This window comes from Bactrocera neohumeralis, chromosome 2 (genome assembly GCF_024586455.1).
Source record: "Bactrocera neohumeralis isolate Rockhampton chromosome 2, APGP_CSIRO_Bneo_wtdbg2-racon-allhic-juicebox.fasta_v2, whole genome shotgun sequence".
Classification (NCBI taxonomy): Eukaryota; Metazoa; Arthropoda; class Insecta; order Diptera; family Tephritidae; genus Bactrocera; species Bactrocera neohumeralis.
The window spans coordinates 33,800,317-33,872,405 of record NC_065919.1 but is presented as its reverse complement, the minus strand read 5'-3'; the positions used below and the strand labels follow the sequence as shown (position 1 = coordinate 33,872,405).

The window sequence follows — 72,089 nt, the reverse complement described above, 5'->3', positions numbered from 1 at the left end:
CCAGTGCACATGCCAAAGCAAACATTTGTAATTTGTAATATTCGTCATTCTCTTATTGTCATAGATAACTTGATTAGAATCTCTTTTCTTGCTCTCTCGCTTGCAGCTGATCTGTTTTCTGAGCAGGCAACAAAACACAATCAGGGTGCCGTCAACCAGCAGTTAGTGAAAAAGGCGGGATGCCAGAAAAGCAGCGCTATAATTACTTGACGAAATTAGTGTGAAATGAAACTGTGCGAACATATTTTGGCAAAATAAATGTTTATGTAAATTAATTATTGATTTTGCATTTTAGCATTTACATATATATGTATGTATGCATTTTCAAAGTGTTTAATTTAGTGTTTTGCATAATTTATTAAAAACCCAAGTTGATATTTTTCAGCAGTGGCATCATTGGCAAATGTTATAAAAAATGCGAGTTTTGTCAGCTCTCTCTCGAACCAAAGAGTCTCGTATCAAGTTATCTATGCTTATTGTCATTTTGCTACCGAGCAGACAACATTGTTGTTGTTAGATTTCGCACTTGCGCCTTCGCGTATGTGGGTATGTGTGTAAGCAAATGACAGAAACATTTTTAATTATTCATTCTCTTACATATATGCTCTTTTCTGTAGAAGCGCTGCTTATATTAGCTTAATGTAAAAATTGAAGAACTTTAAACGCAAATATATCAAAAGTGGTTCAATAAATTTAAAATCTGTAAAATTTGTGCAAAGTTTCAGACCGCACACTTTAATTTGATGTATTGTTTGTCTCTGTACGTTTTTTAGATCTCTGGAAATAAGCGCCTTGTCTTAGAATAATATATAGATTATAAATTTTATATACTTTAAATTTGTATCCTGAATACCGGCATAAACGCGGAATTCAAATGAAATAAATATGGAAAATATCACAAAACGGGAAAAAAGAAACGGTACATTGTTTAGTTGTAACAATACCCGTTATAGAAAATAGAGTTTAAAAACGGGAAACGCGAAATTGATAAATGTCAAGAAATAATGACAAAACGGACAACAAAAAGAACGGTACCTTGTTTAGTTGTAACAATATCCGTTATAAAATTGGATGTAGTTTAAAGAGTATCCTATTTAACATAACTTTTAGATTTCCTTTGTGCATTGGCAGCCTTCGGCCGTGCTTAAAAAAAACCTGGCCGAACCCACACCAGGGTAAACATTAGTCCATTCGCGTCCCACTTCTTTCTGCATTGGCGGCCTTCGGCCGCGCTCCAAAAAAATAACCCTGGCCGATCCAACACCGGGGTGTGTCAGGTTCTTTTTGAGTAAAACTCCTTTTAGGCGTCGGCGGTCTGCCCGATCAAAAATCATGATATATTAAGAAAAGGGGCAATGATTTATGTATTTGGGTTACAATCCTATTTTTTATTCATTTTTATTCGTTTGATAAATGTGTAATTATGGCAACACTTATTATCTGTCAATACGGAATACTTTTGTTATTGTGCATGTAATGAAATTTTTGTAAAATATAAAATGCTTATTGTAAGCCAATAACTAAATAATTACTTGAAATAAATATGTAGAAACAATGTAGTGAAATGTATGTGCATAAACAGGCATAATATAAAATAAATATGTAATTACTAAAAATCGAAAAATTGCAAGATAAAATTTGCAAAATTATCAACTTTAAATGCATATATCTCGAAAACTATAAGTTTGCGGCGGCAATAATTATATATGTATGTATATTCTTAATCTGGAGCATCAGCTCTATCCAACCATACCACTTTTAACCCTGAAATCGTGGGAAGGTATACTAAAGTTTCCCCGATTTTTTAAAAATAGAGGGAATACAATACCACATATCTAAACCGAATATTCACACTGGATATAGTGATGTGGAAAGATTAAAGGCTGGGATTTAGAATAGCATCCCCGGATTTCGGGAATAAAATGGGTATCACTGGAAAAGTGACGTTCTCCAGATCACGAAAATATATATATATAGTTGCTTGCGGATGAAGTCATGTGTAGAAGTTCACGCAAGTGAGGAAAGTTCTCTGATCGCAAAACACTGTGCAATAGACAAGACATGTGAATTAATTACAAATGTTAACTCAGAAATAATTAATATTAATGACAAAATGATAATTGTAAAAAATGCAAAAAATTATTTAATTCAAAATAATTGTGGCTCGGAAACATTACAATTAAGTGGAAATTATGTAATAAAATACAAAAACTGTTCAATAGAATTAGCAAACCAGAAATTTTCAAATAATTACAAAATGTTTATTGACAAAATTATATTATCACAATCCAACAATATTACTTTTAATGTCACTCTAACTTTAGAAGAATTAAAATTAACGTCTATACATAATCTAAAAAAAATAGAAGAAATAAAATACAACAATAAAGTTGTAACACACAGTGTACCAACAGTGGTAATATTAATAGTAATATTCTTTGTAATAAAATTAATGTGCAATCATTGTAAAAGAAATAAAAAAAGAATTCAGGAGAATCCTTCGTCTAGGGGTAGAGGAGTTACATATATAGTTCCACAAACAACAATATGTAATGAAAACTCCAACGTAGACGAAATCATAAGAAAATATTTAAATCAACCCAACAACATTACTGTGTAAAACATTTATTTATTTGTTGGTTTGATTTAAATTGACACTCACATAAATATGTATAACGAAAATGCAAGTGTCGGTGCTTCATAAAAATTAAACAACGATACTTCCAATGTAAACAATTTTTATTTAAACCTTGTGGCTTAAATTTCATGTCATCGAACTTAAATATATGAATACTACATGAAGCGTTATTATTTTTACTTTCATAAGCAAAAGTCAAAGTAATATCCAATTACGTAGGAATATTTGTACGTCCACTTAAAAAAGGTACTTAAGCCACATAAATGCCAATGCACCGAATTTAATACTTGGAAAAGTATTAAAAGATTATAGATATGATTTAGTTTACAATTGCTTATTTTGATCAATATTGAAGGTTTCATTTTAAGACCGAAACTATTCTAAAATTAGTCTTAAGATTCACTTGAATAAAGGAAGAAGTAACAGCTTAAGCTTGTTTTTTAATTCAACCTTATTTCATTTCTCGCGTCTCCGTTGTCACGGAGAACCAATGGCCGAATCTCCCGTTTTGTTAAAGAGTCAGTCTGTCGAAGCACTGACGCGACGACAAAGCGTCAAAACATTGTGTTGTTAGTAGAAAATCCGAGCTTTGCAGAAAAACACAAACGAAGGAACGCCACTTCTCACCACTTCCCTTGCCGCTGTAACAGCTTCGCCAAAAATATGTAAATATGTATGTTGCGAGCCACGGCAAAATATTTTGTGTTTGTGTGCTTTTTTTTTATGGATACGCCAAAGGTGGGTGTAAATCTTCAAAAGATATTGTTGGCCCGTACCAACAATTATGCCCGATTCGCATACAGCGCATACGTGCTAAAGCACCCCCTTGCCTACAGACCTGTGTTTCCCTGCGGAACTACCTGTAGGGCTTTCCTTCGCAGGGCAGGTATTGTTAAAGTATGTAACAGCTCTTTTATATTTAATTTCTTAATTTGTCATTCGTTTGCAGCTTCTCGGGACTGCACTCTCGGTCTTACAGCGATTTCATCTTCTCGCAGCCTTTGCATAATATATGCTATTATCCCACATACCATATCCCATGCTAGGTGGGAAGTTAAGCATAAAATTTACTACGTCCCTTGAACGTATGGGTAAGGGTTTTCCTATTTTATCGGAAAGTATTTGCCTTTCCTTTTGGAAGCGGACAAATTCCACCAGTACGTGATCTGCCGTTTCTACATAATTTTTGCAGTGCATGAAGAGAGGAGATTACACATGCTTGAATTTGTACAAATAGTTTCTAAAGCAGCCGTGATCAGATAGAAACTGCGTGAGGTAGTAGTTCACCTCCCCATGATCCCGTGTAACCCATTCTCTAATATTGGGTATCAGAGAGGTCCACCTTCCACCTTCCTTTCGTTGAGGTATTCCATCTCTCCTGCCATTTTCGGAGGCATTTTTCGTTGATTTTTGCCAGTTCTTGTTTACATTGGCTAGGTGACATGTTAGCCCTCATATCGCGGACTGATGAGCAACGTTCTGCTGCTATGTCTATTGGGAGTCTTCCCGATATAACATGGATTGCATCATCCGACACTGTTCTGAATGCACAGCAAGTTCTCAATGAAGCCAGCCTGTGAACCGAGGCAACTCCTCTCATATATGAGCTATGTTTAATAACAGATATCCAAATTGGCGCCGCGTACAGAAGTATGGAGCTACTGACGCTTGTCAGCAGCTTTCTGACAAGTTGTCTGGGGCCTCGCATATTGGGCATTTTTCTCACTATTGCCGACACGGATCTCGCCGCTTTGGTGTGTGTGGCCATTAGGTGCTGCTTAAATGAAAGCCTATGATCCAGGATTACTCCAAGATATTTTAGATGTGGACTTGAGTTTATTGTGTGCCCATCAATACATATCTCAATTGTTTCCACCTTTTTTCGACTACTCATCAAAACAACCTCCGTTTTGTGAGCAGCTAGTTGTAAGCCAGCGGTCTCGAGCCATCTTTTAACATTGCTGATGCTTTCACTGCACTTGTTCTTCGCCTCGTTCAGAGTTTTCGCTAGTACTACGACCGCAATGTCGTCCGCATAACCTACTATGTTTACCGCATCTGGCATCGCGACTCTCAGAACCCCATTATACATCACGTTCCAGAGTACAGGACCGAGAACTGACCCTGGCGGAACACCTCCTGTGACTTTATATGTTTCAGGTCCACATTCTGTTTCGTATACTAATACTCTGCTGTCAAAGTAGCTTGCCACAACTCGGATAAGGTAGTCCGGAACCTTTAACTCTATCAGAGCTCTAATGATTAGGGTCCAGTTCGCTGAATTGAAGGCATTTTTGATATCCAGGGTAATCACAACGCAGTATTTTTTGTCAACCCAGCGCCATCTACCGCTATTCTGGTAACCGCATTTATCGCATCCACTGTGCTTCGTCCTTTCCTGAAACCGAATTGCATTGGATTCAACCCAGCGTCTCCTTCCGTATATTTTTCGAGTCGCTTGCAAATATTTGTCTCAAAAACTTTTCCAGCCGTATCAAGCATGCATAAAGGCCGATATGACGAGGGTTCTTCTGGAGGTTTATCACCTTTATGGAGAAGAACGAGGCGTTGGCGCTTCCAACATTTGGGGAAGATCCCTTCCTTCAAGCAGCTTGTGTATGCGTTTTGGAACAATGTTGGCTTTCTCTGGATGATGCGCTTAGTTACGAAATTGGGTATTCCGTCCAGGCCGGGTGCTTTGCCTACCTTGATTCTTTTCACCGCATGTTGTATTTCTTCGTGGAACACTTCCGCGATTTCGTCCGGGTTAGTTTGAAGAATTGGCACATGCATGGGTTCGCATCTTGGGAATAAACTACTGACTATCTTACGTAGGATTGCGGGAGATATAGGTGGGCTTCTACCTATTTTCTTCATCACGATTCGGTAGGCTTTTCCCCAAGGGTCGTTATCTACCTCTGAGATAAGTTGGTTAAAGATGTTTATTTTGCTTTTGGCTATGGCTTATGGAGTTCTTTCCTTTTTTTCCGGAAGTTTATTAGAAGTTCCGCGAAATCCTCTCTTCCTCTAGCACGTTGTTGTCTACGTCGAAGCTTGAGACATTCAGCTCTCAATTGAGCGATTTCTTCGGACCACCAGTATAGTGGGGCTTTGTATCCACCGTCTTTTCTTCGTGGCATCATGACATCGGCTACCGTTACTAGTGATTTTGTTATGTGTTGTATCTGGTTCCGAGCGTTCCCTTGTAAATCCTCGTTTACTTGGCTAATGGCGTATTCGAGCATTTCTGTTTCACAGACTTTTGTTTTCCAGCGTCTTATTAGGCTTTTGGGTGCGAAAATACCAGTGTTTTGCTTATTCTGTATACTGAGATCAAAAATTATAGCTTGGTGATCCCTATGTATATACACGTCCGAAACTCTCCATGTGGTTTGAGCTGCAATCGACGAGCTTACGAAGGTGAGGTCAATATACGATGACGCTCTTCCTTTGATAAAAGTTGGCTTGTGTCCGCTGTTAAGGAGTACAAGATTAAGGTTTGCAAGTGATGATAGTAGAGCTGTGCCCCTCGCGTTTGTGATCATACTCCCCCATTCAACCGCCCATGCATTAAAGTCGCCAGCAATGACTAGTGGTGTCTTTCCTCTTGCGCGCGACGTGAGCCTAAAGGAATTCAAAAAGGGATAGGCTAGGAGCGGCGTAGCAACTATAAAAATGTATGCCCTTTATCTTTGCGTACGCGAAGCCTTTTTCTTTAATAGTCTGAGTATTTTCAAAAGGAATATTGTTAAAGCTCCATATCGCAGATTTCGAGTCTTTGTCCTCGACCCAGTTATTATCGTTGTTTGGGGTCTTATATGGTTCACTAAGTAATAGTACGTCTGTGTTAAGGTCCAAGGCGGTTTTCGTCAACAGTGCTTGGGCCGCCGAACAATGGTTTAGATTTAACTGAAGACACCTCATCATTGTTTGTATGCTTGTGCATTATTTATTGTGCAATGTTTACAAATATATATACATATAAGTATATATGAATGTATGAACATGCAGATCAATGCGCGCACATGTAATAGATTGATAAGTGATAAAATCATGATTTGAATTTCTGAACGCGCACATGCGTATATGTACATTCATATGAGCATGTGTAGAGCCATAAGATTAATATGATAGATGTATGTATATACATTTGTAAATATTGTTGTGAAAATTTTAATTTCTATTAAGAAACATAATACAAAAATATTTATTAGTATAGTATATTATGTAAAAATCAAATAAAATTATTAAAAATGCAAGTCCAAATTGACTATAAATATTACTATGCATGCATTCATACAAAATTATACTCATATCATAATTATTTTTACATGTCAATATGGAATTGCTGATGTGGTGAACACAATGAGCGCGACAGACTGCAGCAGCACGACAGTGAACTGAAAATGGCGTTGTGAATCCTTCTACATGCACATTTGCGAGAAGGCAGCAACATAACAATGGCCGGCATGTACACAAGACAATACAGCTCTCCATTTTGCATGTACACAATTTCGTTATGGCCATACTAATACCTTTCACTTCAATGAAATTTTAATATTTTGTTCAAAGTTAAATTTTTTATGCAAAAAATAAGTAAATATGTAAATTTATTTGCTTTAAATTATCAATTGTTAAATTATCAATAACGTCAGGTTTGTTAGAGCTTTGAATAATTTCATGTTTTACATATTAGTGGCATCACCACTCTACCTCATCTCTCTACTGTCGTTGGCAAATATAAAAATATATTGAAGTTAGCGAGAACGACAACTGTCGGCCTGCAGTCGTGTAGTCGTACAGCTGTCAAAATAACTGTGTCCATAAGAATGTGTGTATTTTAATATTTGACAGATGTCGTTTGCAGTCTGTCGCGCTCATTGTGTTCAGCACATGAGGGCAAAACGCACACGCATACATACATACATATGTATTTGCATACATTGCACATACAAGCGATTCCCAAGCGATTCCCTGGTTGAAAGCAAAAATTGAAGAATGAGTATAGAAATGCCGACGGCAAAACGAAATTCCTTACATTCGTACATTGCGTATGAAAGGAATTCCCTGGTTGAAAGCTAACATAAACCATTATAATATGATAAAGGTGTTAGGTAAATCAATTATTTAAATATATATATCACAATATATTGAAATTATTAATAATAACTTATTATAAAAAAAGATGAAATTAACATAAAAATAATAAATAACAGTTCTACATAATGAAACATATTTCCTATGGAATTTCAAAGAACTTATTTTTCTTCAATATTCTCTGGTTGGGAGTATCATCATGAGAGTTGTATTTGTTTACATTTTTCGCTGTTAAAAATGGAATGTCAAAGAACTCTTTTTTTCTTCAATATTCCTTGATTGGGCATACGTGCTATCACCAGGAATAAAGGGATGTTAAACTTATTCCACTGTGAGGGCGCCTCAAAATTAGCGTTTTTTATAACATTTTCCATTATGGCCAGATTGAACAAAATAACAATTTTTGGGCATTAATCAACCCAACACCCAACATTTAGTACGAATAAAAATTACTAAATAGTGGTTATTTATTATATGGAGAAACTATTTAAATCTTTTTAAAGAATATTATAACAACTGACTTTTGTCCCTTCAATAACCAATAATAAGATTTAAGCTTGTTAGCTCTCAGTCATTAAATGTTTTTAATCATTTTCCTTTGAAAATAAAACTATGATGCTTCAAATTACAAAACGTTTAATCAAATATCTTTAAATTTCACAAATTTATTTAATTCTCATTGTTTTACATTTTTTATAAGTGGTCTTGAACGATGCAACAAATCACTCCGTTTACACATTTTTTTGGTAAGATTTCAATCTGGCCATCGCTCGTTTCTAATTGATAAACCTACTGAACTCGATTAGCTGTCAAAGCTTTGTTAAACATCTCTTTATCTCTGCTATCACCATATGCCATAAATACATATCTTTATTTCTCTTCATATTCTCTGGTTGAGTATGTGAGAATTGAGGTGAGAATGCTGTAAGCAATGTTAACATTTCTCAGCTAGAATTCTGTGGTTGTGAAGCGCTGAACACAATGAGCGCGACAGACTGCAAACGACATCTGTCAAATATTAAAATAAACACATTCTTATGGACACAGTTATTTTGACAGCTGTACGACTACACGACTGCAGGCCGACAGTTGTCGTTCTCGCTAACTTCAATATCCTCCTATATTTGCCAACGACAGTACGACGACAGTAGAGTTGACAGTAGAATGGAAGATAGAGAGATGAGGTAGAGTGGTGATGCCACTAATATGTAAAATGTAAAATTATTCACAGCTCTAACAAACTTGAAGTTATTTTACAAATAAAAGCATAAAATAGCTATATTATATCATTTGTAATAACAATTGATAATTTATAGGAAAAATATTGACCTATTTACTTATTTTTTGCATAAAAAATTTCTCTTTGAACAAAATATTAAAATTTCATTGAAATGAAAGGAATTAGTATGGCCACAACGAAATTGTGTACATACAAAATGGACAACTGCGTTGTTTTGTGTACATGCCGGCCATTGTGTTGTTGTTGCTTCTCAAAATGTACATGTACGTTTTCAGTTCACTCTCGTGCTGCTGCAGTCTGTCGCAGTCATTGTGTTCACCACTTGAGTTGCATTCCGTACTTAATTTTTACAAATGTTCGATATCGAACCTGCACCTTCTCTATGACTTTACATTCTCTGGCCCAACTCTCTCTCTCATTGGAAATGAGAGAAGCACTCACCTACCTGACTTTGACAGTTGAATGGATCGATCAGAGAACGTATAAAAGAGATAAAGAGATGTTTAACTCCTCTCTCACTGGAAGTGAGAGAGCAATTTCTAAACGTCAAAACCACCTAAACTTTGACAGTTGATCGAGTTCAGGAGGTTTTGACGTTTAGCAATTGGAAACGAGCGATGGCCAGATTGAAATTTTACCAAAAAAATATGTAAACGGAGGGATTAGTTGCATCGTTCAAGACCACTTATAAAAATGAAAAACAATGAAAATTAAATAAATTTGTGAAATTGAAAGGTATTTGATGAAACGTTTTGTAATTTGAAGCATCATAGTTTTATTTTCAATGGAAAATGATTAAAAACGTTTAATGATTGAGAGCTAACAAGCTTAAATCCAATTATTGGCCATTGAAAGCACAAAAGTCAGTTGTTATAATATTCTTTGAAAAGATTTAAATAGTTTCTCCATATAATAAATAACCGCTATATAGTAATTTTTATTCATACTAAATGTTGGGTGTTTTAATTTAAATGCCCAAAAATTGTAATTTTGTTCAATCTGGCCATAATGGAAAATGTTATAAAAAACGCTAATTTTGAAGCGCTCTCACACTGGAATAAGTTTAACAACCCTTTATTCCTGACCTATAATATAGAGAAGGTTCAACTACGGACAAGCGTGTAAACTGTGAAGAGCCATGAATTTTCTATTAGTGGATTTCACCACTTTTTGCTCGGCAGGAGAAATTTTTACAGAAATGAGTGAACAGAGCTGAGAATTCAATGAAAATTATGCTCAGAAATATACATTGCTTTTACAGACGCATGTTGGCCTTTTGGTTTATATTTTTATACGCTTACATGCTATCATATTAATTGATATGAATATAATTTTGCGAATTTTTGTGAAATCATGCAAAATTGATAACATTTTTATTAAATTATGCAATTCTCCAAGCAGTATTTATAGTTAATGGGCAATTGAGCTACTTTTTAAATATTTCTTATCTTTGAGAATGTAATATAGTTTCACATGTATGCATATACATATGTATATGATATATTATCATAATATCCTAAAAAACTTAATATATTACAGCAATAATATATATAAATCACATATTTTATCATTTAAAACTTTCATACGCATCTATCCTGCAGATATGTATGTATTTACATACATGCATTCTTACGTACAAATCAATATCAAATCAAAATATCATTTATCAGTAACATAATATGCGCGCGCTGCTCTATAGGTTCATACATGCGTATGACATTCCCATCCCATACGAATAATGCACACACAAACCTACATATGTATGTATCGGGTGATTTTTTAAGAGCTTGATAACTTTTTTAAAAAAAAAAAACGCATAAAATTTGCAAAATCTCATCGGTTCTTTATTTGAAACGTTAGATTGGTTCATGACATTTACTTTTTGAAGATAATTTCATTTAAATGTTGACTCATGTGGTTTCAACAAGATGGCGCTACATGCCACACAGCTCGCGATTCTATGGCCATTTTGAGGGAAAACTTCGGAGAACAATTCATCTCAAGAAATGGACTCGTAAGTTGGCCACCAAGATCATGCGATTTAACGCCTTTAGACTATTTTTTGTGGGGCTACGTCAAGTCTAAAGTCTACAGAAATAAGCCAGCAACTATTCCAGCTTTGGAAGACAACATTTCCGAAGAAATTCGGGCTATTCCGGCCGAAATGCTCGAAAAAGTTGCCCAAAATTGGACTTTCCGAATGGACCCCCTAAGACGCAGCCGCGGTCAACATTTAAATGAAATTATCTTCAAAAAGTAAATGTCATGAACCAATCTAACGTTTCAAATAAAGAACCGATGAGATTTTGCAAATTTTATGCGTTTTTTTTTTAAAAAAGTTATCAAGCTCTTAAAAAATCACCCGATATATACTAATCTGTATACACATGTAAATATGTCGCCCGCAAAAACTTCTAATATTTTTCTACAAAACTAACAATCGTCTAAAACATCATCATACATATGTATGTACTTATATGCGTACAAATGTAAATATGTGGGTATGACATTCCCTCACAAACAATGCATACACAACATACATACTTGTATGCGTTCACATGTAGATATGTATGTCACCCGCAAAAATTACAAATATTGTTCTACAAAAACAACAATCGTTTGAAAAAGCATCAGAAACCAATATGGCGGCCAAATTGCAGACGTCAAAATTTATACTAAATTACCCAACAACAAAATTTTCATTCATGAACTCAAACGTACTTTCAAAAAACATATTCGATTCATTCATAAAAGCAGGCCTTCATGCCTTGCCTACAAGCGTCTTTTCGCGACGATTTCAAAAGCTAAAAATCATAAATTGAATATATGTATTTCTAAAATGTATGAGAAGGAAAAAGTGACAACCCCGTAAAAATAAGTATTAAAATATATTTTAATAAAATTGACAACGTAGTTTATTTGTTGATTTTCAAAGAAATGTTTCAAAGAAAATATTCAATATTCCTCTGATTTACATATGTGTACAGTCAATCCCGGTTAAGTAGTACTCCGCTTAAATGAAAATCAAATCAAAATCGGTTTTTTGTTTTGAAATACATAGAAATTATTGTTTTTTAAGTACCACTCGCTTAAGTATCCACACTCGCTTATGTACCATATTATATTTTTATTTTTAACTAACTACAAATATCCGTATCTTTGAATGTGGCACATAACCAGGATTGAGTGTATTTGTCAAGGAATGTAATAAATATTTTGTAATTCTGAAATATTTTTACGCAGCTGCGTCGATGTGTATGCAAGCTCACACACAAACATACATATTTACGCTGGTGTGTAGGCGAAGCTGTACAGCGGCAAGGAAAGCGGTGACAATCGGCGGCCATTCGTTTATTTTTTTCGGCACAGCTCGGATTTTCTACCAACAACACAATGTTTGACTGTTTGATAAAACGTGAAGTTCGGCAATTGGTTGTCCGTGACAACGGAGTTTTTGTATGAAACAATGGGTGTATATACTATGTTTACACACAAATTGGTGTGTAGACAAATTTACAAACGTTATGCGAATGATTCTTTCAAATTTGTTTACGTGCACACAAAATTACATATGTACATATGTGAATATGTGAACATTATGCGTATGGTTTTATAAAATCTTTTTACATGCTTATGTGAATCTGTGCGACGGCATGGTCTTTTAAAACGTTAATGCCCAAAAGCAAACAAATACATAAATGTGTATATAACACTATATAATAACGTAACAAAACTTTATTAATTATAATTATATTAATTATAATATTTAGGTAATTATACAAATATGATTAATGGAATTCATCATTACATACATAGGTCAAATTGCACATACATATGTACATGAATACTTATGTACTTTGATATCTAATATGTATGTACATATGTATATCTTTCATAATATCTATAAATGATATCCATAGTCGTTTACGCATTGTAAACCCTCGAATCTGTAAGCGTACATTTCTAAATATTGAAATTAGCATCACTTTTCTCATTTAACAATGAAAATGCTCAATTCTGCTATTTTCGACCCCCTCATGTTAAGTACATACATATTGGTGAAATCCGCTAATAATAAAACGTTTTGACAATCGGCACACCATGAACCTTCTCTATAAATGTACGTTCTCTGGATCGATTCAAGATCACTAATGAAAATGTAGAACAACGAAAGTTGATGAAAAACGAAATATAAATATATTTGATGATATATTTTGTCTCTTCGTATTAATATTCAATTGAAAATTATTAAAACCATTTATTAATTGTGACCCAGCATGTTTAAATAAATTTATTAAGTATTAAAAGGTCAAAATTCAGTTATTTTAAACTCCTTTAAATCATAAAAAAATATTAAAATAATATTAAATGGCCAAACTATAACCACTTTTAATCGTGCTTTTATTTAAATATCCAAAAACTGCAAGATTACGATTACTTTGGCGGGCGGTTACTGACAACGAAATTCGATATAAATGGGATATGTGCTGATAAGGGAACTTCTTCAGAGATGGAATATGTAAAAATAATGTTACTAAGATTTAATATATTCGGTTTAAAAAATCAAAAATTTGTATAAATAACACATGGTATTTCACAATGTTTATCTAATTTTTTCACATTTTTCATTTTGTATATTCAAATATACACTTTAAACACTGAAATAAGCTCACATTTAAATTTTATTTTTTAGCTTACTAAATTAATGTAAAGATCATTTAGCAAACTCATAGCTAAAAAAGTTAGTATTTACAATTATGAGAAAACCGAGCGTTGCCACATCTTATAAACCAAATATGAAGGATTTTCGTTGTTTGTACTTTCGCGTGATTCTCTTTTCTGCGTTGGCGGGCTTCGGTCGCGCTAAAAATAATAACCCGGGTCGACCCAATACTCGGTATGGGTGAAATACTTTCGCGTAATACTCCTTTCCGCGTTGGCGGTCTTGGCCGCACTCTAAAAAAAAACCTTGGCCGAGCGAGTACCCAGGGTGACTGAAGTACTTTCGCGTAATAGTCTTTTCGGCCGCGCTCTAAAAAAACAACCCTGGTCAAGCTAAAACCCGGTGTGACTGAAGTACTTTCGTGTAAAACACGTTTTTGAAAAAATATCCCTGATCCCGCCAATTCCCAGGGTTATTTAAGTATTTTATTACGTAATATGATTATACAATATTACTTATTTGTTTATTAAATCCATATGCTCGGAAATAGTGTTTATACTCATTTTAATTAAAAATGTTTTAATTATACATATGTATATCTACAAACGTGAAATAACCAAGATTGCAAAATAAAGAGCAATTTCAGCGAATTGCTCATATTTGCTCAGAATCAAATGGCAGCGGTCCACTTCATCATAACACTGTGGAACATTTTTTTGATTATTGTCTGGGGGTGAGAAGTTCCAAGTCAGGGTGATGGTACTAGGTCAGTATAGTAAACCCCTCAAAGGGTTTGGCGTTCGTATGTGTCAGTTTTTTTATGACCTTTTAAATTTTTTCCTTATCTTGATGTTTTTTCGCTTAGTTGTAACATTTTGGCAAAAACGTAGTTTAACATAACTCGATATGTCTGAACACAAAAAAAAGGCAAATTTCAGTACTGATTTTGTTCAAACATACGAGATGTACATACTTCAACCAAAATGTTATAGTGAACGAAAATTGGGTACCAAATATAGTGTGTAAAAGCTGCTGGATTGGAAAAATAGAAGACGTGAAAGTATGCCATTCGGTATCCCAATGACTTGGGCTAATCCTGGCGAAGGTCACAATCCATTGAATTGCTATGCATGTGCGAATAAAGGAGCCGCAAAAAGGATAAGAAAAAAAATTTAAAAGTTCATAAAAAAACTGACACATACGAACCCCAAGCCCTTTGAGGGTTTTACTATACTGACCTAGTACCATCACCCTGACTTGAAATTTCTCAACCCCCAGATTAGCTATTGTACTGTGTAATTAGTAGCACATAAATGATGTCCACAACAAGTGTAATAAGTAATTTTTAAAATATGAATTTCTTACTTAAAAACCTGCAAAAAGTGTAAAATGTGAATTTGTTTAAATGTTTACAATTAAATTTAATTAAAATAATTTGAAGAGGAAAATGTGCATAAAATGTGTGAAATGTAGTGAAATAGCTTGTTGAAATGCTGGTAGAATATCTCGTAAACTAAGCGTTTGCGGTACCTATAAACCTACATACTTTTTAATCAAGAGCAGAGAACGTACATATTAGAGAGAAATTTCACGATTCAGATATCGTAACTTTTCGCAAGAGTACTCGGCAGAGATGAGGGAGCTTCACCGCAGACAAATTATGAGTGTGTTTCAACACAGTTTTGCATCAGGGGACTCGAAAACAGCAGAATTGAGAATTTTCAGTGTTAAATAAGAAAAATAATGCTAATTTCAATGTAAATGTGTCCGCGATTGTCACCGCTTCCCTTGTCGCTCTAACAGCTTTGCCTACAAATCAGCGTAGATATGTATGTTTATGTATGAGCGTGCATACACATCGACGCTGATTTTTGCGAGCCAGGGAAAAATATTTTTGAAATGACAAATAATTTAAATCAACAAGAATTATGTTGCCTTTTTTGTCATCTTTTCTCTGTTTTGCGAGTTTGCGAAAATGCGAGTTTACTCTTCTAAAACAGGGATAATGGGATACCCACCTTATTCCAGTGTGAGAAAGGTTCAAAATAAGCGTTTTTTATAACATTTTCCATTATGGCCGTCGAACAAAATAAGAAGGAATTTAAATTAAAACACCATTCATTTATTACGATTGCAAATTATTATATATTAGAGTTTTAATATTTGGCGAAACTACTTAAATCATTTTTATGATTTTATGATATAGTAAAGCAACTAACTTTTGATCTTTCAGTACATATTAAGGTGAATTAAGCCTGTTAGTTCTCAATTAATAAATGTTTTTAATCATTTGTAATTGAAAATTAATTCTACTATGCAAATCGTTTCATGAAATATATTTAAATTTCGCACTTTCTTTGATTTTCATTGTTTTACTTTTTTATTAGCGATCTTGAACGGCGGCAACAAATTCCTCCGTTCACATATATTTTTGGTATAATTTCAATCTGGCCGTTTCAGTCATTCCAATTGCAAAACGTTAAAACCTACCCAATCCAGTAAATTGTCAAATTGTTCTCAAATTTCCAGTGACAGGAGAGCTGGGGATCTCTTTATCTCTGAAACGAAACATCATAAAGTTGTTCAATTTATGATTTCATTTATATTTGCCATCGTCGCGAAAAGCCGCTTCTAGGCAAAGGCATGCTCGGAGAGATGTAATGGTGGTTAATGAATGGGCCTCTGCTTGTTGAAAGTGTGCTTGCGTTCATGAATAAAAATGTTTTTGTTGTAAGTTTTAAGCATGTGGGCTTTGGCAATTTGGCTTCCAGATTTTTTTTTATAGTAGGAGGAAGCATCGAAAGCCGGAGTGCGGGACTTTATTCCGCCAAACCTACCCTACTCCCAACTCAAGACTCTCCCACGGAACCACCAGATAAGGTATTACTTCATGGGAGATTTTACGTCTCCTCTATAGCACGGATGGACTGACGCCTTTTCTGCTGTCTTAATATTGTCATGATGGAAGTTGCCGCTTCGCGAACAGCTTTCCACTTCTCAGAGGAGTGACACATAAGTGCAGTCAAACTTTCCACCGTTTAACTACCACCTAGTGCTGTTTCTAACTTTCCCTTATGTTTAGAAACAGAGGACAATGGAAAAACACATGTTCAGAGTCTTCTATTGACTCCGTACACATCGAACAATACGGACTGACGTCATTTTAAAATTTGTATAGGTAGCCTCTGAAGCACCCTTGCCCGCTTAATATTTGGGCCAGTTGGAAATCCAGGTCCCCATCTTGTCTACTTATCCACGTATGGATGTCAGGTATAAGTCTGTGGGTCCACCGTCCTTTAGTTGAGGTTTGCCACCGTTGCTGCCATATACTTATGCTATTCTTTCTCTCTTCTTTATTTTGGATTTCTGTAATTGGCGCTGATAGCTCATATAATCTCGTGAACTCGTCACCCTAGATGTCTATGTGCGGCATACTAGCTAGTGCTTCAGATGCTTCGCTGGAAATAGTTCGGAAAGCACTTGTTGCTCTTATTGCTGTCAGTCTATACACCGCATTTATTGGTTTAGCATATGCTTTTTTGTTTAGTGCCTGTATCCACACTGGAACTGCACACAGTATAACTGAGCTCATAGCTTTTGCGATTAGAAGTCGGCGGCTGGAGCGCACACAGCCTCTATTTGCCATCATTCTTTATAAGGCGTTATAAATCTTACTTGCTTGATATGCTACATATGTTTGCCAAGTGCTGCTTCAATTTCAGTTTGGAGTCCAATATTACCCCTAAATACTTCTTCTGTGGTTGTGAAGTAATCACGCACTCTCCTATAGTGAGAGTTATTTTTTCCTCAATTTGCCTGGTGCTTATGAGCAACACCTCTGTTTTGTGCCAGTTCCAAACTCTTGGAAGAAAACCATTGGCGTAGACTATTTATGCATTCATTACATTTATTTTGTAGGTCATCAAGTTTTTTACCTACTGCTACCACAATAAGGTCGTCCGCGTATGCGATTAGCTTAACGTTTTTTGGCTGTGGAATTCTTAGCATCCCATCATAAACTAGATTCCATAAGAGAGGACCTAAAACAGAACCTTGTGGTACTTCGGTAATAGGGTAGCTCTTGATGCCCTCGGTGGTGTCGTAGATCAGCCTTCTATTTTTAAAATAACTCATAACGATATTTATGAGGTACTGAGGGGCGCGTATTGCATATAGAGCTTCGAATATATTTTTCCATTTAGCAGAGTTGAATGCATTCTTCACATTCAGGGTGATCAGCGCACAATATTTTTTTGTACCACCTTTCCATCTTTTGCTCTTTTCGCAGTGTCGACAACTTCTTTCAGTGCATCGATAGTAGACCTCTGGTTTCTGAAGCCGTATTGGCTTTCTGATAGTCCGCCGGCTTCCTGGATTGCAATCTCCAAGCGCTTTCTTATTATGCTTTCGTGCACTTTGCCCATTGTGTCGAGCATACACAGAGGTCGATACGAAGAAGGTTCGTCTGGTGTTTTTTTTTGTTTTGGAATTAAAACCAGGCGCTGGACTTTCCAGGCATTGTACATTTTTGCGAAAAGAGTGGGCTTTGAAATTATGGCTACCTTTAGAGCTCTGTTTGGTATGCCATCGATACCAGGCGCTTTGTTGTTTTTCATTCTTTTAGCTATGGCCAATAGTTCTTCTTCTGTAACCAGTGGGGGTGATTCACAGCTTCGTTTCGTCACACAGCGCAAGTAATCGGGTCGTGCGTCGGAAATAATGCCTCGACGACTTTCTTCATAAACGGAGCGCATTTCGGTTGCTACCGCTTATTTTGGAATTTGGACATACAGATTTTATAAGCAGTCCCCCAGGGGTCTATATTCGCTTCTTTACAGGTCTTTTCAAGACAGTTTCTTTTGCTACGGATTATAGCTGACTTTAGAATCTTCTTTTGGTTTTTGAAAGCTTCTTTGAAACGGTTTTCGTTTTTGCCACTGTGATTGCGTTGTAGGCGACGTCGGGCTAAGTGACAGAGCCTTCTCAGCGTGGCAATTTCTTCATTCCACCAGTATACAGGTATTCGCTTATTGTGACGTTTTGTCCTTCGCATTGTAATGTCACATACTGCTACCAGTTCCTTTCGCAATGCGGTTACTAAATGGACGCCGCCTTCGCCTGGTGCTTCCAGCTTCGTTTATGTGTAGTGTTACTGCGTGGGGGTTTCTGGTCTCCAGACCATGTTCACTATGTGTGAATTTGGTAAGTATTTTTTGTGCCAGGAATTCTAGAACTAGGCGCCCACGATGGTTTGAGCTTCTGCTTCCCCAGGAAGGATAATTTCAGGAGGAAGTCTTCAAATTCTCTAACGGACGCACTGGGACGAGGATAGCAGCTTACTTAATAAATTCCTCCTATTTCCGCCCATGTAAAGCCATTTTTTGCTTCTCTGCAGCAAGATGTGAATGTTTGTCCATTGCAGAACCATATTGCTGCTTTGCCACTTCTGTCTGTAATCCAAGTGCTTTCCGAACGTTGGGAATATTGCTCACTCAGTTAGGCGACATCAATGTTGCTTTCTATTACGGTTTGTTGCAGCAGAGCTTGTGCTGCAGCGCAGTGGTTTAAGTTCAACTGCAATATTCTCATTTCTCGATTGTCTTTAGTAACTCGACGTATTTGGGGCAAGTCGTACTTAGAACCGAATGTTTTCCTTTGCAGAGCATGCAATTCGGTGTGTTAGTGCATACTTTTGCAACATGTCCCGCGCTTCCACAACGTGTGCAAAGAGAAGACCTGTCGGTCAGACTGCAACATTTACGCGCCATGTGGCCTGGATGGAAACATCTGTAACAGCGGGAAATAGGGAGTACTCCCGGAGGCGACATATCGATCACCCGATCTTTACTTTGCCAACTTTAAGGGCAATCTTGGCATCTTGGGCACGCAGGGATATAAGGGCTATTTGAGTGCCGCTTCTTGTTTTCCGCATATTTTTAACATTAGCGCATAATGTGCAGCAAAATTCTTCAGGAGTAGTTATCTCAACCGGATCTTTGCACATTGTAGTGACGTTGTGTGTTTTTGGTTGTACTACAGCCATCTCGCCAACCACTCCCTCTAGGGCGCTCTGAAAAGTTTCAGCTCTTTTGTCTCCTTGGCTTTTTAGCTCTATGAGCAGGTCTCCTTTGAGAGTTTTCCTAATGTTGATCACGTTTGAACCCAGTTCCTCGATGCCACTGTCACCTTTATTTTACGAAGGATGTCTGCATACGAGGCGCCGTCCTTTTTTGTTAGAATTATAGCGTCTGTTTTCGACCTAATTCTCTTCTCCATGGGCTTTTTTCCCACATCTACCCATTTCTAGGGTGCTGGTTTATTTGTTTTAATGACTTCACTAAAGGTTTCTTGCCATTAGTGTTTTCGAATGGATTTCGGGATTTTCTGTTTTGCCATACAAGTACGTTATGCTGCTTACAAGCTCTCGCATGGCTTGGTTTATGTGTCTCTGTTAAGACATCATATTTTCGAGCTCCTTTATATTTTGCCCAATTTGCCAAAAATATTAGTAGATTCTCTACTTTGCGCTCTAACGGATTTGCCACTCTTGTTCTCGTTGTCAGCAGATTCGCTATTTTTTATTGGTCCAACAACGGTGGACTCCTCATTTTTGCCATTTGGCGGCGTTCTTGCAATTTTTGAAATCCTTCGAAAAGGATTTTCTGGTGTACACCCAGAACTACTCTCAGAGGCCATACATCAATTTATAACTACGATGTGCCTGGATTGCTGTTCTCAGGGGAAACAATTATATTAAAAAACAAATGTGCAGCGAAAAAATGGGCAGGTATGTGAAATAATTTAATATAAGATACAAAATTGTACTTATCTCTTCCGATTTTAATTGCCCACTTGCGTCCGTCACCTGATTGTTACAGGGGAAACAAATTTAGCCAAAGCTGCCTCAAAACACTTGGAAAAAACTATGAAAAACACTGGACCGCACAAAAACGCGTCCACTTTACGCAATCACCAAGCCATGGACAGGAACAGGAATAAAGGGATGTCCAACTTATTCCAGTGTGAGAGCGCTTCAAAATTAGCGTTTTTTATAACATTTTCCATTATGGTCAGATTGAACAAAATAATAATTTTTGGGCATTTAAATTAAAACACCCAACATTTAGTATGAATAAAAATTACTATATAGTGGTTATTTATTATATGGAGAAACTATTTAAATCTTATTGAAGTATGTTAGAATAACTGACTTTTGACCTCTCAATACCCAATAAAAGGACTTAAGCTTGTTAGCTCTCAATCATTAAATGTTTTTAATCATTTTCCATTGAAAATAAAACTATGATGCTTCAAATTACAAAACGTTTCATCAAATACCTTTAAATTTCACAAATTTATTTAATTTTCATTGTTTTACATTTTTTATAAGTGATCTTGAACGATGCAACAAATCCCTCCATTTAAACATTTTTTTGGTAAGATTTCAATCTGGCCATCGCTCGTTTCCAATTGATAAACGTCAAAACCCAAGAATGATAGAAACAAGATTGCGCAATGCGCATGTTTGCTTTCAGTCAGCTGTTCTTGCTGACATCACGGTTGACTTATTATTCGCCCGCGCCTTTGAATGTGAAAGAAATTTGCAGTTTGAAATGGGTAATTATAGCATTTTGATTACAATAATTTTACTTTTATAACCAAACACTCTTGCAGGTTTAAGTTCGCGGAGTCTAACGAAGTTGCTACCTAGCGCTTTTCTCACGTTAACCAGATTAACTCCTGCAGAGGCTAATGAAAGGCAGAAAAGGATGGAGTCTCGTTTAAACCACTGTTTCTTATCCTAATTGTAATAATAATCTTAACTAACAATTTATTCCATTTATTTATACGCATGTATGTATGTTTATTATATTTTTGCAGGCAATATTTTTCAACGTGTGTCAGTTGATCTATTCTGACCCAATTGAAAAAAATGATGACTTCAAGATTCTCAACAACGACGGACTTGAAAATTTGGCGGGGTACATCTGCCACAAACTTGGTAAAGACAACCCCGAAATTTGTGCCTATTCAGAAAATTGTTCGTCTTATACTTGGATGGATCACCCATCTGAAGGAGGACTCTCAAAACCAACAGATATGTTGATGGAGCATATGAGAGACTTGCAAGCAGTATTTGACGACTTAAATGGTACTGATTTGCATATGTATATGTACAAATTACGTCCAGAAGCACTTAGATTTAAGTAATTTTGTAAATTGTAGCACCAAAGTAAAATTAATGTTTTTCAGAGCTAGAATGTACTTTAGGATTCGTTCCTTAAATAAAAACTTAATTGAAAATATGTACAGCAAGACAAGAAAATTAAGTAAGAAAATAAATTGATAGTTGGTCAAAAAATATTCAATATTTTTATTTGCATAAATGTGTATAGTTGAAACAAACTCAGCATAGAGACAAAATTAAATAATACAACGAAAATTCCATGAAATGAATATGTAGATAAATGTTCACTATAAAATATTCACTTATATTTAAGTTAACTTTTGATGATGTTCATGTTTTTGTATGCCTGCAATACAAAATTGATTCTTATTGCAAAGAAAAACAAGCAACTGAAAATCAGCTGATTGTACGTTGGTCAACCGTGACGTAGATGCGCAGAACGAACAAAATCTGAACTCGTCATTGCGCAACCTTGTTTCTATCATTCTTGGTCAAAACCTACTGAACTCGATTAGCTGTCAAAGTTCAGTAGGAGTTGGACATCTCTTTATCTCTTTATGTACCTATGTACATATATAGGTACATAGGTACCATACATACATAGGTAGGTACCTAATAGTGCCCATACACGAGCACACAAGTGCGTTCGATCGGTATGAATTCGTTTGCCCATACACGACACACAAATCCATTTTGCGTCCGTTCTTCACAGAGTTAACATGTGCGACAGGCAAGCGGAACATTTCTTGGAATTTATTTCTAATGCAGCATTTTTATCTTTTTCATGGAATTTCGTTAATAAGTTATTCCAACTTTTTTTTTCTTACACTATGTATGTATATATATGAGCGCTTAGGCAAAAAGCGAAAACTTTGAAGCGTGATTTCTCGGTTTTTCATTTTTACGATTATTCTTAATTGGCGGGCAGGATAGAAAAAAAACTAAACGTCGTATGGAATTAGGGCAAAGTTTATTATCATTGACATAAAATTATCTTATATTTAAACTAAAAAAAATATTAAGAAAAGTCAAGTTTTAACATATTTTTAAACAGCATAAAGTAAAATTCTTTTGATCAAAAGCCACTACTTAATAAATTTTTAACAAAATTTTAAATTTTACACTTTTTTTGGAATATTCTTAGTTTAACTAGAAGATAAATTAATAAAAAATATGAATCTCTTTGAATTTTTTGTTTCCGATAGTAATTGCGACCTGCATCCTGGCCGCCGTCCGAAAAATGTACATGCGAGATGCATCGGGTAATTGCTTCCCAAAGGCAGAATATCAAAGATTTCGTATCCAAAAAATTTGTGAAAGATGTTCAAATATATAACTATAAAGCCTAGAAATTTCGCTTGAATCAATAATTTGTTTCAGCACAGCTCGGACCGTAAGGCGAGGCGACAGCAGGGCAATGCCCGCGGGCACGTTCGCTCAAGCCGGAAAAAGAAAGAGCGGCCAAATCACGCCGCAGGAGCCCCCCCGATCCAAAAGGGTGCGAGGCACGGATGCAAAGGCAGCCGGGGGCCAACCATCTGGACCGGCTCCTCACCGGGTAGAGGAAGGGCGGCGCGGGTATGCGGATGCTGTCAGAGGCGTCCGCATGGCTGTCCTGCCTTTCAAATACCCGGCGGAGTCGCTGAAACCGGAGGAGCTCACCGTGCTTCAAGACATCCTGATAGACGAGGCGTCCAAAGGAGAGGAATACACGGCGTCCTTCCTAGGCATCGACTTCAGGGGAGGCATGATGCTGGTAGACTGCCTGGACGAGTCGTCCGCCGACTGGCTGAGGGAGCATGCTCCAAAGTTGGAAGGCTGGACGGGCCCTGTCCTCTGCGTGAAGAGGGTGGAGGATGTGCGGAGCGGGGACAGGACATACGAGCACGCCCTAAACCTGGTGAGGAACCAGAACCGGGGACTCAGTATCTCGTCCTGGTGTGTTGCAGGCAGCAAGAAGGAGAAGCTAGGTGACATCGAGGGATGGAGGTTGCACCTCTACATCAACGATGAGTCATACAAGTATGTCCGGGCCGCCTGTTTACAGGTATAGCACGGTCGTCATGCGGCCCTACAAGCCTGCTGACACCGCGAGCAAGGAAGCTAAAGCGCCTGAGACTCTTCAGGACAAGGGCGTCGACAATCAGGCAGTGCCTGAGTCCGCCCCGGAGGAAACAAAAATGGAGGTGGACGAGTTGTCGGAGCAGCCCTGCGGGAGCAAGTCCGGACAGGCAGGGCCAGCAACGACCACTGACGTCCCCGCGGATGACCGGAGCATGGAGCTACCCTCAACGCAGGAGCTCCTAGACGGACTAGGAGGCCCAATGGGCAGCAGTGCGATTGACGGCGGGGTAGAGGATCTCTCCCTCCTCGAGCCCACTCTATGATGGTCGGCGTCATAGAAATTGCCCAAGTGAACCTGCATCATGCGGCGGCAGCCTCGGCTGTCATTGCAAGCAGGTTCATGGCGGAGAAACTGGGCGCATTGCTGATCCAAGAGCCTTGGATATATAAGGGAGAGATAAAGGGCCTCAAGACGGAGGCAAATAAGGTAATCTGGGACCTCTCTAGCGAGAGGCCTAGGACGTGTATAGTTGTCAGAAGCAATATTGATTTCTTTTGCATTTCAGAGTTTCTGACACAGGACTTGGTGGCGGTACAGGCCAGGGATACTGAAGGCAAAGACTTCGTCCTGGCCTCAGCATACTTTCCGGGAGAGACAGCAACGGCGCCCCCGGAGGCGGTGGAAAGGCTGGTAGAGCACTGCAAATGGCACAAGCTCCCCCTCATCATCGGCTGCGACGCTAACGCTCACCACACAGAATGGGGCAGCACTGACTGCAACGCGAGAGGTGAGTCCCTATTAGAATATGTTTTAGGAAGCAATTTAGAGATTGAAAATGTAGGGTGTGAACCCACTTTCGTAACCATTAACAGGAGGGAGGTGTTGGACCTCACCTTGAGTAATGAGCCTGCAAATGGATTGGTCTCGCAATGGAGGGTCTCTACGGAGCCCTCCATGTCAGACCACAGGATTTTGAGGTTCACGCTAAAGGCAGAGGTCAGGAAACTCCTCCCCAGACGCAACCCTCGGAAGGCGGACTGGGACGCCTTCAGGGTTACACTAGGTGAGGAATTGGGCAGGGGGGAGCAGACCGATAACAGCGTGTCAGGCCCGGGCTTGGAGTTTAGGCTATCTAAGCTAAACGAGTCTGTCATTAACGCTTATCATGGCAGCTGCCCCCTACAAGTGACCACAGAAAGGCGAAACAGTCCCTGGTGGTCCAGGAAACTATCAGACCTCCGTAAAAAAGTACGCAGACTATTCAACAAAGCGAAGCGTATGGGGGTCTGGGAGGAATATAGGAGCTATCTCACTTTATACAATAAGGAGATCAGGTCTGCAAAGCAGGCTAGCTTCAGGAGATTCTGCGAGAACGTTACCTCAACGCCAGAGGCGGCCCGGCTGCATAAAGCTCTGGCGAAAGGCACCAACGACGCAGTAGTAGCAATCAAAAGAGGTGATGGGACATTCACGACCAGCGCAGAGGACAGAGCGACGGAGCTCCTGCGGGCGCACTTCCCGGAGACGGTTCGGGAAGACCAGCGTCTCCCTGCGATCGAGCACAGGCCAACCCGCGAGGATTGGAGTACCGCCAAACGGCTTTTTACGGAACGAATTTCATATTTTCGGACTATAATAATTGTAGCATAAATTTTATATAGCAATTAAAATAATAACTTTAATATGAGCATTGATATTTTCATTTATGCTTGTATAAGTTTATTTAATTCGCCAATCCATTTTATATAACTTTTCTGCAAATTAACAATATTAAACTAAACATTAATTTTTGGAAAATTGTATTAAATTTTTGAAGATGTACTTTATTTTTATAATTTGAAATAACGGCACGATTCCAAAACCGAATTTCCGTATAAATGGGGTATGTACGGATAGGGGAGCTTCTTCAGAGGAGGAATATCCAAAAACAATGTAAAAATTACTAATATTTTTTTCAAATATTCACGATTAAAAGTTCAAAAATTTGCACTAAGAAAACATGTTATTTCTCTATGTTTCACAAAATTTTTTCACATTTTTTACTTTGTAAGTACACACTCTAAGCTTTGAAATAAGCTCACATTTCACTTTTATTTTGCTATATTTTACCTAAATTTATTAATTTAAAAATCACTTAGCACACTCATCGTTGAAAAGGTTAGATTGTTTACAATTATGAGGAAAACGAGCCTTGCCATATTTTACCATACCCTGGTCGAGCGAATACCCGGGGTGACTGAAGTACTTTCGCGTACTACTCCTTTCTGCGTTAAAAATAAAAAAATATATTGACTTTTTGTTATAAAGTGGTGAAACTGGTTATATTCTTTGGTTATTATGCACTCATATTGAAACAAAATTTGAGTTTTCGTACTGTATTGTAACCTTACACTTTATTACGTAACATTATTATATAATATTACTTATACATATGTATATATAATATTATTATATAATATTACTAATACATGTATATAATATTACTTATTTGCTTAATAAATTTAAAAAAGAAAATATCCATATGCATGAATAGAGGAATTTTTGCGAAAAAGAGGAATTTCAGCGAATTGCCTTGTCATCACATGGCAGCGCTCCATTTTTTCGTAATTTTTGGTAAACAAATGAGGTTGAAACGAGTGTAAAATGTAATTTTTAAAATAAAGATTTTTTAAATAAAAAAAACCTGCTAAAAGTGTAAAATGTGGATTTATTTAAAAGATTATAGTGTAATTTAATTAATTTGAAGAGAAAAATGTGAATAAAGTGGGTTTAACGTGGTGAAATACCTTCTTGAAATGTTCGAATTTTGCGAATTTTTGGACTTTAAGGTCGAATATCTCGTAAACTAAGCGTTTGCGGCTATAATAATATTTTTTATTCAGTGTGAGAGGACTCAAAATCCGTTTCTTTATAACATTTTCAAATCGCGCCGCATCAAAAAATAAGAATTTTTGTGGCATTTAAATTAAAACGCTTAAACGTTTATTACTAAATTTATATATTGGACTTTTAATAATGAAACTGCCATATATCCTTTTTTTATGATTTTATGATATATTAAAACAACTGACTTTCGATCTTTCAACACTTAGTAAGGTGAATTAAACCTGTTAGTTGTCAATTAATGAATGTTTTTAATCATTTGCAATAGAAAATGAATTCTATTCTGCATCAAATTACAAAACGTTTCATGAAATATGTTTAAATTTCGCATTTTCTTTGATTTTTACTGTTTTAAATTTTTATTAAGATCTTGGACCCGGCATCAAGATCTCCGTTCACATATATTTTTAGACTAATTTCAATCTGGCCGTTCAGTCATTCCAATTGCAAAATGTCAAAACCTACCTAATCCAGCTTTCAACTGTCAAAGTTCGGTATTCCGTGAGCCGGCTCTCAAAGTTGCCCAGTGACAGGAGAGTTGGGCATCCCATTATTCCTGGTTTGCGGTACCTATAACCCTAAATTATTTTAAAAGAAATGTCCTCTTTCCAACTAACGTTTCAAATCGCGCCGCCAAAGAAATGAGATTTTGCCGAAATAACCGTCTTAACACTGGCTATACTAAATTTAATATTACCGAAATGAAACTGCCATATATATGCGATGTGTTATCTATTATTAATAAGTACTTTTTTTTCAATAAAAACTCAGTGCGAAATAAATTGATCTATTAAGTAAATGCTAAAAATATACTTCCTATAAGACTAATTTTATTTGAAATTGACTGTTGGTTGGCAATAATTATTGCCTGTGAGGAAATAGTTGTGGATAGTGGAACTTAGATTATTCATATTCATTCGTTTAATACTGACAACTGCTGATATTTACTAAATAGTAAAATTGCCGATAAAAAAGTTTATAGTTCAATATAAATGCTTTGTGTGAGAGTGTAGGCTAAGTTTATACTGTTGACAAAAAATTATTAAAGCGAACGAAAATTGTTCTGTTTACAGACGAGACGACAAAGTTTTTATAAATTTCTTCTCATGCCTAATACTTTAAACCTGTACAATTTATGAGTTATTATTTTAATTAATCTTCACATACTTCTTTGCAATGACTCCAAAAGCCGCTGACGTTAAAACAACTTATTTAGGTTTGGATTTAAGCACACAAAAGGTAAGCTATTAAAAATTTTATTGTCACAATTCCAACTTCTTTGCCGCCGCGAACTGAATGTACCGTTGGAAAGAGGAAGTCCTGATTACAAAATATATAAGCTTATATGTACATATGTACCGCAAACGCTTAACTTTCATCAATCGAACAAGCTATTTCACTACTCCACGACACTTTATGCACATTTTCCATTTCAAAATCATTTAATTCAACCTTAAACTTTTAAACTAATTCACAATTTACCCTTTTTGCAAATTTTATAAGAAAAAACATCTATATTTTAAAAATTACTTTTTACACTCGCAGTGAGCATCATTTACATATGTATGTATGTGCTAACAATTATGAGGAGATGGAGCTGTGCCATATGATAATTGAAATTTCTCTTTCTCGCTATAATTCCTCTTTGTTTATTAAGGAGTTAGTTCTAATAAACCCAAGTGTGTATTTAAGTGTTATATTTCAAATTAAAATAAATATAAACGATCTTTCGGCACAATTCCGATTTCTTTGGCGCCGCGATTTGAAGGTACCGTTGGAAGAGGAAGTCCTCCTGATTAAAAAATATATAAGGTTATAGGTACCGCAAACGCTTAGTTTACGAGATATTCAACCTTAAAGATCAAAAATTCCCAAAATTCGAACATTTCAACAAGCTATTTTACCACATTAAACACACTTTACTCACATTTTTCTTTTCAAATTAATTAAATTAAACTATAAACTTTTAAATAAATCCACATTTTACACTTTTAACAGTCTTTTATTTTAAAAATTACATTTTACACTCTTAGTGTAGCTAAAAATTACGACGAAATGGAGCGCTGCTATGTGATAATAAGAAAATTCGCTGAAATTCCTTTTTTCCCCAAAAATTCCTCTATCCATTCATATGGATATGTTCTTTATTTAATTTAAAAACAAATAAGTAATATTATATAGTAATATTATATAATTATATTATATAATTATATTATATAATTATATTATATAATTATATTATATAATTATATTATATAATAATATTATATATATTGTCACCTAATGTACAAAAAAACGTATTATCAAAAAAAAAATGGAAAGCGCTGACAGATATAATAACCAAAATTTAACCATTTTATAACGAAAACTCAAATTTTGTTTTAATATCAGTGCAAGAAAACCAAAAAATATAACCACTTTATAACGAAACTCAATATATTTTTTTTAGTTTAACGCAGAAAGGAGTACTATGCGAAAGTACTTCAGTCACCCCTGGTATTCTCTCGACCAGGGTTATTTTTTAAAGCGCGACCGAAGGCCGCCAACGCAGAAAGGAGTACTACCCGAAAATACTTCAGTCACATAAATCACATATTACACATATACATATGTAGAAAGAATTTTTTCTTATAGTTAATATAGAAAAAGAATCACGCGAAAAAGCAAACAAAGAAAAATTGTTAAAAATCCTACATATTTGCTGTTTAAGATGTGGCAAGGCTTGTTTTCCTCATAATTGTAAACAATCTAACCTTTTCAACGGTGAGTGCGCTAAGTAATTTTTAAATAAACAAATTTTGGTAAAATATACCAAAATAAAAGTAAAATGTGAACTTATTTCAATGTTTAGAGTGTAAATTGAAATATAGAGAAATACCATGTGTTATTAGTGCAAATTTTTGAACTTTTAATCGTGATTATTTTAAAAAATAAAAGTTATTTTTATATTATTTTTGGATATTTCTTCTCTGGAAGAAATACGGAATTCGGTTTTTTACCCCTCCGCCAAAGTAATCGGAATCGTGCCGCTACGAGATTTGGTAATAACTTTAAGGATGGTAGTACAATATGATAATTAGAATAGCACAAAATTTGGAGATAAAATATTAGACAACAAAAAAATATGTTAGATATTTCAACAAGTAAAATGATGTAAATGTTTTCCCGAAATTTGCTTAGATGGTTGTAGTTCTCTTAATAAATAAAAATAATCTCACTAATACTTCGTACGTATTTATGTGTGTACTTATAAATCACCACTTATAATTAATGAAAGTTGTTTTGAAATGTATGCTTCACAAATTTAGACTTTTTTTCAAAGGTCAAATTCCTCAGAAGAAAATGATAAGATTATTGCGTCAATTGATTATATAGTTCGATCACAACTAAAACAAATATGTAGCGTTAAAACAGATATTGATATTGATGCATACATATGTGGACCCTACTTTGGAGTAAATGTCACGGACACAATAAATACAATATGGTATTTACGGTAGCTAAAAATGAACTAATTTGACGGAGTTCAGACTACATACTTATGTACATTGGTGTGTGTAATAAATATGTGCACTTGTGAATGCGTGTATATACATACATATGTATGTTTGTAATCCTATTAATGTTTTTTTGTTTTTATTTCAGCTTAAAGCAGTTCAGTTGTCTTCCAAATTGGAGGTTAATGCGTCTGCGGAAGTAAAGTTTGACTCTGACTTGCCTGAATTTCGTACTAATGGTGGTGCTAATTTCGGACTAAGAAATCATGAGTAAGAAAAGATGACAGAAGCTATTTTATTTTAATTATTCTTTTGAAGGGTTTTTGTACAACCTGTTATGTGGGTAAAAGCAATCGATATTGTATTGGATCGTTTGGTGATGCAAGGTGCTGATCTTAGTACCGTGAAGGCGATAGGAGGCTCTGCCCAGGTACATATAAACTTAATCTCATTTCTAATATGAACATGATCTGCGAAGTAATGGAATTTTGTTATAAGTAATGCTGGTACATATTTTGAAATTCGACCACTGCTAATTTCAATTTAAATGATTCATTGTATATTGACCAAAAAGTATCAGAACTGAACCGTGTATATAGGTATGTATATAATAAATATAGCCAATACAATAAATGCCCATAGGAAATAGGTTCTTTTTGTTCACACAATAACAAAAGGGTTGCATTCTAACATAAAACCAGTATTAACTAATCTACATATTTTATAAATGAACCAAAAGAAATAGAGAAAACAAATGATACCTCAATGGCAGGAAATAAATAATATTTTATTACTTTTTGGCTTAGAATTCCTTTCTGCATTTGCGGCCTTAAATAGCACTACCAAAAAATAACCCTTGTCGGACCAACACCGAAGCGAGTACAGTTCTTTCGCGTTGAACAATAACAATCGAAAATTAATAATATTTAGTCAGGGGCGGTAGCAGTTACAATGAATTGGCTAAAAAATCAAGTTTACTAATTATTTCCCAATTTATATTTTTTTTTTACAAAATAATCGTTATATTTTAATATTTATTTTTAGCTCACAAAGTAAGAATTATTTGATAACAGTTAATTATTGCTCACAGAATAACAGTTATGTGTTGAGTTTTAATTAATTCTTGTGTAATTAAAGTTGAGGAGTAAACATTTTGTTTTGCCACATACCAGCTGTTTCATGAATATTACTTTCAGATCGTAAGATTTAAGGGGGTTGTATGGTAAAAGCAACCTTTTTTCAATAATTTTTTTACACACAAATTTTTATTTGAGAGTTCAGGTTTTTCATATGTTATTCTACATGTAATTGTGTCATAATGTTGTCAAATATCTATTACGCGAGAAAAGCACGTTTAAAGATCGCTAGCTGTGTGATTCAAGCGCACGACACTTTGCAGCGGATCTCATTTTTAAAAACTCGGTTTCTACATTATTATCATTATATAATCAAATTGTAAAAATAGTGTGGAATGCTGGGTATATGAAAAATATGTCACAAAGCACCCCACGCTTTTCCCACAATAATGCAGGAATTTTTCCTTCATTATTGTTGTTAGTTTATACAAAGAATTATTTTTCACTTTTTAGTTTGATATGCTTTAAAAGCGTGTTTTTTAGTTTTTTTTTAAACTATATTTATTTTTAATTTTTTAGTTTGATGTGATAAACCCCAAATTTGTTAAAATATGAACTGTGGCATGTAGTATTGTTTAAGTTTTACTCGTAACCTTTCATTGGCAAAAAAGTAACGATACAAACTTGGCTTAATCCATTTCCATTGTTCTTGTCTAGCAATTATAATTCAAGTGGTCGACTCGGAAAGTAGGTGGTAAACTAGGTAGGCGTGTTGTCTCATTTTCCATTTTTTCAGGTAGAGGGGTTCAAATATAAGATAGGTAGAATATTTCTTGGGTATTTTATATTAAAAGAATCTATTTTTTCTTTTATGAGATTTACCAATATTATGAAATATAAACGAATATAACTTAAATCGTATTCTCCGCCATTAGATTCGGTGACAATTTTTGAAAAGCTCACATCGATGTGACAGCCAAAGTTTAAAAAAAAGGAGTTTTCTATTGCAGTTGCTTTTCGGAGGCGTTTTGAAAACTAGTATCTTAATTTTTTTACTACAAAAATTCTATTATAAGTATTAATTTTTTTATTACATAAAAGTCACATTTTTTGCTTTATTTGATATTATTTCTTCTGGTGCGCGGTTATACATATATACATATGTATGTATATCTATATAAAGTATACTTTCTTTAAGGATATACATATGTACATATAATTCAGTATATACATGCTATTCAAATGTCACCAAAACTAGTTTTATATAGATGTTGCATACTTTTAAGCGCATCTTTTTAGTGAGCTGCTTAAACTTACTATCGCCTTCCTTCAGTGTCGCTGAAATATTCTAGGTTTCAGTACCACTTAAAAAGTTACAAACAAACATACATGCATACAAGTGAAGCTAATAAAATCGTATTAAAAGAAGAAACCCGTTAGGCGGAGGGCGTTCCCTTTTCAAGTAAGAGCTCATACTTGGAGAGCCTTTCTTAGACCTTATCAACAAATTTTTCGGTATAATAAGCGACAAAACATTCGTTTTTTTACCCACGCTGGAACACCTTGGAGCATTTATACAACGTTGTCACATCATGAGGCAACATTTTCTCTCTCTATGTGTTCAGCACAATACTTTGAGAAAAGAACACGCAACATTTATAACCCATGCGTAAAGAAGCATAAATGCGACATTTTTGTGTTAAAAGAAAACGCTGTTAGTGCTAGTAATTGTTAGTAATTTATTTTTTATTGTATGCAGTAATGCTGTAAACACAAAGGAGTCGACAGTTATGTAGTCGAGCAGCTGCCTAAATAACTGTGTCTATAAAGATGTGTGTATTTTAATGATGGACAGATGGAGGCGACAGACTTCAAGCGGCATCTGTCCATTTGTGTTTACAGCTTGATGTTTACTTTTTCATCATGGAAAGATATACACAATAACAAGGTCACTAATTATTCAGTTTTATTATCAAAATCATTGTTCTCCAATTTCCCTTTTTCATGCGCTTTAGACATTTTATGGTCGTAATAATGGTTCACATGTCCTCTCTATTAATCGAATTGTTGACAATTTCGAGCGTACATTCTCTTTACATAATGTTCAAGTGGTAATGAGACAAAGAACCGCTCGAGGCAATTAAATTATTCCTGGCATTCAGACAAGTGTTTCTGAAGATCGCAATTTGTCGATTCCAAGACGTTCTCAAGAATTGGGACTGTCTCAAACCACAACCTGGCGAATTTTGAGAAAGTATTGGGGTTGTATCCTTATACAATTTGCTGATTTTACTTGATAACCATTAAAAAAGTCTTCTCCGATGAGGCGGCTCACTTTCATCTGAGTGGTGCGGTAAATAAGCAAAACTATCAATTTTAGTACGAAGAAAATCAACAAATTATTTATGAACAATCATTGCATTCACCTAAATTAACAGTTTGAGGTGGTTTATTGTCTATCATGGGATGATTCCACCATCCAAGGGGTCCAACCTTACTGTCAATACAGAGCGGTATATATCGATGATAACCAACTTTTTATAGCCGCAATTGACAACAACTGGTTTCAACAAGACGAAGCTACGTGCTACACAGCACGTGCAACAACCGAATTATTGTGAGAAAAGTTTGAAGCTTCGATTATTTTAAGAAGTTGTGACATGGAATTGCCTCCAAGAAGTTGTGATTTAATACCTTTAGACTTTTTCTTGTGGGGTTATTTAAACTTATTGGTCTTTAGCAATAAACCAGATTCTCTTCAGGCTTTATAATAATAATACCCAACGATTACCCTCCTCCCGCCCAACCGACACGAGGGGCGCATACGAGCGGAATTAGCCGAGTCATAAAAAGCAAGAGAGTTTTAAGCGTTGTGATCTTATGCTGCTCAGCTACAGAAACAACAATTTCAACAGCCAAAATAAAGAATTAGATTAAAGTAAGTTTATTATTTTTAAATGTTACTTGTTAAGAGTAGATAAAATATTTTTTTTTTTTGGTTAAAAGTGTGAGTCTGTTAGATCAAATGTGCTGGAATGAGAATTGAAATCGTGGCATATACGGCGGAATGATTCGTTTAACTCAAAATTTGTTCTAGAAAATTTTAAAAGTAAAGGTCTAAACTGCCTGGTAGAGCGAGCGGGAACGTTAAAATTAATATCAGATAGGAGAGATGGGCTACAGACTGACCCATTCATGAGTTTTACAAGAAATATTTTACCAAGCATCTCCCTACGACTAGCGAGTGTCGGGAGATTTATAAGTTTTAAACGGTTAATGTAAGGGGGAAGATTTAAACTGGAATCCCAATCAGTGATCTGCAGTGAATGAGTTAAACACAACTTTGAGCCACTTGCGAAAAATTGAGTATGAAGCAAGCAAATTATTCACGGAATGAGTATAAGTGTGAATACTGCTCACTTACAATTATGAGAGAGAGAGTTTTGGCTTGTGAGCTGATTAGCTTGTATGAAGCATATATTCACAAGTGTTTGCTTATGAGCTCACAATACTTATGAATCTTTGCTTAGGATTCTCTGACATTCATGAATACAAAACACTTGTGAATATACGAAGAAGCTCAGTTGTGCGCAAGCCACTTGCAAGCCTTTTGAGCCGTAACGCTATGAACCAAAGGCTAGAAAATCCATTACGAAAGCACTAAGAGTTACTATTATATAATTGTATAACAAAAAGGATTTTGTAATTGGTTCTAACTAATAATGACTAGATCTAATGAAATAAAAAAAGGGGTTTTCATATTTTGTATTAATTTTCTCTATTATTAAAAAAATTACATATATGTACATACTTACATTCATGTTATCACTTATAATATTACATTTTATTTTATAAAATGATAATTCAGTTCCTTTCAATGGAATTAAAATTAAAAATAAAAATTACGTCAGTTTAATGGTATAAAAATTACGTGAATTATTAACAAAAAACAAAATAACACAATTCAGTTCATTTCGGTAAAAAAATATAAATACTAAACATAAAATTTACTTCAAGATTTATGTACATACATAAGATTCAACTCCAAAGATACAAGTATATATTATAAGTATAGCTTCTAAATATATATATAAATTTGTAGTTTTTACGAAGTCACTAGAATCACGGGTTTCGTTTCTTTTAAAACCCCTCCGCGTAGGTATAAACTTCAGGGACTCATCTACCTAAGCTCTCCACTTTCTAAAATGTAAGATAAAGCTTTTCATTTAGGCTTAAGAAATAATTGAAATAAAAGGATAAGAAACAAAGAAGTTTCAGTTTTGTAGTTTTTACGAAGTCACTAGAATCACGGGTTTCGTTTCTTTTAAAACCCCTCCGCGTAGGTATAAACTTCAGGGACTCATCTACCTAAGCTCTCCACTTTCTAAAATGTAAGATAAAGCTTTTCATTTAGGCTTAAGAAATAATTGAAAAAAAGGATAAGAAACAAAGAAGTTTCAGTTTTGTAGTTTTTACGAAGTCACTAGAATCACGGGTTTCGTTTCTTTTAAAACCCCTCCGCGTAGGTATAAACTTCAGGGACTCATCCACCTAAGCTCTCCAATTTCTAGAATGTAAGATAAAGCTTAAGAAAATAATTGAATAAAAGGATAAGAAATAAAGAAGTTTCAAGTTGCAGATCACTGATCCCAATGCAAATGATTTAAGGCAAAAAGTAAAAATTGTTTTTGAACGGACTCTAACTTATCCGAATGGACTTGGTAACTAGGGTTCCAAACCACAGAAGCATACTCCAATATAGGCCTCACCAGAGATGTAAAAAGAATTTTTGTGGTAAGTGGATCTCTAAATTCTTTAGACCAACGTTTAACAAAACTAAGAGCGCCTTTAGCTTTAAAAACCGTGGAAGATGCGTGAAGATTAAAATTGGGTTTAGGATCCATAGTTACTTCCAGATCAACAAAACTGCATACTTGCTCCAACCTAAAGTTTTGTATTACGTATGAAGTATGGTCTACAGATCTACGTGAAAAGCACATCGTTTTACATTTTTTAAGGTTCAATGGCATGACATTTCTAAAACACCAAGAAACTAAGTCTGTTTGAGACCGACTTCTTTTGCTATTTGAAGTATATGATTGAAAAAGTTTTACATCGTCAGCATAAAATAAAACGCTTGAATACTTAATAACAGATGATATGTCATTAATAAATAACAAGAACAGAATTGGACCAAGACGGCTACCTTGAGGAACGCCTGAAGGAACATTGATTATGTCAGAAAAAGTATCGTTAAATATGACTTGTTGAGTTCGATTACTAAGATAAGAAGCAACCCATTTTAGAAATATTGGTTGAAAACCAAAATGATCGAGTTTATTGAAAAGAATTGAATGATTTACTTTATCAAAAGCTTTATTAAAATCTATGTATATAACATCAGTACGCTTATTCTACCCTAAAGCCCGTTGATACATGTGATACAAATTCAAGCAAATTAGTTACTGTAGATTTCCCTTTACGAAAACCGTGCGGAGAACATGAAATTAGTGGAAAAATCCGGAAGGTTATGTAGTCTGTTATAATTGTTTCAAAAAGTTTATGTATTGCTGACAACTTTGATATTCCCCTATAGTTTTCAATATATGACCTAAATCCACTCTTATGCAAAGGAATTATAAATGACTTTTTCCAGATATTTGGAAATAAGCCTTGCTAAGTGGTGCATTAAATAGTTTTGATAGGGATTGGCATGAGGAAATCATATCTGGGCCATAACTAAATGATTGTTCTAACATATTTAACTGATATAAGACTACTGCTTCGGAAATGGTGGGTGCATTAATTACAGAAATCGGACATAACTTATGCTGCTGCGGATCATTTTTTGGAGAGTAATTGGACCTAAAGAATTCAGCAAACATATTAGAAATGTGTGATTGTCACTAGACATAGTAGACTCATATTTCATAGCGGACGGAAAATTAGAAAACTTGCGTTTGAGTTGACGAAACCATAGAACAATTTTGGATTACGTATAATATTTTTTTTTACTTTGTTTATATAATTATTATAACATATTTTATTAAGTTCAGCAAACTGTCGACGTAATTTGGAATATTTTGAATAGTCAACAACTAAACCCCAGTTTTTTTTTTAAGTTTAAAAGCACGAGATTTTCTATTTTTTAATTTACATTACTCTAGAACTCATTCTTTGAGTAACAACACATTTCGGAACATATTTTTCAAATAAATTTAAAATAGTTTCATTAAAATGGGTAGCAATAAATTTAATATTGCCACTGTAATCTGGCCAAGTTACTTTAGAAAGTTCGTAATTAATCTTCTTAAAATTAGCTTTCGCAAAGTTGAACCGAGAACAAAGGTCATGTGTATTATTATGAACAAAGTTGGCTATATACAGTTCCTCAAATAATTGATCGAACGTTTGCGGTGTGTTAACTTATTCAAGGATAAAAGAAAAAATAAAACCAAAATCATATCGAAATATTTTTTATTAACAAAAGGAGAGGTTAACATTTTCAAAACCCAATGTATATTTCATTCAAAAAGTGAAACAAAACAAAGCCACCCCTTGCTTGCAGAACTTATTAGTTTCTGGCAGGCTTCTATTGTGATTTTTTTCCAGTGCGCTGTCACTTGTTGCCAAAGTGCGTCAAGGTTTCGGGGAATTGAATCACTACTTGCCAAGGAACTTTTGAGTTCTCCCAAAGGTGTTCTATAGAACACTTGGAACCAACTTTTCGTAACTGTTACGGTATGCTTGGGGTCAATATCCTGCTGAAAAGTTTAATTTTCGACAGTGAGACCATTGGCTCAAGCTAAGAGGTTTTGATCGAAAATATGAATATAATCGGATGCGGTAATTCGTCCTAGAATCCTGTGACATTTTCCGCCCCACTATAATTCATACAACCCCATAGCATCAACGAACCACCACCAAATTTAAGGGTTGCGATAGTGGTTCACCTTTCCGGCACCACACCCACTGCCTCCCATCTGATCCAAAGCGATTTATTTTGGTCTCGTTAGACCAGATCACTTTCTTCCAATCTTCGATTGTGAAACTTTTATACTTTTTTGCAAAATATAGTCTCAATTCTTTATGGCGCTTTGTTAAAAAAGGTTTCTTAACCTTGGAGCGACCTTTCAAGCCATGTTCGCGTAAGACGTTGCGAATTGTTTCATCACAAACGTTAAGCTGATCATTTTCCCGTAGCTGCTTATTGATTTCTACCGCATTATCACATGCACCAGTCTTGATTTGCCTAATTATTTTGCGTTTCAGTGAATGAGACAGAAGACATTTTCGTCCTGGCGACCGCTTTTTAGGCAAATTTTCCATTTTGTTACGTATTATGCTAAAGGTGGATGTAGAGCAATGAATCCTGCGTGCTATCTCACGGTGGGAATGCCCTTCTCATAAGAGATTCTCTATTAGACTTGTTGCTTCCTTTGATATCGGTTTATAAAAAAATTTTATAATAATAACCTTTCAATGTAAAAAAATGAAATGTAATAAATTTCTTTTGTTTCTACCGACAAAATATGTACACATCCAACACTCGCTTCTATACTCAAACAATTGATCGAATAAGTTTTCGCGTGAGTTCAATGACACGCTAGTTACAAAGAATCGAAATATTAGCGGTACTATCTATTAACAGTACTCCTAGTACAGTACAACATTTTTTTTAACATCAGCAAAGAAATGTTTATTTAAGTTGTGCACACTTGATCAATAAATTGAGGAATTGTATATACTTGTAAATCAATACAAGTATACTCGAAAATTGGATTCATCGGATTCGTTCCTGCATGTGAAGGCGGTTTGATTAATGGTATATTTAGATATTTAAATAAAAAAGATTTGAATTTCCTTAGCAATTAGTGTGTTTTTTTTAAGAAAAACATCACTCTTATTGGAAACCCTATATATGTATATGGTAAACATATAGCTACATATACATACATACAAGTATGTATATAAAGAAAAGTTGGTGAATTTTTAGGATGATTTTTTGGAGCGTAAATTACAATTCATTCCTTAGGCCTACCAAGGCTATACTGTTAAACTAACTATTTTACGACAAAAAATTGAAGAGAGGTCACAAATTCTTATAGCTGGCTTAGTATCGTTATGGTCATTGTAATATTAAACTTTTCTGATTGTTATGGACGGATTCCAGCATACCCCTTTTGATTTGAGGAAGAGCAGGTTTAATTTATGTGAGTTACATTTATTTCTTTTAAACTAAATTTATTTGTTTCACAGCAACATGGTTCTTTATATTGGTCTCGTCATGGTGTTCAAACTTTAAAGAACTTAGATTCCGATAAGTTCCTTCATATTCAAATAGATGATTCCGCTTTTACGTTGAATCGTACACCAATTTGGATGGATGGTTCAACAGAGAAGCAATGCATAGAAATGGAAACTGCAATTGGAGGACGTATGGAGATGGTTAAAATCACTGGATCAAAGTGTTATGCTCGGTTTACTGGCCCACAAATTCGTAAAATTTACCAAGAGCGTTCGCATGCTTATGAAGAGACCCATCGCATTTCTTTGGTTAGCAGTTTTTTAGCTTCGGTATTTCTAGGTGATATTGCACCTATAGATTATGGTGATGCATCAGGAATGAATCTTTTCGATATTAAAGAAAAAAATTGGTCCAAACCATGCTTGAACGCCTGTGCTCCTGACCTGGAGGAGCGGTTAGGGGAACCAGTTCCCACTAGCTCCATAATTGGAAATGTTTCTGATTTCTTCGTGCAACGTTTCGGGTTTCCTGTTGAATGTAAAGTTACAGCTTTTACGGGTGATAATTTATCGGCGCTTTCGGGAATGGTAACTGAGCAAGATAGCTTAGTCATGTCTTTGGGAACAAGCGATACATTAATGATGAATTTAAAAGTGCAGCCTCATCTTGAAGAAGGACATGTGCTATGTCACCCAACTGAAATTCGTCAATTTATGGGTTTGTTATGGTACGTTTTAAAATTATTACATTTTCATTTCTTAAACATGCACGATGCATTAACAATATTGCATATTTCGTGTATTAATTTTCACGTAGAATATGCAGTATAACACAGTCGATCACAATATAATTTGGAAAAAGTTGATAGAGATTTCTGCAATATATAATTACAAAATATAAGTCCAAGCAACTTATTGAAATTACTAATTTTTCATTTCTGAAAATGCTCTTTCGTTGAAGTTGTTTTTGTTTGCATAGAAATAATAAAATCTTCCTGTTTTGAATTACTTTTCAAGATTCCTTATTTTGATTGGCAAGTCGATGCCGCTTTACTAGCTTTGTTTGACGCACCTTCCAAACTGTAAATTATTTATTGATTTCTGTAATCAATTAAAATATCAAACCGAGACAAAGTATACTGAAGAGTAAAATCTGACCTAGACCACGCCTGCTTCCCATGTAACAACATTTTAACTAAACGCAAAAATAATTAATAGTTTTTATCAAAAATATTCGTGTAGGTTCATATATTAATCATATTAATATGCGATTATATCGATTTTGAACATTATGATTTCTTTTGTAAATTTAGAAGGTGCCTATTTTTTTTGTTTGTTAAATTTTTATTGTTGCCACCGGTATGATGGCCTGCGTTCCATCCCAGTTCCCGACTAACAGCAACTCAATTTTTTACAAGCGATCGCCTCTGTTCAAGATGGTATATGTAGTTATTTCAATTATTTTTTTGCAAATTACAGTAACTATTACCATGCAAATCAATAAACTTATTTTATAATTTTTCTCTTTGTTGTTGTTAGTTTTCGAAACGGATCTCTGGTACGGGATTATTTTAATAAAACTGAGGTCAATAGTGATTGGAAGAAGTTTAATGAATTACTTGATTCCACACCACGTGGAAATTACGGCAATATGGCTTTACATTTCCATTCAATTGAAATAATACCTAACGTACAAGGAGTTTTGCGCTGGACTAGAAGTAATTCGGGGGAAACTTCCGAGACAGCGAAAGGTGTGCAAAAGTAAGTTCTAATCTAAATATTTTATTACTTATGTATTTAACTCTATTGTTATGATGCTGATATATGTATATATGTATGCTTGTAATCTATAACAATTTTTAAAAGCAATTCTAGGGAGTAAAGTATGAAAATGAAATTTTTATTGGTTTTATAACCTACAAACGTTCTTTGATGCTATTCTACTATATAATAATATAATCAAATGTAACATGCAATAGCAGCGTGTAATAGTTGTGTTCCGGTTATTTGTAACACCTACATAAATCTAATCGAGTTGGATATACATTACATATATGTACATATGTATATAGGAACATATGTATGTACATATATAAAAACAAGAAAAAACGTTAACTTCGGTTGCACCGAAGCTAAATACACTTCACAAATGCATTTTTGTTAGCAACTATGTGTTCAGTTTGTATGGAAGCTATATGCTTTAGTAATCCGTTCTAAACAAGTTTTTTAGAGATTACATTGTTGCCTTAAAAAATAACATATACCAAATTTCGTGAATATATCTTGTCAAATGTGAAAGTTGTCCATACAAGAACTTGATTCCGATCGTTCAGTTTGTATGGCAGCTATATGCTATAGTTTTTGCCTTAGAAAATAACATATATCAAATTTCGTGAATAAATCTTGTCATATGTGAAAGTTGTCCATACAAGAACTTGATTTCGATCGTTCAGTTTGTATGGCAGCTATATGCTATAGTTAACCGATCTGAACAATTTCTTCGGAGATTACATTGTTGCCTTAGAAAATAACATATACCAAATTTCGTGAATAAATCTTGTCAAATGTGAAAGTTTTCCATACAAGAACTTGATTCCGATCGTTCAGTTTGTATGGCAGCTATATGCTATAGTTAACCGATATGAACAATTTCTTCGGAGATTACATTTTTGCCTTAGAAAATAACAAATATCAAATTTCGTGAATATATCTTGTCAAATGTGAAAGTTGTCCATACAAGAACTTGATTCCGATCGTTCAGTTTGTATGGCAGCTATATGCTATAGTTAACCGATCTGAACAATTTCTTCGGAGATTACATTGTTGCTTTAGAAAATAACATATACCAAATTTCGTGAATGTATCTTGTCAAATGTGAAAGTTGTCTATACAAGAACTTGATTCCGATCGTTCAGTTTGTATGACAGCTATATGCTATAGTTAACCGATCTGAAAAATTTCTTCGGATATTATATTTTTGCCTTAGAAAATAACATATACCAAATTTCGTGAATATATCTTGTCAAATGTGAAAGTTTTCCATACAAGCATTTGATTCCGATCGTTCAGTTTGTATGGCAGCTATATGTTATAGTTGTCCGATATCGGTCGTTCCGACAAATGAGCAGCTTCTTGACGAGAAAATGACGTTTGCAAAATTTCGAAACGATATCTTAAAAACTGAGAGACTAGTTCGTATTTATACAGACAGACGGTCATGGCTAAATCGACTCAGCTCGACATACTGATCATTTATATATATACTTTATAGGGTCTCCGACGATTCCTTCTGGGTGTTACAAACTTCGTGACAAACTTAATATACCCTGTTCAGGGTATAGTGAGCTAAATGACGTTAAATGTTAAATTCCGAACATCTATTTACCGCTTCGTTCGCCCGTCCGCCTGTCCCTGTAAGCGGTACTTTAAGTAAAAATGTAGATATTTTAATGAAACTTGGTATTGCAGCGAAAATCTATTAAGTGCCATAATAGCTAAGCCACAAATTAAAAATAAAACAAGAAAGGAAGGGCTAAGTTCGGGTGTCACCGAACATTTTATACTCTCGCATGATAAAGTGATAATCGAGATTTCATTATCCGTCATTTACATATTTTTTATTTTGCTGTAAAATTAATTAGATTAGTAGTTCCTGATATATGGTTTTTGATCCATAAGTGGGCGACGCCACGCCCATTTTCAATTTTTAAAAAAAGCCTGGATGCAGCTTCCTTCTGCCACTTCTTCCGCAAAATTTAGTGTTTCTGACGTTTTTTGTTAGTCGGTTCACGCACTTTTAGTGATTTTCAACATAACCTTTGTATGGGAGGTGGGCGTGGTTATTATCCGATTTCTTCCATTTTTGTACTGTATATGGAAACGCCTGGAGGAAACGACTCTATAGAGTTTGGTTGACATAGCTATAGTAGTTTCCGAGATATGTACAAAAAACTTAGTAGGGGCCGGGGCCACGCCCACTTTTCCAAAAAAATTACTTCCAAATATGACCCTCCCTAATGCGATCCTTTGTGCCAAAGTTCACTTTAATATCTATATTTATGGCTTAGTTATTACACTTTATAGGTTTTCTGTTTTCGCCATGTTGTGGGCGTGGCAGTGTGCCGATTTTGCCCATCTTCGGACTTAACCTTCTTATGGAGCCAAGAAATTCGTGTACCAAGTTTCATCATGATATCTCAATTTCTACTCAAGTTACAGCTTGCACGGACGGACAGACAGACATCCGGATTTCAACTCTACTCGTCACCCTGATCACTTGTTTATAACCCTATATCTTTTAGTTTTAGGACTTACAAACAACCGTTATGTGAACAAAACTATAATACTCTTTGTTGCGAGAGTATAAATATATGCTGCTACCGGAGCATTTTTCGAATTTATACATTTCAGGAATGTTTTCTACCGCCACAACAACAACAACATACAAAAAGTTAATTTGTTGCAAAGTGCTTCAGTAGCAAGCTGCATTTGTGCCTTAAACATTTTTTTTGGAAACGGGTGTGTTTTTTGACAGATCTCTCGTGAGTCGTGTCAAGTTGTTTTGTTATTTTTGTTCAGTATTGTCTGGCATTTCATCATGAAAAGGCAACAACGTATGACGTATTCGAGCTAAATTTTGTTCAGCGATGAGGCCCATTTTTGGATCAATAGGTATGTAAACTAGCGAAATTGCCGCATTTGGGACGAAGAGCAACATGAAAAGATTCAAGAGCTACTATTTCATTCAAAAAAAGCAACGGTTTGGTGTGGTTTGTGGGTCGGTGGTATCATCGGTCCATATTTCTGCAAAAATGATGCCGGTGAGAACATAACTGTCAAGGTCAACTGGCCTAAATGATCGTGTTATATCATACCTTTAAACTTTATTGGGATATGTAAGGTCTAAGTCTATGCGAACAATCCCGTTTCGATTCAGGCCTTGGAGCAACACATCAGGGGTGTCATTCGCCAGCTATCAGTCGAATTACTCGAACTAGTCATCGAAAATTGGACTCAACGGATGGACCATCTGAGACGGAAGCGCGGCCAACATTTGAAAGAAATAATCTTCATAAAATAAATGTCAAACGATGTTCTTTCGAATTATAATAAATATTCCCCATTGAATTTGAAGCTTCTGTGTTTTACTTATTAAAGTAGGGAACCTTGAAATGGATCACCCTTTACCAAAAGTGTGATAGCTCACTAAAATAACAAGAAGCTTAAAAATTTAAAATGAAAATTGTACGGAAAGGCTGCATAGGTACATATCTGCGCTAAAGCAATGGACTTGCCACCGTCTACTCACAGGTTAAATTTCATACCTCAACAATGATCGATCAGTTTCAAGAAAATTTGGTGTATAACATTTTATGTGCACTTCTATGTTACGGTATGAAAATGGGCGAAATCAAAATCATTCCTACTTCACATATAACAGTTTTAAATTCCATTTGGAAAGGAAGGGCTAAGTTCGGGACGTATTTTCAGGAGTTTAAGAGAGTTTATATTAAATAAGCAAGGAAGCGCTAAGCTCGGATGAATTCGACCATTTTACGGTCTCGCAATGTGCAAAGATAAAAGGTGTTGGTAAAATTTTATATTAAAAAATTTTTGGTAAAAATTCGACATTCAATATATGACAAAACCGTGAATGGATTTCGTTCATTTTGGTATTTTATGAAGTTATATTGCAGACCGTAAACTCGCGTCCTTTCATTACTACCGTCAACCAAATAAATGGAATGTGCTATTTTAGGGATAAGAACTTAGACCACGGTCCTATAACAGTTCCATTCATAATCAATTCTAAACCACATTATCTTTTATTAAAATATCGTATATATTGACGAACTTAAGGGATCGTCTCAGTGTGAAATTTTTGAGAAAGCTATTTTTTTTGCGGTATTATAGGATAGTAAACACTATAATAAACATTCTCTCAAATTTTTAAATCGAAAATCAAATTATTACGGTCGCCTACTGTCACTCTTAGATTTTAGTCTTAGTATTATAATTCTCTCATATATGTATCTCTTTATTTATTCTCTCATTTAACATACAATGTGCTGTAAACTACGATTTCTTATGTTTTCCTTTTATGTAAGTTCAGTTGTATTTTGACGTTCAAATAAAGAAGACGCCCAGCGGTCATTCTAATCTGTCTGGTGACAGATATTCAGAAGTGGGATAGACATTTAGAAGTGAAAAGTAAATTAAATTTGATCGAAATGAATTTGAAGCAACTCAATATGTTGCAGCTTAAAGAGGTTCTCCGCCGCCTAGATTTAAAGGTGTCGGGAAATAAAGCGGAGTTAATTAAGCGCTTGCAGGAGGAAAGTGATGACATGGTGACACCCGTTGTTGAATCCGTCTTGGAAGAGGCAGCAGGTATGGATGCAGAGGAGGACGATGTCGGGAGCACGGGACAGCTGGAAGTACAGGTAAGGGAGCTACATGGTGTAGTGGAAGCCCTAAGTGCACAGCTAGAGGCTCTTCGTCCGCTGGTGACAAGTGTTCCGCAAGCGGACATGTCAGTGCATGCAAGAAATCCATACAATAACGCACATACGCCGCTACATACGTTACAGTTGTCGCCTCCAGTAATGCACGCAGTCGCAACATCAGTTTCAACAAAAACGGTACCAGTACAGTACACAGTAGCATCGTCGACCGTTACACAGCCGAAAGCAGCAGTTGTCGTCGCGCAGACGTCGACGTCGCAGCCAAGCTATCTGCTGACTCAGCAGGGTAGTTTGTCAACGCACATTCGTTCAACAGCACAACAAGTGGCACATGCGCCACTGTATAATATACCAGTTCACCAGAATATGACGCCGCAAACACATGTAGACAGAGCAAGAGAGAGACACACTCTGCAAGAAATCGCAGCAATTTTGCCTGTTTATGATCCGTGTGACAACGAGTATACATCTGTACAGTTTGTACAACGAATTGACCAATTAAGAGAGTTGTACAATTGGGATGACTCTTTGCTTATCTTCGCCGTATTGGGTAAGCTTAAAGGTGTTGCCAAGCGATGGGCAGATGCACAGCCTGTTTTTAGAGAGTGGAGTGAGTTTGTAAGTATATTTCTAATAGATTTTCCATATGTGTATAACGCTGCTGATGCGCATATACGTTTAATGAATTCAAGAATAGGTCGGGACGAAAAGGTTATAGAGTTTTATTATAGAATGCTTGCAGTGGGTCGTCGTGAACAAATCGATGATGTGTCAATAATTCGGTATATAATAAATGGTCTCTATGATGAGTATGTAAAGCGTACGTTAAGCGCAATGAATTTTGTAAAGTGCTCAGATTTACTGCAATCATTGACGAATTTGACAGCGAGTCAAATGTGTAAGAGAAGAGTAGGTAGCACAGAACAAAGAGTAGTGTCGCAGAATTCGGCACGGGTTAAAGAATTTACAACAGACAAAACAAAAAGTGAGGTAGGTCCGATATGTTTTAAATGCAAAGAGAGAGGACACATTGCCAGAAATTGCGTTAAGAAGCAACATAAAAATGGAAAAGCTCCAAATGATAGAGTGAATAGTGTAGAGAGTGAGGAAGTTAACACAAGTATAGAAGAAGAGGCAACAGTTAATAAAATTCAAATTACAGAACCACAAAAAGAATTACGCAAGTGTATTAAGATTTTGGGAAAAGAAGAGATTGATTGCAATGCGTTGATTGATTCGGGTAGTTCAAAGTCGCTTGTTAAGAGATCAATTGCTAAGAGATGTAGTAAATGCTATACATCATGTGAGGAGAAGCTAATTGGTTTTGCAGGTGGTGAATTGATCTGTAAAGAGAAAATTTTAGTGAAGATTAAATTCGATGAAATGGTGTATGAGGTAGAATTATTGATTATCGATGACTCGATAATGAAATATGATGCACTAATAGGAATTGATATACTATCGAAGGGAAAGGTAGTTATTGAAGGTGGTAAGTGCAGTATAATGGCTATCGATAGAAAAGCGGTTGATGTAGGGAATCATCTACAACCGGAAACAATGAATAATTTATTTTGTTTATTGGAAAGGTATGGGCACTGTTTTGGGGAAAGTTTGTGTGAACTAGGAAGATCTAAACGGTTCAAGATGAACATTAGACTAACGACTACAAAGCCAATTGCAAAGAAGCCATACAGCATACCTATTCCAAAACAGCAAGTGGTAGAAAAGATAGTGAATGAATTATTAGAGTTAGGTATAATTCAGAAATCGAAGTCATTGTATGCATCTCCTATTGTCTTGGTGCGAAAGTCAAACGGTGAGGATAGGCTTTGCGTTGATTTCCGTGAGCTCAATGCGGTTACTGAGAAGCAGCCATGGTTGATGCCGACCGTAGATGGTGTGCTGGCTACGTTAGCTGGAAAGAAGTTTTTCACCACACTCGACCTTATGTCTGGTTACTATCAGATAGAGTTGGAAGAACAGTCACGATATTTCACTGCGTTTGTGACTCACAACGGTCATTATGAGTTTACCAGAATGCCGTTTGGGTTACGCAATGCTCCGTGTGCGTTTCAACGGATGATGTCGAACTTGGTAGCACCACTCAGCAACAAGGTGATCAGCTACGTCGATGAAGTTATAATTGCAAGTCACACCGAAGATGAAAATTTATTGCACGTAAAAGAATTTCTCGAAATAATTGAACAAGAAGGGTTAACGCTTCGACTGTCGAAGTGCACGTTTATGAGACGTGCGGTATCATTTTTGGGACACGAAGTAAACGAAGGTGGCGTGCGGCCAGGCGCGATGAAAACAAGAGCCATCAAGAATTTTCCAGTACCTCGTAATCAACTAGAAGTCCGTCGTTTCCTTGGACTTACAGGTTTCTTCCGTAAGTTCGTCAGTGGGTATGCCTTGATTGCTAAGCCGCTCACTGAATTGACAAGGAAGAATATTGATTTTGTGTGGAGTATAACATGCGAAGATGCTTTTCGAAAGTTGATCGATCATATCACGAACTCACCGGTTCTTACAATTTATGATGTCACTAAGGTACATGAGTTACATACTGATGCTTCGAGCGTAGGACTCGCAGCGATACTGTTACAGTATGACGACACTGGTAACTTGAAGCCGGTGGCTTATTTTAGCAGGGCTTGTACAGAAGCTGAAAAGAATTATCATGCATACGAACTAGAAGTGTTAGCTGTTGTTGAGGCATGTCAACGATTCCGAACGTTCCTGTTGGGTAAACACTTCACCGTCGTCACCGATTGCCAAGCCATATCATGTGCGAAACTTACGACGCCGATGCGTCCACGAGTTGCAAGATGGTTGCTCAGGCTTCTTGAATATGACTACGATATTGTACATCGGGCTGGAACATCAATGTGTCATGTCGATGCAATGAGTCGAGGTCCAGAAAAGCTATCGAATACAGTCAACAAGGAAGGCAGTCACATCCAAGCATTGTCAGTCGATGACTGGGTGTCAGTGATGCAGCAGCAAGACAGCAAGCTGAGGATAATCATTGACGTATTGAGGGGTTTAGCAAACTCTGATCAGCAAGCTCAGATCAAGTCAGAATACTTGTTGGAAAATCACCGACTATTCAAACGAAACATGAAGGATAGTTATCCACTGGTTGTTCCAAAGGGAATGAGATGGCGAATAGTAAAACTATACCATGACGATTGCGGGCATCCAGGTGTTGAAGGCACCGTGAAGAGGACGATGAAACATTTTTGGTTTCCTCGTATGAGAAATTTCGTCAAGGGATACATTAAATCATGTATCGAATGTTGCTACCATCGCCACCCAGGGCGAAAACAGTCCGAGTTGTTCGGGATGGACGTCCCAAAGTTGCCATTCCAGGTTTTGCATATGGATCACTTGGGTCCATTTGTGAAAAGCCGACGCGGGTACGAATACGTTCTGGTAATTATAGACGCTCTAACCAGATATGCAGTTATTACTCCTACGAGGTCAACAAAGACAAAGCCAGTAACAGAAGCATTGAATCAACTTACGTTGTACTTTGGTCTGCCGCAGAGGGTAGTCACAGATCGTGGGACAGCTTTCACATCCACGACGTTTACATCATACTGTAATACCAACAACATACAGCACGTTAAGGTGGCAGTGCGCACACCGCGTTCTAACGGGTTGGCCGAGCGAGTCAACCAAGCAGTGTTGGCATATTTAAAACCGTCAATCGGTAATCCAAGAGATTGGGACATCCAATTACGTTCATTGCAATGGGTAATGAATACGAAAGTAAATTCAACGACTAAGTATGCTCCTATTGATTTAGTATACGATTTTCCACTTCGTGACATAAGCGGAAACAAAGTATTAGCTGCTGTACATGATGATGATGTACAGCTACTGATGAACAAACGGCGCGATGAAGCTACTCGCAACATAGAAACCGCCCGAGCTAAATGGAAAGCTAGATTCGATGCGAAACACTCCAAACCAGAGCCGTATGCAGAAGGTGACTTAGTACTGTTAGCAGCACCTGTTCCTAGCACTGGTGAATCTCGAAAGCTCCAACCACATTACAAAGGGCCATACATCGTGAAGAAGGTTCTACGATTCAATCGATACGTCGTCGAAGATGTTGATGGGCATCAATGCTCTCAACGTCGATATTCAACAATAGCAACTACCGACAACATGAAACCGTGGTGCGTTCTATTTCCGGAGGTTGATGACGAGTATGATGAATCCGGGTACATTACCAACGATCATCCAACTCGGGACGAGTTGAAGCAGCAGGAGAGGCCGAGTTGTCACTCTTAGATTTTAGTCTTAGTATTATAATTCTCTCATATATGTATCTCTTTATTTATTCTCTCATTTAACATACAATGTGCTGTAAACTACGATTGCTTATGTTTTCCTTTTATGTGAGTTCAGTTGTATTTTGACGTTCAAATAAAGAAGACGCCCAGCGGTCATTCTAATCTGTCTGGTGACACTACAGCCTTTTTTGTATAAAGGGAACAGAGTGGGGAACATAGCGACTCCAATCTTTAAACGCGTTTTTCTCAGAATGGTCTTTTTCAAAACGGTTTCCACTCTCAAAAATCTCTTAATGCTTGTGACATATTTTTTTGTAAGCACTTTTAGTACTAGTTTTCAATATACCCGTTAGGTGTTGTTGTTGTTGTTGTAGCAACAGAAAACATTCCTGAAGTAATTTGGAAGAATGCTGCCGGTTTGACCGTTCGTAACGTCAAAGAAAATTATATTTAAATTGTGTTCAAATAAGATCTGACATAATCTTACCCCATCAGGCTAATTTGTGGAAAACGTCAACTTGAGGATCGAAATTCCTTAAAATTCGTTATGATGCTTAGACCAAGGTCTTGACTAATTCGGTTCATATATGGGTTTTCATCTAAATATGAGCGATGTCCGTCCATCGTTTGCTTCACTTTTTGCACTGTCTGTGGTGGAGCTTAAAGGATTTGTCCTGTTTCTTTTTGTATCTTAAATATTTTAGAATATATTACATTTAATCTCTTAGAGGGCGGGGTCATTCCTATTTTTCAAAATGTTTAACCCGCAGATTCCCCTTTCGACTGCAATTCCCCGTACCAAATTAGAGTTTTATATATTAATTTAGTGCTGAGTTATGGCACTTTATAGGTTTTCGTTTAATGGCGTTTTGTGGGCGTGGCAGTGGTTCGCTTGCGTATATCTAAAAATTTCGTCCTACCTTTCTTGCCAAAAAACATGTGCATAAAGTTTCATTACGATATCTCAATTTATATTCAAGTTATAGCTTGCACGGACAGAGCCTTGCATTTGCTTAGAAGATGTGTTACACTTTTCATTCCCACTACTTCCTGCCAACTTCTACAATAGCCATTATATGGGGTATCTAGTCTGTTGACATGTCGTCCAATTAGACAGTGCCCAGTTAGCACTCCTACTAGTGTTCTTATGTCATTTCTTTTGAATTTTAATAGTCGGTATGTGCGGTCAATGTTCCACGTTTGCTTGCTTGTTGAGGAAAGTCAAGAATTGGTTCCACCGAAACTCTGCTAAATTTACAATTAGCTCACTCCTTGTCAGAAGAGCATGGCTTTCTATGATTGCTGTGATCTTCGCTTGGAAGACAGGTCTGGTAAACGGAAGATAATTTTAGGATCGAATTTTGTTGAAAAGACACTACCTCCCAGTCGATTATGTAGTTTGAACTCATATGTATAGATGCTTATCAACGCGTCCCTGTTCATCTCGCCTCTTTTTCTGGAAGGGAAGACAATATTGAGGACCACATTTATTTTTAATTCTATAGGATTTTTAAAATCCTTGGCAGTGGGTAAAAACGAGAATGTACTAAGTATCACTGAATACCCCTTATTACAGGCGACTAATTTGGAGAATTCTCTCAGTCTAAGAGCTGACTTCGCTGCCATTTGCTTAGATTTTACATTATACAAGATTACAAGTTCGTTGGCAATAAATGTAAAACGACGTTGTTCTTGTTGTTGAGCTCCATTGATGCTCTTTGTAATTTTTTTCTTGCGCGCCAGCCCGTATTTTTTTCCGTTATTAGTCACCATATCAATATACCGTATGTCATAATCGGTCAAACGACTACTGTGTAGAGCCAATGAGCTACCCGAAACGTTAATACCTATTTGGTGTAAAGTACTTTAGCAGCTTTCCTCATCCTAACGTCTATGTTTGATAAAAGCTTTCTGTCTAAAATTAGTCCTAAGTAGCTTGCCTTATCCCAAATTGTTAGTCTGTTATCATTTAATAATGGCGGCATAACTTCAAGATAACTATGTTTCCTAGTGAACAACACTATCTACGTCTTGCTAGTATTTAAGTTTAGTCCGCATAATACCACCCAACGATTTATATCATTTAATATTATTAGCATAATCATAGTGAGGGTATTCAGAAATTTACCCATATTCGAAAACGCCACATCGTCAGAGTAGACCAAAACAATGTACCCCCTTATTTTCTAGATCTAACAGCAATTTATTCATTATTAAGATTCAGAGAATATCCCTCTTATCCCACGTCTCCTTAAGGTGTACCTCTTTGAATACATAGATCTCTTCGCTCTCGCACCTGCACCTTCTTATTGTTGCAAGTTTTCTGATCATGTTTTTTTTTTTTATAGCAAAACCGTTAACATTGGCTTCCACAACACCGGAAACCTATACAAATCACTACAACTTTTTAGTTTGCACAACAGCCTTCAGTGTTTTATATTCTTCGACCATAGCTTATGGCTTTAGTTTCAAGATGCTATTTTATCAGTCGGTTACCCATTTCCTTGCCTCGCATCTCTAAATTTGAACAAAATTTTAAACAAATTATGTTAATTATATACCTGATTCACAAAAAACATATGTTTTTGTTTCAGATTTTTATCGCCTCAAACTGAAATTCGTGCCTTGATTGAGGGACAGATGTTGCATAAACGAGCTGTTGCTGCGGACATGGGATTTCATTTCGGCAGCGATACAAAAATAATAGCTACAGGGGGCGCTTCTGTAAATAAATCGATTTTACAAGTTGTTTCAGATGTTTTCAATGCTCCAGTTTTTGTGCAGGTTAAAAATGAAATGATGCGACCTATACATTTATAAACTTAATACAATTTCTTTCTGCAGAATGAGAGTGAAGCGGCTTTATTTGGTGCGGCATACCGGGCAAAATATTCTCTTTATTTAAATTCAATTAAAGCATCCAATGATACAAGCAACGGAAATATCAATATAGAGAATTCAACATTAACACCGCTAAGCTATCATGATTATATTATGCAGTTTATTCCAAATCATTTAAAATTAATTTGTGAACCCAACAAAGATTGTGAACAAATCTATGCACCTATGCTAGAGCGCTATCGTAAAATGGCAGTAGTTTTGGCACAAAATTGAACGTACTTCAGTAGATGTATAGAAAACATTCCCATTGGTAATTATTTTAAATACCAAACAATATCCAAACTTACATAATTGTAATATTATAAAAATACTAATTGTTCCTTAAACTTTTCTTTAAATTTTATATATTAATGTACAAGCATATTTTTAATTCGAAAGTGAAAATATATTAAGATAAAATTATTCTCAATAACATTTCATGGATTATTCTCATTTATTCTCAAATTATTAGTGAAAGAAATTAAGACAAGGAAAAAAATCCGTTCAAAAGATTGAGTAAAAATTAAAAAATCTTCACGAAACTTGATGACAAAGTCTGCGCCCCCATTTATTTGCAGGTCATTTTATTAAAAAAAAAGGTGAACATAATTAGCAAATGTAGTACGATAAAAAAGTTAATCAGCCTTATCACACAATCCATCGTAGCAAAGCTACGAATACGAATGTCCGCTACGAATACGCATAATTTTCTTTCACTGCATCCATGTGAATTCGAAACTTTTGTTATCAGACTTAATTTTGCATTTTGACATATCGAAATAACCTTGGTAGAACAAAAAATTTAATTTCTGATAAATAAAACTGAAATTGTTTATATTCAGAGTGAATTTACGAACAAAATATGGATCCGTTAACTGCCACTCTACGAATTTTGAACTTACGTATGGAATGGTTCGAATTGTAATATAGCAATTTCGTATCTTTCCCAACCCAACTATTTTATTGCCAAGAGCTCGACCCACTTCATTTTCAATTGATAATATTGCCAAGCTTGTCAGTATTTCTTCACACATTGTACAGTGCAAGTAGGTTTTGATAAATTCAATTAGAAAAACTGCGCTCTCCACTAGCTGTCGACAGATGAAGTGTTAGCAATCCCCGTATTGTCATAAATAGTTTTAGAACAATATCTTTAAATTCGTTATTAACATATATAATTTCGAACGTCTACTTTTATAATAAATTTTTCTGTTTGTACTTTGTTGCATAAATCTGTTGCTTTTACTTACAACCTGAGTTTATAACATTTTTGATCAATAGTTAACAAAAATTCAAAAGTTTTAGTAACCTTCCACTGATCGCAACTAAAAATCGATTCAAGGTAATGACAATATAGAAATTAATTTAAAAAATTTTGTTAACGTCTCAAATTGGCCCATCTTCCTACTCATAATTAACCAGTTTTTTCTGTTTTCTGAAGCGAACCGGGGCCCTATTCTTTACGTCGATTCGATATCCGGATATATCATAAAATTATGCGAAAGTTGTACCACCCTGTGCGGAAATAAATTCTTACATTTTTATACTCTTGCAACATGTTGCTACAGCCTATTATATCGGGTGATTTTTTAAGAGCTTGATAACTTTTTTAAAAAAAAAAAACGCATAAAATTTGCAAAATCTCATCGGTTCTTTATTTGAAACGTTAGATTGGTTCATGACATTTACTTTTTGAAGATAATTTCATTTAAATGTTGACCGCGGCTGCGTCTTAGGTGGTCCATTCGGAAAGTCCAATTTTGGGCAACTTTTTCGAGCATTTCGGCCGGAATAGCCCGAATTTCTTCGGAAATGTTGTCTTCCAAAGCTGGAATAGTTGCTGGCTTATTTCTGTAGACTTTAGACTTGACGTAGCCCCACAAAAAATAGTCTAAAGGCGTTAAATCGCATGATCTTGGTGGCCAACTTACGGGTCCATTTCTTGAGATGAATTGTTCTCCGAAGTTTTCCCTCAAAATGGCCATAGAATCGCGAGCTGTGTGGCATGTAGCGCCATCTTGTTGAAACCACATGTCAACCAAGTTCAGTTCTTCCATTTTTGGCAACAAAAAGTTTGTTAGCATCGAACGATAGCGATCGCCATTCACCGTAACGTTGCGTCCAACAGCATCTTTGAAAAAATACGGTCCAATGATTCCACCAGCGTACAAACCACACCAAACAGTGCATTTTTCGGGATGCATGGGCAGTTCTTGAACGGCTTCTGGTTGCTCTTCACCCCAAATGCGGCAATTTTGCTTATTTACGTAGCCATTCAACCAGAAATGAGCCTCATCGCTGAACAAAATTTGTCGATAAAATATTCCGGCCGAAATGCTCGAAAAAGTTGCCCAAAATTGGACTTTCCGAATGGACCACCTAAGACGCAGCCGCGGTCAACATTTAAATGAAATTATCTTCAAAAAGTAAATGTCATGAACCAATCTAACGTTTCAAATAAAGAACCGATGAGATTTTGCAAATTTTATGCGTTTTTTTTTTTTAAAAAGTTATCAAGCTCTTAAAAAATCACCCGATAGTTTTGTTCCCCTAACGGTTGTAGGTATCACCTAAAACTAAACTTCATTACTGGCGTAGACACTGTTTACGCGATTATAGCGGAGTTAACAACAGAACGGCAGTCGTCGTTTCTTCTTTTCGCAACGTGGCGCCAATTGGAGATTCCTAGCGAAGCCAGGTCCTTCTCCACCTGGCCCTTCCAACGGAGTGAAGATCTTCCTCTTTCTCCGCTCTGAACTATGTCAATGTCGTCATATATCTCATACAGCTCATCGTTCCATCGAATGCGATTTTCGCCGTGGCCAACGCAAAATGACCATAAATTGTTGCTGTTAATGTTGGTAATAAGATAAACGAAATTATGGCTATGTTCTTAAATGCATCATGACGATTGCATAACAAACAGAACGTTCAGAAATGCCAATATTGCAGCACTGCAATAATCAAGCGTTCAAAAAGACAACACTTCTATCAGCTGTCACTCATAATTTCTATCAAAAAATTGTTTACTGCATTTAACTACGATGTCTGACGAAAAGTAAGTGCAAAACTGTTTTATTTTATTTTTGTATTGAAATTTAGTTAAATTATGTTAATAGTAATTGTATAAATTATTATTTTTAAATTTTTAGTGAAAATCTCAGTAATGCGGAGACACAGTTATTGCTGAGAGTACGTTAGAATATGGAGGACGAGTTTAAATCGGGTAGAAGGAAACAAAATGTATTGTGGAAGAAAGTTGTGACCGAAGTTAAAAATGTAAATGAAAACAATAAAAATTAAAATGAAGTTCATCAGAAAAAGTAATAAAAAAATTATTCAAATAAAGGAAGGTCAGGTAAAGTAAATTTTTTATGATTAAAACATAGTGGTAAAATAGTTTCTTCTATCGATTCCACTGATATCTGAATCAACGGGGGCATCTTGAATTCCTTCGATTTCATTGTTGGTTTCCATATCGGCATGTGTTATTGCATCGTTAATATGTTCAGAATAACCTCCCTTATTTATGATAAAATTGTGTAAGATAGCACAAGCGAGTATTACATTAGATGTGGCTTTAATGCTCGAAGCTTCAATATAATTTAAAATTTTAAACTGTTTCTTAAAAATCCCGAAAGTTTGTTCTATAAATACTTTGTCTTTTAAAAGACAAACATTTGTACCTACAAATTTTTTTTTCGACTTCAATACCCTTCTTTTTCTTAAATTTAAAGAAAATCTATCATTTCTTTGTTCACAAATTTCGTCTAGTGTTAGATTCAGCAAAATTTCCATTTTAGTATTATACGCGTTCAAAAATGCAAACAAATGTATCTGCAAATTGTCAAAAATAGTATAAGAAGTATCAAACGTCAAACTTGCAGTGTTGCTACTGTTGCTTATGCTGCAAGTCATGATGCATTTACGAACATAGCCTATCTACAACTTCGAAGTTATGACTGTCAACAATGGCCCCCTCTGCTTGCAGGCGGGAAGAATATACCCGTGGAAAGGCATGCCTGTCGTAAGAGGCGACTAAAATCCACATGCATTGTGTCTGTCATTCTGGGCTTGCCTTGAAATGTCAGCATAGCCCATGTCAGATATAGTACTACTGTATTTTTTATTCCTGGTATGCAATGACATTTTGTTGCGAGACAAATGTCACCGGTCATTTGAGTTCTTAGGGGCTCAACTGGCAGTAGCGAAAGCTACAAAGTCTCACCAGAGACTATAACCTGGTACCACGGGGAGCAGTTAAGCCCTTGGAGTTTACTCCAATCTGCTCATTGCGTTTGGCCCTTTGTGGATATCCGGGGTGACTGTGGTTTGAACCTAAATGCAGGCAGGGCATTTTGTCCAATGTGGAGTCGCATTGCATCCGGGTGCCGGAGCCAGAGTACGGCAGAGGTTTTAGGTCGGCCTCGTACCCGACCAAGGCGGCTAGAGTGTCCCAATCCATCCGAACTAATTGGAACGAAGGTATAAGTGCAGAATGCATTCATACTTTGGTTCTCCAAGGTATGATTGCTGAATGCATTTATGCTTTGGGGCGCTGATCAACGCATTGTATTGATCTACGTGCTTCTAGAAATAGAAAGCGCCGTTAGGTTAGGCCTTCGCAGGCAGGTACTGACGTAAATCACAACGGAATCTGTCAACAGTGGCGTGGGAGCCATGTCGCGAGTGCGACGATTGTTTGTTTGATGATAGAAGATATTTCGTCTTGCCCTCGGTCAATTATCCAATCTGGAGAAAGCAAAACAAACTAAATATCAATATCATCAGCTGTACCCCCCTATAGCAGATAGAAGGTATTGTTTGGTATCGAATGGCGCGGACAGGGCCTTCTCGATCCTGACGCAGTTTTTGGTATTGCTCAACGTCAGTTTACACAGCCGTATTAGTATTGCGGGGATACCAAATTCAGACATCGCGGCATAAAGGCAGCTCCTTTTCGTGCTGTCAAAAGCAGCTTTAAAATCGACGAAGAGGTGGTGAGGATCGACGCACTCTTTTCACGAGGCCTTGCCAAGATTTGACGCATGGTGAATATCTGGTCATTTTCCAGGCCGAAAGCCACACTGATAAGGTTTAATCAGGTTTGTTGACGGTGGGCTTTAACCTTTCAATTTAATTCCTGTTTCTTATATATGACTCCAAAGTTTTATGGAATGCATAAGGTAAAACTTTTTTGATTTTCCATAAAAGGCCTTTATGCCAGACCTTATCGAATGCTTGAGCTACATCTAGAAAAATAGCTGAACATTACTCTCTGTGTTCGAATGCTTTTCTGATTTCGTTCGTAATTCTACTTACTTGCTCTACAGTGCCATGTTTAGCACAAACACCGAATTTGTGCGTTGGTATTATAGTCTTTTAGGTCTGTAGGAAGACGGCTGTGTTAAGTCTTTCCCAGGTTTATGTATCATAATGATCGACTTTTTCCACGAAGTTGGTTAGTATCCGAAACCAAGAATTTCATTAAAGAGCAAAGAGAGCACCATTATAGCAATATTTGGTAACTCAATTAGCATTTTTGGAGTGTCCTGATGCTTTTTTCGGATTTAGCTCTTTTAGGATTCAAGTAACTTCAGAAGTAGAAGTCCTAATAGACACAAGCGACTAGTTAGCGGCATTGGGCAAAGTTGGCAATTTAAAGTTGGGCAATTGGGTTGAAATACCTTTTCTAGGTGATATACAAAGCAATTGCCTTTTCCTCATCACCATGTGCCCTATTAGCATTCAACTGTCTTAGAGACATGCTGGAATCTACTGGTGGCTTAAAAGACTTTTGGGCTTTCCAAAGAAAGTTTTGCTTGCTAGAATTAGGACACAGTTTCTTTGTATAATTTTCAGTGTTGCGATCTTCCTCGCGTTTAAGCTCTTTTTTTAATTTGCGTACAGCAGATTTCAGTTGAAGCAGAGTTAAAACGGAGCGACTTATCTGCCATTCATGTCTAGCTCACCTTTTCTCATTTAAAAGTTTTTCTATTTCATTATTAGTGATCTTTCTAAAACCAACTGGTTTATTGTTTATTTTTGTGTAGTACAGCTGCCGTCCTTTCGGATTAATAATACGTGTCGGCCGTTTTAATATCATAACTAACTTCTGAAGATGGATATTGTCCTATCAAAAAAATCGGGCGAAGAGTTGGGTAAAAAATTGTAGGAGCTCTTAATTCAATGGGGATTTCGATCAAAAAAATTTTTTTCCAGTCCTACGATTTTGCAAAAAACATGTCTGGCAAGTATAAAGGAACCCAGCGAAAATTGTCAGAAAAATGTGAGAAAACTATCCCTTATATACCATGTCATGCTCATCGGATCAACATATTTGTTGAAACATCATGCAATGCAAGTGTTTTGATTAAAGGATTCTTTAACGTTTTAGAAACACTGTACGTTTTTTTTTCTGGAAGTACGAAACGTTTTCTTAGTTTGCGAAAAGAATTCAATGATATTGAGAATGCATTGCAACTGAAAAACCTGTCAATAACACGATGGACTGCTCGGGCTGAAACAGAAAAAGCTGTGTGGATTTCTTTCGAAGGTATTGTTAACGCTTTGGAAGTCATTCAAAAAGATTCAGAAAGATTCAGCATTGCTAGCGAGTTCAGTTGCATTTGCTGAAAAGTGTCAGATCAACCCTGAAAATGACTTCGAAACACCACAGAACACGCCGTGCTCCGAAGGACGATAATCCAGCAACTGCTTGTAATTTTGATTTCCAGACATTTTATAGAAAAGAATTCAAAATTGTCCTCGAAAATTTCACAAATTGTATTCAAGATAATTTGCAAGAAACTATGTCAACCTTCAAACCCATTCAAGAGATGTTCAGGATTCCAGCTAACAGAAGTAATATTACAATAGAATCTATACAATTTGTTGTGCAATTGGAACCTAAGTTCTTCAGTGAAGATCAAATTGAGAAAGGTCATTCCTTCTGCGTACAAAATTGTTCATTACATAATGACTGCTCCTGTCACGTCGGCTTCATGTGAACGTTCTTTTAGTAAATTGAAATTTGTTTTCAACGATTTGCGTACAACAATGGGGGATGAACGTTTGAATTCTCTGATGCTGCTTTCTTCTTCAAAGTATAAAGTAGACGAAATCGATCTGCGCGATGTTGTTGGAAAATGGTCAAGGTTGAAACATCGCAGAGTGAAAATATAACTCAGAAATTTATATTTTTTGCAAATCAATTTCTTAAGAAAATCTTGTTTTTTCCTGCGTAACACGTCGCTGAACAATATATGTATTTTATATTAAGAGAAACATATTAAATGATGATTATACTAATATGTGCAATACTAATTGAGAATAAAATAATGAATTATGCTATTATGTTGTCAAACTTCTCCGTAATACCTTATCAGAAATGAAGATATCCTTATTTTATATACATATATTTATAAACATATACATTAAATCGGCAAATTCTTAAAATGAGTTGGCATTTCAAAGGGACTCACCCCCCCATGATCTGGATCCTCGCGACGCCCCTGCTTGTAACTAGTAGCATGAAAGTCTAGAGCATAGTGGCTTAACCGATATCTAACCAACACTGCCGTGCCACCATGCGCTTTTCCACCCGGATGATTTGTAAAATAGAGTCTAAATCCCGGTATATTGAAATTATTTTTATTTGTTAGATGAGTTTCACTATAACTATATTTTTTTCAGACAGAAATCTAACAATCTCTAATTTATGTTGGTTAACACCGTTAGCATTCTATATACAGATATTTAGTACGCTCATTCCTACTTAATAAATTTTACACCATTTGATTTTGTGATTTTATTAAATCTTGGATCATGTTTTGCATGGCAGACATAAGTTGTGTCATACACTGTGTAAGATTTAAAATCATACTTTCAATACCTCTATTTGGAGGATTTTGCGGTAGCTGCATTTCTTCAGTGTTGCCTTTCACTACATTTGCATAGCTTCCTTGTATAGTATTATTCTTAGAAGTAATAGGGTTTGAACTTTTATCTGAGGTTGCTATAATTTCATTACGGGGTGTTTGTAACATTTGGTTACCACGTGCTTAAATGTCCTGTTACAACTTTATATACCGGACAATCCCTGTAGTTAGCAATGTGATTCCCTCCAAAGTTGCTGAATTTTTTATTTAAATCGTCTTTCTTAACGGTACATTTGGAAGTGGGATGTAAACCACCACATACCCCACAAGCACTGCGCAGAGTGCAATATGAACAGGTATGCCCGTCTAGGCAGTCAGTACATTGTACCGGGCCGTTATTTATGTGATTCTTCAACAGTTACTTTACGATGCAACAAATATTTCAGATTATATATAGGATGTGTTGCATTTTTTTAAGTTGACTGTTTGGCAACAATTCAATTTTAAACATTGGCTATGGTACTTTGTTTCCATTAAATATATTTACAACAGTTTTAATACCAAAACCGCATTCTTCCAATGCTTCTTTGACTTCACTAGAGTCTACGGTGGACTCTATACCTTTAATTACAACAATTAGGCCCATAGAACTGTTCAGTTCTTTTTTTATTCGATAAAAATTTGACAATTTCCATAAAACCTTTTTCAGTGTAGGACTGAGTTTTCCAACTGTATTGTCTTTTTTCAAAGGCACTATATGAAAATTGTTAGTACATACAATTTCACTTAATTTAGCAACAATGCTCTTGCTACGCTCGCGCAAATATATTGGATTTGGTTTGGCATTAACGACTGTGGTGGTACCCTTCGCGTCGTCGTCTAAATCCGTTTTGCCATTTAAAACTTCCGGTTTATTCTTATTTGGTGTGCTGTCTTGAAATTTTTTATGATTGACCGCTGACTTTGAAGGACTTAATTTCCCTTTTATATTAACGTAGCGGTCAATGCCAGTTTGTACAGACGGGCATTTTTTTATTGGTTCATTCCCACCTTGCGTTATGGTTTTCTTCGTTCGACTCATCATCGCCGTTACACTTTTATTGCCAGTAGTTGTTATTGTTGTTGGCTCGAGAAAGCTAAAGCAGATATTTAAGGAATGCCTACGGCTTTGCTTTTGAGACTGCACTCATTATTGTTTATTTGATTTTTTTTTGTTTTTACTTTTTGTTTCGTGCACCATTTGTTTATGTTAATTATTAATTATGTTATTTTTAATTTGTGTTCTTTATTTGTTTTGTTTATTTAGAATTTATTAAATAGTTTTTGTTTTTTGTAAAGATAATTCACGAAGGGAATTAAATAAACACGTCCGTACACTTTGAACACTTTCTAAAGAAAATCGTGTTTGTAAAGCTTGACCGGTTCGCTTTCTCCTGGCGTTATGCGTTCACTGCCATTCAGCAGGCTGGAGTGGCTGAAGTGTTCCCTTCGTAATTGTAGTATGCTCTAGGCATCGGTTACTAGATAACCTCTGGATGTTCTACAAGATTATGCTCCGGTCTTGAAACTTTCGTTTAGTTTTCGAGCATTACCCCTGGCAGCCACCTTGTCAAGCTCTTCATACTCACTCATTTTGACCAACTCTCGGTATTTATCCCATCCCGCACGTGTTTCGCTCGATTTTAACGTTGCGAGGTATGAGTCTGTTTTCTCTTCGCAGCGACACAGTAAAACAATTTCCGAAGCATTAAATTTTACAGCTCCTACAGTCGGTGTAAAAATTTAACCATGTCATGTCATTTAACAATGAGTGTGGCACAGGCCACTTTTGAGTAAAACCTTTAATCTTTGGAACTGCATTATTTTGATATCCTTATATAACAATGTGCAAATGTGTAAAATCGCACAACAACCGTGCCTACTGCACATAAACCAGAATTTTAAAGTCGTATCGGAATAAAAGTCTAAGAATTGTCGCAATCGGATCATAATTTTTGAAGCCATCATCTACAGAACATTTTGACAACAGTACCTATGTTCGTCATTTTTCCGAAAATATCTGTGAGTTTAGTATCTAAATTCGGAGAGAACATTTTTATGATAACACCACCTTGGGGCAGAAATGGCCTCATACACCTAATAAAAAGATTTTCAAATTTCGGGTTGACTTTATACTGTATATTATCGTACGTGAGAGAAATTCTGGGAAAATTTTTTCTCCTATATACAGGGTTTGTCCGGTAAGTAATAGGACTGAGTCGATTTGAAAAAAATGTATTGAACTTATCGTTACAATTCTTTAAAAACTTTCAAAATAGGCTCATGCATCGATGCAGTGCTGCCAGCGCGATTTCCAAGTATTGGAAGCGTCACGGAAGGCATTCTCTGGAATAGCCTTGATCACCTCTGTCGTCTCAAGTGAAGAGGAAGATTGCCTCTTTGTCTATGTGATTACGTTATTCAAAAATTGGAGGTCACTTTCACACATGTTCAAAATTTCTTGGCACACTTTCACTCGCCGTAATTTCTGGTCGTCAGTGAGTACTTTTGGGACCATGTTCGTGCACACCTTGCGTATGTTCAAGTTCTCCGTCACAATTCATGACATTTTGATAAGTTTAACATCTGGGCAATTAAACGAATACTTAGTTGACGGTCTGAGTTCAAAACTTTGCTCACACGAATTACATTGTCGGTTTGCACCACTCAAGAAACACGTCGCGCGAAAATGTTTGTCCAGACTCTCCAGGTGTTCTGAGACAACTGACCAGGCACTCGTTTGTTAGCTAGGAACGCCCTCTACCGAATCCAGTCAGTGCACGAGTTAATATAAGCATAGCCTATATAAGCAACTGGAACAATAGCCTCGAGGTCACTTTATCATTATCGACTGCCGAGTAACAAGTTACCACTTGTAACACTTGCACAGTTTAAGTGTAATATGTATATTCAATATTGAAGTACATGTGTATACGGTGAAATATTATACAAATAAAGGATCAGTCAGAACCAATCTCATTGGCTGACTTAAAATTATATACATATGTATTTATTTTATTCCTAACGAGTAATTAAATTAACTGGCGCCCAACGTGGGGCAGCAACATAAAAGGATCATCAATAATACCCTTAGTCAGTGTTTTATTAACTAGTGAACTCACCTCGGTGAGGAAAGTTCTCTGATCGCCATTCACTTGGGAGTGGCCAGAAACGATTCTTTTACACATGGCTCAAGCAGCTCACTACTTCCAGTCTTTGACCAAGTATCCTCTGGGTAGCCTAAGAACATCCGTTCGAAGGCGAGCTAATGTGAGAAGGCGAAACATCTCCTACATAGGGTTGTGGGCTGGGTTTGGGACCCGCCACGTAAAAAAACACCCCCAATGAAAGGAAGAAACAAGCCTCGGATGAGAGACCCCCCTTTTGATGACGACCATGGCAAACGAAATAAGGACTACGATTTGAGGGCATGCACCTGGAATGTTCGGACCCATAATAAAGGCTGACATCACCACCGTCCAAGAAATGCGATGGACGGGACAAGGACAGAGACGGGTAGGTCCTTGTGACATTTAATACAGTGGCCATATAAAGGAGCGCAAGTTTGGTGTTGGATTCGTGGTAGGAGAGATACTCCGTCGCCGAGTACTATCATTCACTCCGGTGAATGAACGTCTAGCCACAATCCGCATCAAAGCGAGGTTCTTCAACATATCGCTGATTTGCGCCCAGCGAGCGCTTGGAGCACGCTTATGAGAGCTGCCCCCGCTACGATGTCAAAATCGTGCTTGGCGACTTTAACGCCAAGGTGGGCAGAGAAGGTAGCTTTGGCACTACGGTCGGTAAATTCAGCCTCCACGACGAAACTTCCCCAAATGGGTTGAGGCTGATTGACTTCGCCGGAGCCCGAAATATGGTTATCTGTAGTACTAGATTACAGCATAAAAAGATTCATCAAGCTACCTGGCTGTCTCCGGATCGAAAAACTACCAGCCAGATCGATCATGTTGTGATAGACGGAAGACACGTCTCCAGTGTTTTAGATGTGCGTGCGCTCCGAGGTCCTAACATCGACTCGGACCACTATCTTGTTGCAGCCAAGATTCGCACCCGCCTCTGTGCAGCAAAAACCACACGCCAAAAAACACAAGGAAGGTTCGACGTCAAGAAGCTGTAATCACAACAGACAGCCGAACGATTTTCTACTCGGCTTGCACTCCTGCTCTCTGAGAGCACTCGTAAACAACTCGGTATAAGGGAACTGTGGGACGGCCTTTCAAATTCCTTACGTACAGCCGCAACCGAAGCCAATGGTTTTCGGAAAGTGCAAAAGAACAGCTGGTACGACGAGGAGTGTCGTGTCGCAGCGGAGAGAAAGCAGGCTGCCTACCTCGCACCGTTGCGATCGACCATAACACGTGCGGGATGGGATAGATACCGAGAGTTGAAAAGGGAAGCGAGACGCATTTGTAGACAGAAAAAGAAAAAGGCTGAAATGCGTGAGTATGAAGAGCTTGATAAGCTGGCCGACAGGGGTAATGCTCGAAAATGCTACGAAAAAATGCGGCGGCTTACAGAAGGTTTCAAGACCGGAGCATTCTCTTGTAGAACCCCCAAAGGTGATCTAGTGACCGATGCCCAGAGCATACTTAAATTATGGAGGGAACACTTCTCCAGCCTGCTGAATGGCAGTGAATGCACAACACCAGGAGAAGGCGAACCCGATTCCCCAATCGATGACGATGGAGCAGACGTTCCATTGCCCGACCATGAAGAAGTTCGAAGAGCAATTACCCGCCTGAAGAACAACAAAGCGGCGGGGGCCGATGGATTGCCGGCCGAGCTATTCAAACACGGCGGCGAAGAACTAATATTGAGCAAGCATCAGCTTCTTTGTAAAATATGGTCAGACGAAAGCATGCCCAACGATTGGAATTTAAGTGTGCTATGCCCAATCCAAAAAAAAGGAGACCCCACAATCTGCGCCAACCACCGTGGGATTAGCCTCCTCAACATCGCATATAAGGTTCTATCGAGCGTACTGTGTGAAAGATTAAAGCCCACCGTCAACAAACTGATTGGATCTTATCAGTGTGGCTTCAGACCTGGAAAATCAACCACCGACCAGATATTCACCATACGCCAAATCTTGGAAAAGACCCGTGAAAGAAGAATCGACACACACCACCTCTTCGTCGATTTCAAAGCTGCTTTCGACAGCACGAAAAGGAGCTGCCTTTATGCCGCGATGTCTGAATTTGGTATCCCCGCAAAACTAATACGGCTGTGTAAACTGACGTTGAGTAACACCAAAAGCTCCGTCAGGATCGGGAAGGACCTCTCCGAGCCGTTCGATACCAAACGAGGTTTCATACAAGGCGACTCCGTATCGTGCGACTTCTTCAACCTGCTTCTGGAGAAAATAGTTCGAGCTGCAGAACTAAATAGAGAAGGTACCATCTTCTATAAGAGTGTACAGCTGCTGGCGTATGCCGATGATATTTATATCATCGGCCTCAATACCCGCGCCGTTAGTTCTGCTTTCTCCAGGCTGGACAAGAAAGCACAGAAAATGGGTCTGGCAGTGAACGAGGGCAAAACGAAATATCTCCTGTCATCAAACAAACAGTCGTCGCACTCGCGACTTGGCTCTAACGTCACTGTTGCCAGTCATAGCTTTGAAGTTGTAGATAATTTCGTCTTTTTAGGAACCAGCAGTAACACCACCAACAATGTCAGTCTGGAAATCCAACGCAGGATTGCTCTTGCCAACAGGTGCTACTTCGGACTGAGTAGGCAATTGAAACGTAAAGTCCTCTCTCGACGAACAAAAGATAAACTCTATAAGTCGCTCATGATTCCCGTCCTGCTGTATGGTGCAGAGGCTTGGGCGATGACAACAACCGATGAGTCGACGTTACGAGTTTTCGAGAGAAAAATTCTGCGAAAGATTTATGGTCCTTTGCGCATTGGCCACGGCGAATATCGCATTCGATGGAACGATGAGCTGTACGAGATATACGACGACATTGACATAGTTCAGCGAATTAAAAGACAGCGGCTACGCTGGCTAGGTCATGTTGTCCGGATGGACGAAAACACTCCAGCTCTGAAAGTATTCGACGCAGTACCCGCCGGGGGAAAGGAAGACCTCCACTCCGTTGGAAGGACCAAGTGGAGAAGGACCTGACTTCGCTTGGAATATCCAATTGGCGCCACGTAGCGAAAAGAAGAAACGACTGGCGCGCTACTGTTAACTCGGCTATAATCGCGTAAGCGGTGTCTACGCCAATTAAGAAGAAGAAAAGAACTCACCTTTATTTCCGAAACTCACTTGTTAATTTTTTGTTATACAGGAAATAACGCACAGCACAGGTTTTTTGTGGAATTGTAAATTTCGTGTTTTTAACGGAATCAACGAACGTGGAAGCAAAAAAAAAGATGCTGCGAAAAGCGAATGCGTAATGCTTGGAGTGTCGACTCGTACGGAAACCAAAAACGAAGTGTGGGCGGCTGGAGTTGTCGGTCCCTTTTGTTGAAAGTTGTTGTGTTCTAGTTGGTAGTGTGGTGTCATGTTTGAGTGTATTGGTGTGAAATATTGGTGAGTGAGGTTTGCTGTTCGTTTATGATGATTTTGTCTGCCAATGTGGGGTGTTGAAATGTGATGTAGCTATGTTTCATGACGGTGTAGATTGAGAGTCATTTGGACATCCCGGCCCCCCTAGGCAAATTATTAGCCTAGTAATCTTTTCAATTGTTGCAATGTGGCCACCACGTTACTGAACCCAGTGGGTTGGCGAGACCGCGGCCTAGGTTGACGCCGCCGCGTAGAGGCATTATGTTGTTGGCGCCGAGTACGTGTTCGGGATTCTGGAGGTGGCTCAGCTCTTCGTGGTCGTGCAGCACGGTTCGCCTGCGGTCGTCGGGTCGTAGCACGACTGGAGGAGGCAAGTATTTGTCTGCCGTCTCGATGAAGGATTGTGTGATGCGGCCGCATGCATATTAGGCACGTATATCCGAACGTACACTCCGATGTGGAGTGGGTAGTTGCCAGAATGTTTAGGCAGTGGCCATGTGCCTGGACAATCTGCTGGCGGAGCGGAGGCAGCATCCTCCTAAATATGCCGCAATGCGGCAACCTGTGGGGGCGGCGGCAAAGCGGGCATCGGAGGCACTGCGGTTCAGCTGGCACCGGCGTCGGATTTGCGCGTGTTGCACTTCGGGCAACGGTTGGTTGCGTTATGGCCGTAGGATTTCGAGGGACTGGTGTAGGCCCCGTTCGTGGCACGTGAATGGTCGACCGAACGGCTGGCGTTGGTGCTGGCGGCATATCGACATCCATTTGATCTGTCAAAGATATTATTTAAGTTATATGTTTGTGGTAGATACGGATATGATAGTTGGTGCTACGTTAGGTGGCATTGGTGGGTAGTCATGTGGATCACCCATCTATTATTACTTTTGCGGTTCATTAATATATTATTCGTGGTTCGTTTTGCGGGTTATATCGATTTATCGTTTATTGTTTACGGTTTACGTGTCGGTTTTATCGGCTGTGGGCAAAAAGCATAGTTTAACGAATAACGCGAATGTGACCGTCGGAGCCGTGGTAAAGCTTTTCTATGCGGCCAAGCCTCCATTCAGTGGGGGCAGACAATCGTCATGAATTAAGACACAATCTCCAAGCTTAGGCGCGTTTTCTGGTGTTTTCCACCGGTACCTTCTGTGGAGGTCCTTTAAATAATATTCTTTCCATCGAACACTGAAATCATGATGGAGAATTTTAATTCTTTTCCATCTGTTTAATAAGGAAAGCGACTCCACGCCTGGCTCAGGTGTAGCCAGAATGGGCCGTCCTTTAAGAAAATGCCCTGGTGTAAGGGCTGTAAAGTCGGATGGATCCTGCGAGAGGGCAGAAAGAGGCCGAGAGTTGAGAACGGCTTCAATTCTGGTTAACAATGTCGTAAATTCTTCATAATTAAATTTATAAGTGCCAGCTAGCTTCTTGAAATGTGATTTGAAGCTTTTTACGGCTGATCCCCATAAACCACCCATATGTGGAGAGCTAGGGGGGATAACCTGCCAATTGATACCTTGGGGAGCATATTTTTGTACAATGTCGGGTGAGACTTGTTTCATAAAATCCACAAATTGTTTTTCTGTGGCTCTTTGAGCTCCGATAAATGTTTTACCATTATCGCTCATGATTTTGGATGGGAAGCCACGTCGTCCGACGAAGCGAGCAAATGCCGCGAGAAAAGCCTCCTTTGTCAGATTGGTACATAGCTCAAGGTGTACTGCTTTTGTCGTAAAACAGACAAAGACAGCCACATAGCTTTTCATCAGGGTGGGAGACCTTAGCATGGACGCCTTTATTTGAAAAGGCCCAGCACAGTCGACACCTGTGGTGGTGAAAGGCAGAGCGAAGTTGCAGCGTCCCGGTGGAAGTGCTGCCATAATCTGCGTTCTCATTTTCTGCTTGTGCTTAGTGCAGACCTTGCACGTGAAAATGCACTTCTTGATTTGGGGCTTGAGGCGGGGAACATAGTACTCTTGGCGTACCATATGCTGCATGAGGCGATGTTCGGCGTGTAACATGAGTATATGGATATAATTGATGAATAATGTGGCAAATGAGGATTTCTTTATGGGATGGCGTTCGTTATACTTCTTCTTCTTTATTTGCCAATTCGTATTCGAATATTGGTGATCATATAACATTTAGTACTATGTACAATATTGATAAGCTTAATATTAATATAATAATGTATTTACATGTTAAATATATACTATATATTGTATATTGAAAGAAAAAATAAAAAATATCACAGATTTTGAATTATCGCAGCATATTTCTCTCTATCTCTCGCCACATCTATAAGGTTGCCAATGTTCTGGATTCCTGTCCATTGTCGAATGTTTCGAAGCCACGAAAGTTGTTTACGGCCAATACCCCGTTTTCCTTCAATTTTTCCTTGGATAATTATTTGTAGGAGCTCATACTTAGAGTGCCTCATAATATGTCCTAGGTAGGCTGCTTTTCTTTGTTTCATAGTCCTTAACAACTCTCTATTGCGGTTCACTCTTCTCAAAACTTCACTGTTTGTAACTCGATCTGTCCATGGGATTTTTAGGATTCTTCTAATAAGCCATAGCTCGAAGGACTCTAGCTTGTTCATATCTGTGATTTTTAGAGTCCAAGTTTCCATCGCATAGAGAAGCACTGACCAAACATAACATTTTAGAAAACGTATTTTGGTTGTGATGTTGAGGTCATGGCTACATAATAAGTTTTTGTATTTGAGTAAAGTCGTTCGCGCAAATTCGATTCGACATTTTATTTCTTTTGAACAATCCCAATTTTCATTGATCTGACAACCAAGGTACTTGAAATTTTTAACTCTTTCGATTGGACTGTTATTAATGATGAGGTGTGTGTCATTGTATATGTTTTTCCTACTAATAATCATGTACTTCGTCTTGTTTATGTTAATGCGTAGGCCATATTCGTCACTACGTAAGTTAACTCGGCTTACAAGTTCTTGTAATCCCATCAAGCTATCGGCTATAAGTGTAGTGTCATCTGCATAGCGTATATTATTTATGAAAATACCATTAACTTTCACACCTTGATCAATACTGGTTACCGATTCTTGAAATATTACTTCCGAATATATGTTAAATAACAAGGGTGACAGAATGCATCCTTGTCTTACACCTCGTGAAATATATATTTCTTCGGTTATATCACCATTGATACTTACATGGGCAGTTTGTTGCCAATACAGATTTCTTATGCAACGAATCTCTTTGTCATCTATTCCCATAGAATGAAGAATTTCCATAAGTTTATCGTGTTTAATGGTGTCGAAAGCTTTCTCATAATCAATAAAGCATAAAAATACATCTTTTTGGACATCTTTACAGTTTTGAACCAAGACTTGTATACAGAACAATGCCTCGCGTGTTCCAAGACCTTCTCTGAAGCCAAATTGCGTCTTACCCATTGCCTCTTCACATTTCTTATATATTCGGGCGTGAATGACTTTTAGAAATATCTTAAGAGCGTGTGACATTAGACTAATTAGTCTGTACTCACTACAATGTTTCGCATTATTTTTCTTAGGTAGTGGTATGAATGTTGATTTTAACCAGTCTTTTGGATATTGGCCATTGTCATAAATTTGGTTAAAAAGCTTTAGTAAAAGAGTCATATTTTTGTCATTTATTAACTTTAAAATTTCAGCTGGAACCTCATCCGGACCTGTTGCTTTGTAATTTTTCATGGATTGTATAGCTCTCTCTATTTCGCCTTTCGTAATATAATTGCCAGTTGGTCTGTGATGAAGATGAAGATTCTGGTTCAATCTACTGTCATCCGAAAAAACGTTTTCAATATATTTTTTCCATATACTTTTCTTTTCATTTATATCAAATACCACCTCATTGTTTTCATTTATGAGGATTGAGGGCGGATTCTTACGATGAATACCTGCGGCTTCTTTCAATTTTTTGTGTAAATGGAAGGTATCATGTAAAAATTGTAGTCTTTCAATTTCTTGGCATTCATTGTTTATCCAGTTTGTTTTTGCATTACGGATCATCTTCCTTATTTTCCTATTCAGTTGTCTATACATGTCAGTGTTTTTATTTTTATATTCCCGGCGTTTACTTATTAGTTTTAATATGTCATCTGTCATCCAATCATTTTTATTATTTTCTTTCTTTTTTATTCCAAGAGAGTTTTTTGCTGTAGTACAAATTATCTCTTTTAAGTCGCTCCATATACTTTCCGCACTTCCTGATTGGATATCATTTATTTTTTCATTGATTTCACTTTCAAATAGGCTTTTCACACTTTCGTCTCGCAACTTATCAACATTTAGCTTAAATTGAGGCTTACTTTTTTTAATTACGGCTAGCCTAATACGCAATTTTGCCAGTAGCAGGTTGTGATCCGAAGG

General features: G+C 36.8%; 2 protein-coding genes and 2 long non-coding RNA genes across 5 annotated transcripts; all 4 read left to right on the top strand.

Annotated features, from left to right (window-relative positions):
* The first annotated feature begins 21,135 nt into the window (after positions 1–21,135).
* On the top strand, positions 21,136–21,885 carry LOC126764542 (uncharacterized). Its single transcript, XR_007668058.1, has 3 exons — positions 21,136–21,255; positions 21,313–21,445; positions 21,520–21,885. It is a non-coding gene; the product is annotated as an uncharacterized LOC126764542 (long non-coding RNA).
* Positions 21,886–24,212: 2,327 nt separating this feature from the next.
* On the top strand, positions 24,213–24,789 carry LOC126751465 (uncharacterized). The gene is made up of 2 exons (XM_050461753.1): positions 24,213–24,678; positions 24,764–24,789. Exons 1-2 carry the CDS (start codon positions 24,213–24,215, stop codon positions 24,787–24,789), a joined length of 492 nt encoding a protein of 163 aa, XP_050317710.1.
* Positions 24,790–27,681: 2,892 nt separating this feature from the next.
* LOC126763749 (xylulose kinase) lies at positions 27,682–53,680 on the top strand. Of its 2 annotated transcripts, XM_050481521.1 has the most exons (8): positions 27,682–27,783; positions 27,848–28,013; positions 30,420–30,541; positions 30,590–30,701; positions 39,607–40,322; positions 41,134–41,355; positions 52,960–53,149; positions 53,210–53,680. In XM_050481521.1, the coding sequence occupies exons 2-8, from the start codon at positions 27,951–27,953 to the stop codon at positions 53,477–53,479; spliced, it is 1,695 nt and encodes a 564-aa protein (XP_050337478.1). In that variant the 5' UTR covers positions 27,682–27,783; positions 27,848–27,950; the 3' UTR covers positions 53,480–53,680. The 2 variants fall into 2 exon arrangements, with proteins under 2 accessions (XP_050337478.1, XP_050337467.1); XM_050481510.1 differs by having other exon boundaries at positions 27,684–28,013.
* On the top strand, positions 30,708–38,878 carry LOC126764537 (uncharacterized). Its single transcript, XR_007668055.1, has 2 exons — positions 30,708–33,449; positions 33,526–38,878. It is a non-coding gene; the product is annotated as an uncharacterized LOC126764537 (long non-coding RNA).
* Positions 53,681–72,089: the final 18,409 nt, after the last annotated feature.

Bases quoted from the DNA above. Each gene is read 5' to 3' on its own strand.
- LOC126763749 (XM_050481521.1), top strand. From the start codon at position 27,951: ATGACTCCAAAAGCCGCTGACGTTAAAACAACTTATTTAGGTTTGGAT. The intron at 30,542-30,589 runs GTAAGAAAAGAT...ATTCTTTTGAAG, and splicing joins TTCGGACTAAGAAATCATGA to GGTTTTTGTACAACCTGTTA. The intron at 30,702-39,606 runs GTACATATAAAC...TTTGTTTCACAG, and splicing joins CGATAGGAGGCTCTGCCCAG to CAACATGGTTCTTTATATTG.
- LOC126751465 (XM_050461753.1), top strand. From the start codon at position 24,213: ATGGTCGGCGTCATAGAAATTGCCCAAGTGAACCTGCATCATGCGGCG. The intron at 24,679-24,763 runs GTGAGTCCCTAT...AACCATTAACAG, and splicing joins CACTGACTGCAACGCGAGAG to GAGGGAGGTGTTGGACCTCA.